Here is a 72,089-nt window from a genome sequence, read left to right as displayed (position 1 = left end):
CCCAGCTCTAAAACCTTTGGTGTATTTTCTCCCCACTCTGCTCCCTCTTAAAAACTTTGTGCTCCTTTGTAAGGAGACACAGGAACCACTGAGAAAATGAGAATAAGATGGAACATTGTTCTGAGAATTAAACACAATTTTAAAATATGTGGCCCATAGACAGTAACTGGTAATCTTCCCTATTTTACACAAGGCATTGTGTTGGTAATATTACTTTTGTAATTAAGAACGAAATGTGAAGATATTGTATTAATTTACCAATTTTTAGAATATAAGAAAAGGTTCACAAGCATTTATACTTCAAAACGAAAAACTAACCGACTCTGATGTCATCAGAATATAAACCAATGCAAATATACCAACAAGTATTTTTAAATTCTAGTTCAGATCAATAAGGAAGAAAATTTTGATGCCAGAGTGATACTCTGTTTTGACTTTTTTTGTTGTTGCCCTTTAATAAATGCTCTTCAATTCGATTTCTAAAAAATAGATATTTCATTATTGATGTGGTTAGACTCTATTTAAGGTGTGAAATTAGTATGTGCCAACATGAAAGGGGAATAGTTCTCCTAATAACATTTTCTATGACATGTCTTAAACACTATGGCTATTTGGGGGAGATCCAAGAGAGCAGAGTGAGAAATATTTAGAGCATATGAGTGTAATAAAAAATGTAAGCATGAACAAACAATACATTAAATTGGTAGGACATAGTTTACATTAGATCACAGGAATGAATATCAAAAATATAGTCAATATTTTTGAAAAAACAACCAGCAGTGAAAAATTTATTTATAATACAAACCAGACACTCCAAAATAATTTGTGGTTTACTTAATTCTTACCGTTCATCCCATATTCTTTTGAATAAGCTGAAGGAAGGCACCCGAGTAACTACCTCAGCTGTTTTTAATTTTGATATTGAATTTTCAGTGAGATGAAAACTCTAGTCTATATAACAAAAAGAGATGACATGTCATTTTTAGAAATTAGGATTTTTTTCTCTCAATGTAGATTCCCATTAAAAAGAAACGCATTACAATAAATTACTATATTTTCAAATTGTCTCATTATTTCTGTGCAAACAATAATTGCATATAAATTCTGAATAAAGGAATATCACATTGCATCTTCTGTGTTCTGCAATATGCACTCATAGAAAATCATTACAGTAACAAAACCAGCTGCATGTAATAGAAAGCAAATGATTTACAATGTTACTATGAGAAACTACTTTATTTCATATTATCATAAAAAGAGCAGAACTGAATATTTGCATGACAAACAGAAGAATCCAGGAAATTCCAAAAGTAACTCGGTGTTTTTTTTCTTTTAATAGGTATTAATGCTGGAAGGTGATTTGAAAGCCTTCTACTCTAGAGAATATTAGCAATTATAATTTGCAGTCATTATTAGGCCAACAATTGAAAGAAAAAAATCTACAAACATTAATAGAATATAGAAAGAAATACTTGGAGTAATATATCTCCTATCATACAACATCTATGTTCCAAAGAGCTTACATTTAGTGATTTTGAACACTTTATTTCATTTAAGCTGAGAAGTAGAATGTATTTTGCTCCTAAATGAAGCTTGACCCTGAAATTTGAACGACACTGAAAGTCTTCAATATCTATATTTTAATATGTTTTGTATGTCAACAATCGTTATCTACCCCCAACAGCCTGGTCCCAGGGACTTGGCCCGCCACATCCCTAATGAAGGGGAAACCCAATGAAGCCTGCAGCTTCCCAGCTCTCTCCTTCCACCCTCCCTGCGCAGGCAACGGAGCCTGGGCTGCTGCGATGTGGCCTGCCTCAAGAAAAGTTGAGCTGGGTTGACAGGACTCCTTCTGGGTCATGAACTTAAGTCCTGGCAAGGAGGAGAAGCATTCAGATGAGGAAGATGTGAAAGCCCTGAGGCAGGGACAAGACACAGTCCAGAGTAGGAGTGGGTAGTTACCGACACAGGGAGAAGAGGAAAAGAGCCTGAGCTGAGAGGCCCATCGGTGGTGGATCACAGGTGCAAGCTGTAAACCCCACCGCTGGGAACCCCAAACGCCCCCTGCTCCAGCTCTGGTCTCTGATACACCAAGCCCAGAATTGGCTCCTAGACTTCGATATCCATATCTCTATTCCCTATCTCTAATTTTGCTCCCACGTTTATCAATATAGTAAAACCATCTTAAGCAAATGAACTGGTAGGAATCTCAGGTTTGTGCAGCCCAAAAAACCTATGAACTATATACATAGTATAAAATTATACATAGTAAATATATATCCCATACATAGCTTATAAATAATATAATAATTGGTATATAATATTCTATTATGTAATTGCATATTTTATATTTTACTATAGTATATGTTTATAATATGTGATATTTATATATAGTCACAAAATATATATTAAATATATTAGTAATCATATGTATTATATACTACATATTACATATATAACTTTGTAGGCTCATATATATATACACACACACACACGCACACGAGCTTATATATATGTGTGTATATACATATATATACATGTATATGAAAGGGCCCAGGACTCAAATATCTATGCCTGAAGTCTAAGCCCCAAGTTCTTTGTTAGAACTATCAGATTAGAGTCCTCTTTAGTGATCATGCTTTTTTAGAGAATTAGCTGGTTCAAGTTATTTAATAAACGTTACGGTCAGAGCAGTGGATGAATATAAAACATATTTTAAGCATGATTTTAAAAATATACCAAATGTGTACAGTAAACTGGTTATGTTTTCATTATTTACCATCATGTGTCACAGTGACATTATGCTATAAAACACCAAAAACTACAACAGCGTAGGCATCCCTCTGAACCTTGGTGTTCTTCTAGGATGTCTTTACTTTAGAAATTTGAACAGTAATGGTACCCAATGGATGTAAGATATAAGTGATTAACTGTATCAAGGGCTGCTAAGCAGCCAAGGAACACAACCAAAAGGTGACCCGGGCAATATGTAGGTGTAGAATGGCCAAGACAAAAATCTGATTGGAGCACATTCAAGAGAAAATGGGAGAAAGAGAGAGAAAGTATGGACAAGTCTTTCGGGAAATTTTTCTCTGAAAAGAAACGGAGAAGTGGGATGGTAGCTGGAGGGGATATAGGGTCAAATGAGTCATTGTTTTAATATAAGAAATATTCGAGGCTATATATGTGGATGAGGTTTGGTCCACCAGGGAAGAAATCAATTGAGGAAGCAAGAGGGAGAAGGGATAATGGCAGATACAAAATCTTGAGAACGCAAGAAGGGATGAGTTCAATTACTGGTGCTCAGAAACTGTCCTCAAATGAAAGCACAGATGGAAGATCACTGTTACAGGACAGGAGAGGGAAGGAGAGTATGGGGCACCTTCCCGGACTGTATTTCCATGAGTGCACCCCAAATTTACATCGGCTTTGCAAGAAGCTACACCACACTATCAATTTCAGTGGCAGTTAGGATCAACCATGGCCTTCCATCTTTTGTATGATGCTGTGAGGTTGTCCAGCCCACCTGCAGGTGACTTTTAAGACCAAGTTCATCAGAGATATCACTTTGGGATAATACATTTGTAATATACTTTATATGTATTAAAACATTTTAACATTTAGTCCTAATGTACAACCATAAGCTGAGAGAAAAGGAGATCCAACACCGTCTCATAACATCATGGAGGGGCCCCTCAAATCCATGGGCAATTCCCTCACTTTTCTTACAATGTATTATCCCTTCTAGCAAGTGTAGGATTTCAGGTCGCATATTCAGGTGATATGCAAGATATGTAACTCCATGCCCCTGTCACTCAACTTAATCTCTTATTTCGATTCTCTCATTTCTGCTCCTGTCAAAATTCATCCCGAAAACATCTGGATATATTCAGTCATTTCGGTTTTACACTCAGTAAGGTAAGAATTTCTGCCTCCCTATGTTCCTCTCTGGGCCAGAACTGAAATTCTTAGGGCTAAACAGAAGTGGAGGTCCCAGGGGAGAAGCCAGGGTGAGTCCACGGCTGTCAGCAGCTACTCCCACTAGCCTCTCCTTGCGTACAGACATATGCGTACGTCCCATCTTAGTGGGTCCCTGGTCCTTGATCCTAGCACTCCAGATCTTCCAGATCTTGACTTGGAGAATCATTGAGGTCCACCAGTGGTTTCTTAGTCATTTTCACAGCTTTCTGGGAAAGATAAAATTCTCAGAGGTTTTCTGGGGCTTCGTATTAAACAGAGGGCTCAGGGGCTCAGGGGGTTGCCTCCAATCTTCTCTGCCTAAAGCCTCACTGCCCTGCTATCTATTACCACGGTCACTGCTCCAAGTCAGCATGGCACAAGGCGCTGGGGGCAGCAGGGAGGGGTGCACTAGGACCTTGCTCACCTTCAAGGACCCTCCTAGAAAACAAGATAAAACTGATGACTTTTGGTGCTCAAATTGGTCCAGAGGCTCTATCAATAATTTGCCCAGTTCCCATGCCAGCAAGGGGAGAAGGGAAAAGTCTTGGAGATATTTAAAAAAATATGCAACAAACTTGATCTTCTCGCCCAGTCTCCTTTTGTCCCCTTCTCCCTGACCAGCGACATCTTTCATCAATTGCATTCCTTCCAAAATTTTTCATTTACTGAATGAACTCTGGTTTTTATACCTCTTCCCCTCCTGGCTACTTGGAAATGGCAAAGCTGAGAATGGACCCTGGAGCAGCAGCGAATTTGGCTCTGGTTGATGCTGCCCAAAACTGGGAGGAAAGTCACAAGGGGACTGGGTACTACTGGGAATGAAAAACACATCAGTTATTATCAACCTATTATCAACCTTACAGCCACATGAGCTTGCGAAAGTGTGTTTTTCCAAGAAGGCGCTAGGCTTTTCATTTCACAATAAATTTAAATTTAATCTGTCAATACAATGTAATCTATCTTTTCTGCAATGGTCAGCCAGTTTTGATCTATCACATATATTTATTCACTTAGCTATTGAGTTCTTATTTATTCACTGCCTTATAAAGTTGATTGGATTTAACATAGTTTGAGTGATGGCAAACTAGAATTTTCTTGCATTTAAATCTGTCCAACTCTTAATTTAAGCAGTTTTTGATGCTAGGAGAATGTGTGAATGCTAAGAGGTATATATTTAATAGATATAATACCTAAAATTAAAATCTTAACATTTATAAAATTCTCATTTTACAAAAAATCTTAAATGTAAAAAATTCATATATTATGATAAAATCTTGTATTTATAAAAAGTTTAATAAAATGCTTTTACATACATTATTGTGTTTTACTCTGCAGCAAATGTCCAATAAATGTAATTGGTAGGTCGAGATGGTGTGTGAGTTTTGTCCTCCTGAATGAGAACCTGGTATTCTTCCACAAGAGACTACATATTAGCATTTTGCCTTTTGATTATGAGAGTGAAAGCCTTCAGTAATGTAAACAGTGATTTTTTTTTCTCAATGTGTTCACTAATACATTTCAATCCCTCTGCAGTTTATGGATGTCCAGCTGCTGCTTCACAGAAGATACTATGAGTTGCAAAATAGATCAATTGTTTATTGCTTGTCTGTGCTTTCACTAAAGCAGCGCGAGGCTCTGGGATTGTGTCAAGGATATTACGATAATGCTTAAAGCCAATTGAAGTACAAGAGTTGTTCAAAGGATATGAAGGATTTGGTTTCCAAGTTTCCTGCCTCGTCCTGATGAGAGCAATGCCTGAAGAGGGGGGTTCACCACATAAACTCCCTTCATTCTTCGTGATGGGTCAGGAAAGCACAGTGGGAATGTTTGCGTTGACTGTAGTGTTACCTCTTTGAAATTAAGAGATGGCGAGGTTAAAGAATTTAGTATGAGGTGAGCAATCAGCAGATGTTAGCTATTGTTTTTATTGAAAGAGAACATGCTTAAAACTAGCGTAGTGGTACATGGGAGTCAGAAAACACTGATTAGTCGCTGAATGTTTGTTACTAAGTGTACCAAAGGATGGCATACTTTTGTTTTCAAATCCATTGTTTTCACGATTCAATGTGAAAATCTAGTATATTAAAATATTATCTGGGATATGATCTATTAAGTTTCTAACTCAGCTGCTTGTAGAGACAGAAGCTGTATAATTTAGGGAGTCCTTATTTTTCTGCAACACAGAAATCCGACTGAGTCTTACGAAGATGTTAAAATGATAGTTTAACAAATCATTGTTTAATTTCACAGGAAGGTTTGAAATATTATTAAGGGGTTATTTCATTTCTATTTTTGTTGGGAAAAAATGTCTAACAACTTTGGGTGTGGCTTAAGACAAAAGTAACTCAGGGTCTCCATTCATTGGCTCTCGCCTGCTGGGCAAGAAGGGCACCTGCGGCAGCCCCAGGTTCTTATTTACTTGGTGAAGAACAGTCCAGAACAACTCTTGTCCAGTCTTTGCCTTCAGATATGAGGAAAGCAGTTGCAAGGAGAAGTGGAGTTGCACCAGCAACCCAACAGTAACAAATATCTTTCGAGCACTTCCTACGTACCACGCCCTCCCTGAGCTGTACCCCACCCTTCATTCGATCCCCTCAACAACCCCTTTGGTAGGCAAACAAACAAATTTAGAGAGTTGACACGGTTTGTCACACACGTAGTTAGTGGCCAAGGGATGGAACCTATCCTGGGCTAGGCACTCAAGGAAAGTTGAGCGAATGTCTGTATCCCAGGAACTTTGGAGAAAAATCTTGTTTCAGAAAATGCCGCCAGCCCTTGAGTCTTGAAGTGCTTAATGCACAAGACTTCACTTCACGAGGCCAGTTTGCTCCATTCCTTTCCAATGTCCAAGTGCATATAGAAAAGGAAAACAAACCCCTCAAAATTACAAAGATGATTTAGGCAAAACTTTACCTTAGAAATTCACACAATGTGCTCATACTTGGATGGGAGTGTTTTTTTTTTTTTAAACTTCAATTTTTTTTAAGACCTCAGGTTACAAGAGCACAGTTATAGGCACAAATTATACGCTGTAAATACTTATCCTCCTGCATAAGCCTGGTAAACAACCACAGTAAAACACAGTGGCTCACTGATGTCAGACTATTGGGAAGATGTTCTGGGTAATCTGAGATCCAAGTTTGGCGATAAAAGAAGTTTACAGTCACTATTTTATTGAGGAAGAATTTAAGTTGCTCAAGGTCATATAAGCCATTAGCTGTTTGAGTCAAACCCTCAGCTCAATGTTCCTTTCGTCATACTACTTAACTTCCTGGAAGCAGGTATTTCGTTTAACGTCTACATAGCCAAGGTAAATTCTATGCTTACTTTTGCATCATCAATGATGATTCCCATAAATAGAAAATAATTATCATACAGTTTTATAACAGTCCTTCCCTGTATCCTAACCTGTAAGTGCTCTGAAGGTGACCTAATTTGGGCTGGGTAAAGATAAGCACCCAGTTCCAAGCCAAAACTATCTCTATTATCAGATATTCAGATGGGCGAAAACATTGTTCAGGCTGGTTGAAAACTGCTTAGTAGAAATGGTATAAAATCTGACCTTGGAACAAGAAGAGTTGGAGCTATCCCTCAAAATGCAATCCCCCACTCCACCCAGCCAGGCTTTGTATAACACACACCCACTGTATGTATGTTCCAAATACTTTTAAAGCCCTTTGCTTTGTTTAGCATAGATGAAATAAGTAGAAAGGGAGAGACTACTAGATTACTAGAGTTTATGTAGGGGAAAAAAAACACAACCACCAAATGTTTTTGCCAGCTGCCCGCTAGTTTTAATGTGCTCCAAATAACATATATATTAATTCCAGAAATATCATAATCTAATCCCTTATTATTTGTTAAAAAATCCTCCATCTTGGACTTTAACTGAACATGAAAAATGGCTAACATGTTTACAAAGTACAGAGGTGATAAGTTTACCTAACTCTGATAAACACTACTTTCAATATTATTCAAAACTATCCAGTCTCTGTTAACCTCTACACATGTCTATACAGGTTGCAATGTTCTCGGAGATTTCAGAAAGACTCATAATGATGAGACAATTGAAACTTGAAAATAAATGTCTAAGCTGCACAAAACTTTTTTCTATAACGATAATCTTTGCTCTTCAGTAATTTCATATATATGTAAATTTATTTTACTATATATATAAATATATATAAACTAATCATATAAATTAACATCTATGAGATACAACTTAAAAGAATATACTATAAATTATACATATTATATGTTATATATGTTAATAGTGTATATAGTATAAAGAGATAGCAAATAGTATATATAAGTTAATATGAGTTAATGGATATTATATGGCATATATAATATGTATAATTTATAATATATTGCATGTCATATTTATTATTTAATATATATATCATACACATTATATATAACTAGAACTTATTTTTATATATACACAGTAATATACATTATATATAATATAAAAATATATGTACATATAAAGGACTTTGAGCATTCTGAAGATGGAAGGGACCTCAGTGGCATAGAAAGATTATGACTTGTCAGGATTGCAACTCCTCGGTTGCAGACCCAGGAACAGAACACAGATCTGATTCTCAGGTCTGTGGGTTCTCCACACTACCATTCACAAACTCCTAATAATTTCACTGTCAGTTGTCAAAAAGAGGCATGATTATGAAAAAAAAATTCCCTGCACATCTGCAGAGGAGACATATATGGATATCTCTGCAGCACTGTTTATGATAGTAAAAAATTGGAAACAATTTAAACATCTTTTGGAAAGAAAAAGAGCAAATGGGGCTTACTCATCTGGCCCAATACCACATGATAGTTAAAATAAATAAATTCACCCTCTGTGCATCAACATGCGTAAATTTTGTTGAAGGGACAAAAATTGCACAACATGATAGTATGATAGCATGAGCAGGAAATGAAAAGACATGCACACAAAACATTCTGATGTGCAAATATCTATTCTGTTCCATAAATTCCTACCCTCCTCAGTCAGCATGTCTTCATAGTTTGAAAAAGCCACAAGTAAAATGAATAGAAGTTATGTTCATTACTATAAGTGAAAAGTTTAAGTCCTTCCAAAACCACTTACACTTACATGTAATTTCTTCCAAATCTTGAGCTGTGTCAATTTCCTCACGTAGAGTCTATTAATAAAAGTTATATTTACTTCCTTTCTGAGATGATCATTTTTATTTGGAAGCGAGAACTCTTAAGACATTTGGAAGATATTTTTCTCTTGAATTAGAAGATCCTTTATTATTAAGTTACATAGAAAGGGAATTTGCTTTAGTATATTGACCAAATTCAATTAAATTAAAATGCAACTTGCTTCTTCGTGTTGTGGCCGTACTACTTAGAATTATTAAATATTATAGAATGCTTTAGTGCTTCCTCTTACAGACTGTTATTTTACAGGTGAAGAAACAGAGGTCCAAGGAAGGAAAATGACTTCCCTAAAGAGATGTAGCTAGTAACAGGCAGACTTGGGACTAAGACCCAGGTTGCTGCCTAGAGTTCTTTATATTACACACCACACTGCTTCTCATGCACCACAAACCGTGTCCATACACTGCTCGATCCCAGGAGACAAATCAATCAATCCAGTGAGGAAAATAAAATGATCATCAAAACCCCCCAAATACTAGCTTATTGTGATTATAATTTCAAATCAACTTGCCAAATACTTTTTTTTTTTGATGGGTTATGTGAAGATTAATCTATGTATGTATCTTCAACATAACTCTAGAGTTTTGCCATATCTATATAAGTTTTGTATATATTTGAGTTGTATATATATTTGGAGTGTGTGTGCACGTGTGTGTGTGTGTATTTGAAGTCTGAAGATTGTAATGAGATTTTGGGAACTTCTTGTTGCCCTTATGTCTCTGAACCTCCAATTGGAAAAATAATTAATATTTGTTATATAGTGTACATGGGAGTGACCTCATGGGTTATTTAAACACTAAGAGCACTATAATTGTCCTACAATCGATTCACAAGGTGCAATTTTAGAGATACTGATGCCCAAAGGGAAACATCTTTCACAGTGCTTGGAATAAGTCTCCTTATGGGACTAGACTTAAAGGTGCAGCTTACTAAATATTTTCTGCTGGTGAAATCTTCCACTATTGGAGAATAAATGTTAACTATTTTTACTTTCCGGTCAAATTGTTCTTACTCATTGCAACAGGCATTGTAACAGTTTAAAATTAGAAATTTCAGCATTTTATTCCTTTAAGACGTGTTATTTTCCCAAGCCCTGGTATTTGGCTTCCCAATACCAAACATCTCTGCACATAACATTAGGCATAGGATATGTGCAGGATAAAAAAAAAAGTGACTCTCTTCAACTCTGGTATGTTGTCTTTACGTATGCAACCCTCCTCCCTTTTTAAATTACTGTCCTTGTATATCTTAAAATTAGTGAGAAGATTTTTTTTTAAAATACTTTATTTATTTATGTGACAGAGAGACAGCCAGCGAGAGAGGGAACACAGCAGGGGAGAGGGAGAGGAAGAAGCAGGCTCCCAGCCAAAGAGCCCGATGTGGGACTCGATCCCCGAACGCCAGGATCACGCCCTGAGCTGAAGGCAGACGCTTAATGACTGTGCTACCCAGGCGCCCTAGTGAGAAGATTTTTAAAACTGCAAGACAATAAACATTTTGCAGAACCACTTTGATCCCAGATCTAACTGCCATCATTTCTCTCTCTGAGCCAACCACATATTTGATCCAACAGACATGTTTTTACTTTTATTAAACAATCAAAAAGGAAAAACACTTTCTTATAGGAAACCACTTCACTTTTACAATGTAATTCTGGCTTCTATTTAGCTCATTTTTGTTGCTGTTGTTTATTTTCTTCCCTGGGGCAAAAATATGCTATTTTCTTATTCTGGCTTACAAACATTAGGTCGTAACTTCTGATCTTGCCAGATAGTAAATCTAAACAATTTTGGCTCTAGCTAGGTTTCGGGAAAACTCAAAAGAAATTTAGGTGCTACAGGAAGAGATGTTAGAAATTCTAGTTGTTCAGCTCTTGCCTTTAGAGTATTCCCTGGATTGTACTGGAGTGTGTTATTGTGTTGCTGTGAACTATTGCTGCCAACTTCCACCCTAGAGATAACTATATTTCAGAGATGAGTGAAACGATACTTGTAAACAAGTTTATAATCATTAATAAAGCTTACCAAACAATTTAAGCTCTTTAGAAACACACATCCACTGTTATAATTAATTGCCTATTGTTTATTTAATTACAACCTTTAACAGACACATGAAGACTTTTAAAAATGCAATTTGTAAAAATCCTAAACTTGAATTTGTTTTCATGATGTTTATTTTGTTTTTGTAAGTTTCAGGTGTCAAATTATTTCTCTCTGGAGATCCTGGTTGAAATTCCACCATTGACTCTTCAGCGCACTCTTTAAAAATCCCTAAGAATATTTTTCTTTAAAGTTGACAACTGCCCACTCTGGGATCCAGATGCTATGTTCACAGTACGATGATGATTTTGTTTTCTTTTCCACACATGGCCTTTTCATACACTGTGTCTCAGGGATGGAAAATTCTGCCTTTTTTTCTTTTAAGATTTTTGTAGTATGCTTTCCTTAGAATGACCTGAAACCAGGTCTTTTCATTTTAGGTGGTGTCTAGCTCAGGATTATTTAAGAGTCATCTATAGTTTGGAAGATTCTGGTGGTAAATTAATCCAGTGTCTCTTTTTGGAGCACCACTTTATGCAGAACTCACACCAGCCACTGTGTGCAAACAGCACTAAAAAATTGGGAGTTTCTAATATGAAAGGAAATCTATAGACACTAGCAAGTGCCAGTGGGTCCCTGAAACAATGTGCTAGAATCTGGGTGCTCTTTGAGGTTTGTGTTGTTGTCCTTCAGTGTTAGGAAGGTACCTTCCTTCCACAAGACTAAAATAATATATATGGTCATCCCCTCCCCCACTAAGATCCTTCAAAGACTGCTCTTTCGACACAGACATATTGGGCCCTCAAATACCACCACTGAAAAAATATTTAATGAAAAGGCCCTTGTTTGTTAGTTTTAATGGCTACGGCTAGTATCCAGTAAACATGCCACACTGAGGAACACGGAGAACATAATGTCTTTCAATGGAAAAGTTTTGAACCTTGCCTAAACGTAATAAACACTGTATCTTACTTTTATGACCATTTTTAGTTGGAAAAGTATATGCACAGCTATCAAATTGTTTTACTCTCAAAATTCGTCCTATAAAGGGAGAAGAGGCATTAAGTCATTCAATAAACCAAGTATGTACTGAATGCCAGGCACTGTGAAGGGATGATCCATGATACACAAGGCAGTCCAAAGAATTTAGAATGACCTTGGGAAGATAAGACATGAACAGAAACAAATACAATAAAAGTAGTATATAAATGTCTCTTGTAATTGAAAAATAGAGGGGCAAAAGGAGACTCAGTGCCACACTATGCTAGGAAATGTACATTATCTCAGAATACTGTTCTAAACTGTTTTAGTTAAAATAAAATAAAATAAAATAAAATAAAATAAAATAAAATAAAATAAAATAAAATAAAATAAAAAGCTATCCACAATCCAATAGCCATTTTATCTACCATGTATGGACAAAGAGATGGAGGCTCCCAGAATCTCAGTTCCTTGCCTCAAGAAGCTAAGTGCCCCATGAAAAAATGTTCAAAATCATTAGCCATCAGGGAAATTCAAATCAAAACCACACTGAGATACCACCTTACACCAGTTAGAATGGCAAAAATTGACAAGGCAAGAAACAACAATTGTTGGAGAGGATGTGGAGAAAGAGGATCCCTCCTACATTGTTGGTGGGAATGCAGGTTGGTGCAGCCACTATGGAAAACAGTGTGGAGGTCCCTTAAAAAGTTAAAAATTGAGCTACCCTATGATCCAGCCATTGCACTACTGGGTATTTACCCCAAAGATAAAGACGTAGTGAAGAGAAGGGCCATATGCACCCCAATGTCCATAGCAGCAATGCCCACAATAGCTAAATCGCATGAGAGACTATGGACTCTGAGAAACAAACTGAGGGCTTCAGAGGGGAGGGGGGTGGGGGAATGGGATAGACTGGTGTTGGGTAGTAAGGAGGGCACGTATTGCATGGTGCACTGGGTGTTATAAGCAACTAATGAATCATTGAACTTTACATCAGAAACTGAGGATGTACTGTATGGTGACTAACATAATATAATAAAAAAACATTAAAAAAAATAAAGCCAGTAAGATCTTTACAATGTAAAAAAAAAAAAAAAAAAAGAAGCAGCAGCAGCTAAGTGCCCATCACAGGCTACGTATTGACTTTCCAGCAGAGGCAGAACATCCCAGCAAGGCTCCTGACTCATCAACCATTACCCACACTTTTCCCACCTGATCTGGCTAGTCCAGAAAAAGCTCAGTATTAACAGAACCCCATTTCCTTCTCGTAAAAAGCCCCCTCTTTTCCAACAGCACTGGCGTCCATCAGGTTTTGCCCTCAGGCCTGTAGCCCTTGGTGAAGGAGAATCTTCTCTGGGTTTGGCTTCGGAAGTTGGATAGTCTACCAGACTGTGAGCGCCCAGACGGTGTCCTAGACACACAGTCTTCCTGCCCCTGAAGAAACTGCGGGTCGGGGAGGGGAAACGACTTGTCCAAGGTCACACAGACTGATGGTGGCAGACGTGGGGTAGGAACCAGGTCTTTTGACTCTAGCCCAGTGTCTCTCCCGAACTTTTTATCTTTTTTAATTCCTGTGTTGGTTTTGGAATGTTTTATCTGGCTTTCCTCTCTTCTTCCATTGGGGGTGGGGGATGTCTTTCCAGTGAATTAGAGAAGAGTGGGTAAGGGGTAGGGGAAAAGTGTGTTTTCGGTCAATGAAGAGGACTGACGCCTCCCACCACCATTTATCTAATGCCCGCTCTGTGCCAGAGGCCGGACACCAGGGTACAGCCAAACTGTGTGAGTTTCCAAAGATTGAAATCGGGTGTCTCCCTAGATGGGGCAGGCCTGGGCCTTGGTTGCCACCTCTCAGGAGCACTCCGCCGCTCCCCCTGGAGCCCCCCTGCTGGCCTGCGCAGGCCCCCACATTTCCGGGGCCCAGTGCCCTCCCAGGCCCCAGCAGCCGGCGCGAAACCAAGCAGGAGCACCTAGCACCGGGAGTGGAGCTCGCACCGGGAGGGGAGCTCGCGGCGCGCGCCCCCGGTCGCCACGGCAACCAGGGAGGCGCTGACCCCTGACCCCGCGGCCCCGCCCGGCCCCGCCCCGTCGCGTTCCCGAGATCAACATGGAGAAGGCCAACCCGGAAGTGCCGCTGCCGCCGCCGCTGCCCGCCGGGTGTTAGGAGCAGCCGGCCCGGCGAGGCCGAGCCCGGTGCCCGCCACCCTACAGCCCGCGGCCTGCCGGCGCTGGGACGGCCGCGTCCCCTGCCCCCCGTCCCGCTCCACGGCCAGGCGACCCGCCCCAGCCCCCGCCCGAGAGGAGGAGCCGAGGCGAGGGNCCCACAGGCCAGGGAGCCGCCCGCCGCCGCCCAGGGGCCGTCCCCGCGGCCGGCTGCGCGTGAAGGTGCGGACGCCAGGCGCGGGGGTCCGCGCGGAGGCCTGGGCCGCGCGGCCAGGGGATGGTGGGTCCCTGGGCTTCTGCAGCGAAGAGGGCTCCCCCAGAACAGCCGTGCCCCCGGGCTGCCCCAGAGAGGCGCTTGACAGCGAGCCCTGGGGAAGTTGGGCAGCTGTGAGTTTGCCTGTCGCCGTTAAGTGTTCTTAGGATGCAGTGATTAAGGAATTAGGCTCTCCCTCCGGGAGGGGCACTGCCTGCGCTTTGAGAACTCGGTGCAGAGAAAAAGGACAGAATGATGCTGTCCGAGCAAGCCCAAAAGTGGTTTCCTACCCACGTGCAGGTCACAGTGCTCCAAGCCAAAGATCTTAAGCCAAAAGGCAAAAGTGGCACCAATGACACATACACTATAATTCAGCTGGGCAAGGAAAAGTACTCCACCTCTGTAGCTGAGAAAACCCTTGAGCCAGTCTGGAAGGAAGAGGCCTCTTTTGAGCTACCTGGATTGCTGATGCAGGGGAATCCAGAGAAATACATTCTTTTCCTCATAGTTATGCACAGGTCCCTGGTGGGTCTGGATAAGTTTTTAGGGCAGGTGGCAATCAATCTCAATGACATCTTTGAGGACAAACAAAGAAGGAAAACAGAGTAAGTTATGTAATTTATTTTGAATTTGGGGGAGATTAACTATATCTTATTTATGGATATTCTGTTCTTGGAAGTTATTTGTATAGTTGGGGCATTGGTTTTTTGGATTGAAATATGACCTAGTTTTAAGCACCATATCTGCACGAATCGGAAGTAAAAATAGCCCTTGTGAAGAAATATTTTTTAAGTGGAGGCATTAATGATCCATTACCCTCTCATTTTTGTTTAAGGTAAGCATCTTAAATAATTGAATATTTTGCACTGAATTTTAAACTGACATCGTTTCACTACTTAATAAGAGGACTGGATCACAGTGTTAATCAACTGAAACTTAACATATGTTCAGATTTTTATGATCATTAAGCATTACAATTTGCCAGGAAATGGGACATCAGAAAATTAAATCTACCAATATAAGGTCTCATATTGAACTCTGAAGCTGTCAAAAGATAAATTACCAAATTTAGAGCTCAGTGTTTCATTGCAGCTTTACAAACACAAGTTGGCCTTTATTTTAGCTCAGCCATCTTTCAGGGTCAGTACATCTTGATGGAGTCTAAAGCTGTTAAAAGAAAAAAAAATTAAAAGTGTGTACAAACATTCTTAACCTTGAATACACGCTAACATTTTTCTGTGAATTTACAATGAATTGGAGTTAGTGTATTACTTCAGAATTAGTTTTGTAAAGCCAGCATGTTTAGACTATGTTAAATGCTCTCAGATTGGAGACAGTGATTCAGTTCTTGTGATGAAGTGATTTAATGACATCTTCACTACAAACATGACCTTTGACCTACGGCTTTCAAGCTTAGGATATATTCTCATTTAAAAAAGGATAATATAAATTAGCAGTTGGATATTATGTCTTAAGTTGAAAAATAATGTTTTCAGAGATAGGTATATTCAACCTTCCTTAAACTTACAATTATTCCGATTTGAGAGAACCTTAAGATTAATGGAATTAATGAGAGAAAAATATAGGTTGAATTTATAAGAGGACGTCAAGTTTCCAAAGCAGCTTTGGTGTTTTTCTCAGTCATAACTGAAATTTATTTGCCCTTTTAAAAACTTTTGATAATGGTAACTTTCTTGAAGTTCATGTTAATTTCTCGTATTTTAGAGCAAGTGTGTCTTATTACTTTCTGCACATCTTCCTGCAAGTTTTTCTTGATTAGAGTTTTTTCTTTTTATTACATTTTTTTAAAATTAGGACTTCATGTAAGATTTAATACATGAAGGGTAAAAGGGTAGAGAGATAAGAAGTACTGGGAATGCAAGAGGAAAAATGGTAAATATTCAAATAGGAGATAACAATATTTTAGGAAAAAGGAGAGAAAAGTTTCAAAAAATGTGAAGTTGAATATATACCGATGATTTTTGATGACTGTTACCTACAAAATGGCATTGTTTCCCCTGAGGAGTTCTTCATCAAACTGAAACTGAAAAATGGACAATCACCAAATAATCTTCTTCAAATCACCAATTTTGGATGACACTCTATAATATTTAAAGTGTTTTGAATGTAAACTTTTAAGTATATTGTAACTGCAAATTTTATGCTGTGTTGTTTGGTACTTTTTATGTTAATGAATGACCTATTACAGGCCTTCTCTGAAATCTAAATTTTCCGAGTGAAAGTAGGCCCAACTGTGAACCCAGAGATTCAGAGGGTGAAATGAGCTTTTAAAATTCCTTCTTGTTTTACTCCTTATCTTTGGCAGCATCTGAATGACAGTATATTTGGCGGTAAGCAGCGCTCTGCTATTGTGGTCTCCTTACGGAAATTCTCTATTGGCTACTATATAAAATTGATTAGAACTTTCAGGGGGAAAATGTTTTTAAATGTTCTCAACAGGACTTGTGATGTTATTGCATGCAAAGTGATTTTCAGATGTTATTAAATCCCATTTTCATTGTGGATAAATGAGGACCGCATATTTGATGAGATATCTTTATTGGTAATATTTCTAGTTTTTTAATATATTTAATAGCTTTCTTTTCCAGCACAGCTGTGCATGTGGCACAGAACGAGATGAACTTGAGCCACCGGTGTATTGCAAGAAAGATATTTAATATTCTGCACAGTCCTGAGCCTTGTCCTCATATCCCCAAGTGCTTTTTAGAAAACCGGTATGAGTGATGAAGGCTACCAGCTGATTTAGAAGTCCCATGAAACTGCTGGGTGTGACACTTTATACTCTTGACACTGAAGACAAGTATTTACAGCTTGTCTTCCAGTTGTGTCATGATAGGCAAAGAAGTGTGATGGCTAAAACTATTACTTATTTTTATAATCTGAAATTAAATGCTTTTTTTTTTTCTTTTAAGGAGAAGGAAAGGGCCTGAGCCAGAACATTTTGAGTGGGGCATGGAAAGAGAACTTCTGTATCTCCCACTTTTATGGGTGTCTGGGTTGGTTCTGGCATGAGATTTAAGGAAATAATACAGTGTTTAATAATAGAATGGTAAAATCGTTCGTGCTGTTATGTAATATCTATTGATTTTTTTTACAACAGGAATGGGTGATGTTGACTTTTTTTTTTTTTTAATGCTCATGAAAAGTAATAACAATCAGAGTCCCTAGAGTTAGGTATGACTCAAACACATGCAGATTTGAGGACTTTTGTGTGAGTCTCTGCAGTGCACCTGTGTCCTGGCCTCTGGCACCCTTCCTGCCAATCTTGTCCCGTTTCTGACCACACAGCACCAATTGCTTGGGAATAGTTCCCACATGTGTGGTGGTTTTTGAACATGGACCTGTGCCCACTAAAAATTGAACAGAGGCCATATACGGTTTAAAAGCAGGACTCCAGAGGTGAAAAAAAAATCAGCATTAATCCACTAAGCCCCAAATGCTGTGTCTTCATTTTATCTTTTTCAAGCCTGGGAAACTAAGTGCTATCTCTGGAATGATTCTTGAAGGTCTCATTAAGACTTCCCCATTAAATCACTTTCAAAACAAAGCAGCTAAAGTAATTTGTCATGCCTAATTTTAAGTTTTATATATTTGTTAAAAGTTCTTTGCATTTTGTGTGTGTGTGTGTGTGTGTGTGTGTGTGTGTGTCTGTGTGTGTCTGTGTGTTTGAAGGGTGGGGATAGGCTGGAAAATATACTGTATTTAGAGTTTGTCTTCAAATACTGACTTGCTTGATTCTTTAAAGCTTACCCGAGTAGTGTTCCCTGCCATAAAACAAAATGATGCAGCACACACACAGGATTGTAGCTTGGCTGTGTTAAGAGTATAGTTTCAGAAAAAAATATTCAATAAACATTTACTGAGTGCAGGGCAGACTGCCTTCAAGGAACTTACCGTTTATCGGGAGAAAACCTTGCGTTGCCTTCCTCCTTGGTTGTCGCTGCCTCCTGATTGAACACAGCATCCAGTAACACATGGCCAGCCCTGCCTTGAACCTTATTAACATATGGGGTTCATCAAATAGTAAAGAACTTCTCTTTTCATGCAGATGTTATTCATCAACTTGGATATTTTCCTTATTGACTTTAATCTGACATTGGGATGTTACTTAGCCTTTGTGCCTCAATTCCCTCATCTTTGAAAAATGGATGTTAAAAGTAGGTGATTGATTTGGTCTTGTTTCTGAAATTCAGTGAGTTTTGGTTACTCTCACCTCCTACCATCTCTTGGGTTATTGGTTTATTTTTTTCTCAGATTTGGGCTTTGATTTGTTATATATATGAAAGAGGACATGCTTAGGTATTTTGTTTTTGGTACCCTTCTTGCAAAGTATATTCACTTATTTTGTGTGAAGCCTAGATGTTACGGAATATTTCCCATGTACCAACCATCAGAAGCATTTCTGCCCCATTGAAAATGGCTTTGTTTTCCAGAACTGGGAATTAATAACTGGGTGTACAACCTTGCTTTTCAAGTGCTAAATTTTGTCTTGTTCAAGGTTCTCTATTCCACAGAGTTTATTGCTGTCATTTCTTGTTTCTAGTTCCTGTATCTTCAGATTTTACTCTTTGCTTCAAGGGCTTTTCTCAATGTAGGGTCGTGGGGGTAATGCTTCCTATTATAAAATATTTTATTTTTATTTTTTTTTAAAGATTTTATTTATTTATTCAAAAGAGACAGGGACAGCCAGCGAGAGAGAGGGAGCACAAGCAGGGGGAGTGGGAGAGGAAGAAGCAGGCTCATAGCGGAGAAGCCTGATGTGGGGCTCGATCCCAGATCGCCGGGATCACGCCCTGAGCCGAAGGCAGACGCTTAACCGCTGTGCCACCCAGGCGCCCCTAAAATATTTTATTTTTAAAAAACTGCTTGCTTTGATGTAACTAGATCTTAATTGATTGAATTGCTTCAAATGAATGAAGAAAATGTTTCTCTTATGTGTTACTTGCTGAGATGGTGTGGATGTTGTATGCCAATTTTTTCCTCCTATCTGGAAAGACCCATGAACTAGTCTTCCACCTGATGGATAGTAAACATAAGCTGTTTCTGGCATATCTTCCTGGTAACAAGGAGAGAAAGTACTAATGTAAAATTAGATCAGAGTTCCTTTGTAGCTAAGAAAATTTGTTACACTTGATTAGAGCTGTGTTTAAGTAATAACCTGTCTGCAGGTTATGCTTCATTGTTAAGTAATGTGAAAACACTATAGAAACTCTCGTCTAGGCTTGATGTTGCAATTTTTTTTTTCTTTGGTTCTTTTCCCTGTAGAATAGCCACTTGTAACAGTGACTACCGGAGACTTTCTCATGGATAAAAATATGAACAAAACCAAAATAAACTTTGCTTCTTATACAGTAGCCCCCTCGTATCCACGGGGATATGTTCCAAGACCCCCAGTGGGTGCATGAAACTGTGGCTAGTACTCAATTGTAGGTTTTCTGTGGTTTTCCCTACAGGTACATACCTGTGATAAAGTTTAATTTATAAATTAGGCACAGTAAGAGATCAGTAGTATAATAGAACAGTTATATACTATAATAAAAGTAATGCGAATGTGGTCTATCTTATTGTCCTGTACTCACCCTTCTTGTGATGATGTGAGATGATAAAATACCTCCATATTGGGATGAAGTGGGGTGAATGATGTAGGCTTTGTGACCTAGCGTTAGCCTACCACTGACCTTCCGAGGGTACGTCAGATGGAGGATCGTCTGCTTCCAGAACGCGGTTGACCGCTCGTAACTGAAGCCATGGAAAGCGAAACCGTGGATAAGGGGGACTACTGTAACATCATTTGACAATGGGGAGTGCAATCCAGCGAACCGACTAAGCATAAGATTTGGCTTCCAATTAAAATCCTTTTTCTTTGGTATTGTTACAGTAGCAATGGTAAATGAAGCAAATAGATTCTAACAGGAAGCATTTAAGCTTGCTTTTTCAAAAACTTTACAGGATTTATGACTTTGTCACTTCCTACATTTTACTCATTTTTTCATATTCAGCGGAAGGCTTTGACCCACTTTATGTGAATCTAAATCACATCTTACGTAATTTTCACAGTTAGCAAACTATATAATGCAGTGGTCTCCGATGTTAACAAAATTCCTTCAGTAGTTTTTCCAGGAGAAAAACGGGTTAAATATTTAATTATTAAAAATGTGATCGTTATTGTATAGTGCTTAAGAGTAGCGTATTGATGAATTCTTTCATAGTCTTTACCTTAGTGTCTTTTAACATTAACAAATGTTCTTAGGCCACTAGCAACACTTATGTCAGATAGACCCATAATAGCTATTGTGCTTAGATTGCCTTGATGTGTATTAGCTTAACCTAAAAAGCTATTTGTATGTAACAAGCTCATACCCTCTCTTCATGAAGTGTTACAACCCGGTTTTTTCCTTCTCTTTAAGGTGGTTTAGATTAGAATCCAAACAAGGAAAAAGAGCCAAAAACAGGGGTGAGATAAAGGTCAATATTCAATTCATGAGGAACAATATGACAGCAAGTATGTTTGACTTATCAATGAAGGACAAAACAAGATCTCCTTTTGCAAAATTAAAAGATAAGATGAAAGGTAGAAAAAATGATGGGACATTTTCTGATACGTCTTCTGCAATCATTCCAAGTTCTCACATACCCGATGCCAGTACTGAATTTTCAAGTGGTGAAATACAGATGAAATCCAAACCAAAAAAGCCTTTCCTTTTGGGTCCTCAGCGACTCTCTTCAGCACATTCGATGTCTGATTTAACTGGGACCCACATATCTTCTGAGAAACTGAAGTCTGGCACCATAGGTCAAACACATCCTCTTGGACGGCAGATAGATTCCTTTGGAGCAGTTCCGGAAAGTGGTAAGTGACACTTTCTAATTGTATCCTTAGTGATCCGAACTACCATTTTAATTTTTAAAGTCTAACTTATAAAGTTAGAAAATAAAAATTGCAATTTCTTGATAGTTTCTTAGTCATCAACTCTTCATTGAGTGCCGAGTATGCTCAAAATTGGTAAGTTTGTGAAAGGCAGAACTTGTCTGTATTCAGCATTCTCTTTATTGAATGATAACAAAAATGAGTCCCAGTTGCTTTTCATGGCCCGGTGTCTTTTTTGTTGTTGTTGTTAACTGCTCTTTCTTTGGTCTTGAAAACCTGAAGCATAAATAAATATTCCATTTAATCAGAAAGTTCCTAGAAAAAAAATCTTGTATGTTCAGAAGTAGCGAAGTATATTTAATGCTAATGATGAAAAAAGTCTTTGAGAATTTATAGCACCATTATGCCCACCAGAACCTCTGGTTTTGACATTATGGTTTGTTTATGTGCTTGTTTTTTCCTGAGCTGAGTAAATTACTGATTATCTAGCAATATGCTAATTATTAGCCTACCTACTTGAGACTGCTATACTTTACCATTTTAAGATTGTTTTCCTTGGTTGTTTTAAAGGTTAATATCTTTAAATAGCTAATTGCTCTCATTCTAAAAGCAGCAGTGTGCACCCAGAATGTGTCAAGTAGTGTGATGTAATGTGTCACTGATTATGTACTAACTACAAAATTGTTTGCAGGAAGTCTCAAATCTCCACACAGAAGAACATTAAGCTTTGATACTTCTAAAATGAACCAACCTGACAGCAGTGTGGATGAAGGTGAATCGTCTTTAGGAAGACAAAATGACCCATTTACAAATGTGACTGCTTCATTACCCCAGAAGTTTGCAACACTGCCAAGGAAGAAAAATCCATTTGAAGAAAGCAGTGAATCATGGGACAGCAGCATGAATTTATTTTCAAAATCAGTCGAAGTAAGAAAAGAAAATAAAAGAGAGAAAAGGGAGAAAGTTAGCCTGTTTGAAAGAGTGACTGGAAAAAAAGATAGCCGAAGATCTGATAAACTTAACAATGGGGGATCTGATAGCCCTTGTGACTTGAAATCACCTAACGCATTTAGTGAAAATCGTCAGGACTATTTTGATTATGAGTCAACTAATCCGTTTACAACAAAATTCAGGGCTTCAAATATAATGCCATCTTCAAGGTAAGCCTAACATGGGGGAAGTTGTGCTATTTTGAAAAATATCGTACTTGAAAGTATAAGCTATCCCTTTTAAATACTGGAATGTTTTAAATTCCTTTTATTTGACTTGAACAAAATTCTTATCTTATTTTTATAATTAATTATGGAACCAGGCAGCGTTACATCCATCTTTGGAATTGAACTTTTTATCTTGGAAGGATAAAAGATTCTTAATCCCTATCCTAGTCTATTTCTACTTCTGTGTGCCAGAAACTCACTGAAACTTATGAAGAGAATGGTATCGCTTTTGATGAGACATGGTGAGAGTGAATCACCATTGGGTGTTAATTCAGGCCAGAAATTAGGTGATATGTTATGTTTCTAGATATTATTTTCCAGGGATTAGTTCACGGGCTCTCTCGAGAGGATTAGTGGACCAATAGCAGCCCATGGGCTGTTCTTTAAGAAATACTGGCTTAGGTTAAATATTAATGGTTTTCATAGTAGGTGTTAACTACCCTTATCAAATGTCTATTTAGAAGTAGCTTTTATTTGTGAATGTTTACTGGAATTTTGTGACCCTTATGGGTACTAAAATATATCAAAGAGTTTTCTGTATGATGACTTATGGTCATAGGAATACTCACTATCATGATAAAGATTAGATTTTCAAAATCTGAGTTCTCAGTTACATATGTAATGGTACTTCTTCCTTAGTACAAGTTGGAACTGTATAACTTTAAATGAGATTATGAATTTTGCACAAGTGAACACTGGAGTAGCTGATTAAAGAAAACTTAATCAAAGAATAAGATGAATTTATTGGAATCCTAAGGAGTTATGGAATAGCAGGGTAGAGTGTTTGCCATGGAATGTAAAAGTTTTCCTCAAGGCAATAACGTATAGAATAACGACCTGAGTGGGAATCCTGGCTCAGTGGCTCTGTGACCTCTATAAACCTCATCGTCTCCATCTTTGAAACAAGGAAAAGAATACCTGCTTGGTATGTTTGGGTGATGATAAATTATCAATCAAGTACATGGTACAAAGCCAGGACCTAAACAGGGGACCTGTGAATGGTGGCTGTTACCATGTTTTATATACTGTCGTGTCATATTTTATTCAAAAACAGTGCTTTGTTTTGTCCCACCATAAACAAAAAATATAGTATTAACAAGCACCCTTTTAGACGGTGCTCTCCCACCTGTCTTCTGATCTAAAGATGCGTTCAAGTGTGCATTTGACATTTTCCAGGGAAATGTGTATTTCTTTCATTTTCTCTTAGCAGTAAATATTTGCTGTGGCTTTAAAAAGTATTGTTTCATTTTCTTTAGAAACTATATCCAAAAGATACAATTTTATCCTGTGAAATTAATGTTTTATTGAAGAGTCCATAGTTTCGTTATGCTACTCAGGTATTTTATTTTGGTATTTCACATAGCGTATCCCATATGTTGTCTTAAGTCCTAAATTACAGAGGTAAATAGAAATATATTTGCTTTTTCTCCCTTTTGCTAAACTTTTTTTTCAAGAAGATAATTAAAAACAACTGTCTGAGATAACTTAGGGATTGGGTAATTTATATAATTTTAGAGTCAAAGAAAAGCAAGAAAAATGAGAAGTGGTAAGAAAATAAAGTTTGTAAATCATGGCAGCATGTAGAAAAATAAGTATCCTCCAACCTTTAATTGCCCTCTACTTGGGCTGTTTACGTGGATTGCCACGGGTTTTAAAAGTGAGTGTGGCATTTTGCCAGATTTAGGCTTTGTTTGGGTGGCTTGAGTACAAATGCTGTTTCTGCCAAATTAGAGCTATTTCTTGATAAATGCATAAAATACTTGGAAGTGTGTGAAAAACAAGATTTTTACATTTTTAAGTCTTTCTCTTCTTCGTGTTCTTTGGGATGCCAGGTATGAGGACCACAACACTTGTAGGTCCCTGGGGAGTTACTCTTCCTCTGTGTGTCGCAAACCGTGTTTGTGGTAAAGACGTTGGCAGTTAAAGGGTCGTGCTAATGTATAGTGTTAAAAAGAAGGATTGACTATAAGTTGATCTAGGAAGAGAGGACAGTTCAAAGTTCTGGAAAGCAGCTGATGTTGAGGGGGATTTGGGAGGATACACTCGAGGTAGTTTTGTCTTGATGTAACCCTGTGTCCCTGTTTCTCCTGCCGACATCAGCCCTCAGTTTCAGCAGACGTTTTAGATTTCTCGCATTCACATCTCAACCGAATGCACTTTGGAAGCTCCAGACTCCTATCACTAGGACACGTGCTGCGGCTTATTTTTTCCAGTAGTGCTAAATAGATTTATTTAGAGTCTCGGACTCTTGCGAGTGACGTCTGTGAGAACGCTGACCAAAGTGGAGGGTAAACTGTGAGGCTGCCGAGCTGGATCGTGTTCTTTGTGAGTGAGCTGGCTCACCTGGGAGCACAGGTGCAGGGGAACCGTGCTATTGGCCTGCAGGTGGATAGGGTGTGATTAAACCTGGAGAATTTTCTTTATTCCAAAAAACTTGAAAGTACTAAGGAACGCTTTCTTAGAAGTCAGAGTTTTTATTTCTTAGTAAAGAAAAAGTAAAATCCAGCTGAAGAAATCACGTTGTAAACCACAAAAAATACCACCTTTTGGTTCCGTATTGGAATAGGACCTATAATAGTCTTGCGTAAAACCGATGGAAGAAATGAATTTGGCTTTTTGTTGGATTACGCCAACAAAGAGCAGGGTTCTTTGAAACCCTTTGCTGCCCTGCACTTACTAATTCGCAGTTTCTTTCCTCTTACCTGCCCCTCTTGTTTGAAGCCTTGCCTGCTCTTGTAGGGAGACATAGTTGATCCTCGTGGGGCAGCCTTTTCTTACATAAGTCTTACTTTTTAGGGGCATCCCACCATTCACTAATAGACCGGTCACTGGTCTCCCTCACACCACCAGGAACAACTTGAGGGCAGTGTCTGCATTTCATTCGTCTTTCCACCCTTAATCTCCAGCCTGATGCTTGGTAGGTAGTAGGTGTTAGAAAAAATAATTTTTGAATCAGTGAACATAGGATAGCAGACCGTTGTCCTAAAATGTGCTTTTATTCCTTTAGGCTCCCCTTCCAGCCCAGTGTGAGCTGTGAAGATCTTCTGGTACACTGAAAACAGATCCACAATGGCAAATATGTCCTTTTTTACATAAAACTGAGCATTATTCAGAATCTCAGTGAGTGTCAAAGGGCTCTTGAAATTTAATATTCAGACCCTACATAGCACATTTCTGGAGTTTCTTAAGAACTCTGTGTTAAGTAGGTTATTAGCTGTCAAAAACAACCCCAGATCTCAGTGGCCTATCACAGTCAAAGCATGTTACCCGTTGCCGCCGCCTGATTCACAATGACCGGGAGGAGGGAAGTGGGTGTTTTGTCCCGTGCGGGCATTCGGCTCCACGCCGTTATTCAGGAACCAGGCTCCTTCCTTCTTGGGGTGCCACCATTTACCACGCGGCCTCCAGGGTCATGCCACAGGGGAGAGAGGGTCGTGTGTGGCTGGGGTGTGCATCGCCTCTACAGCTGTCCCCTTGGCCAGAGTCTGTCATGTCTCAACCCCAGTGCAGCCAGTGAAGAAATCGTCCGGTGATGGACCCAGAAGCAGCTGAGTTGGGTATGGCGAGGGCACCGCGTTGTTTGTGGTCACGCCAGTTCTAAGAAGTCAGGATACTGTCTAACGCTGGGCGTGCTGCACAGCTCCTACTGCACATGCGCTGGGAAGTGTAGTTGGAATTCTTGCCATTTTCAGGGAAACGTTTCATCAGTTTATGACTGGTGTTGGGTTGTTTGTGTCTCCAAACGGCAGCTTCTCTTGCCCTTTAATTGTGAATCACAGGTAGTTTGGCGTCATCAGTACCAACTAACGGCTGTGTGGTTAGCCCCTCAATTTGTAAAGGGGTGCTTGTTTGCATCAGCAGTTACATAATTTTCCAAAAACAAAAACAAAAAATCCCTGAGTGTTTGTTATGCCATTTTTAATAATATGTTCACAGCCATTTCTTCTTGAACACCAGGTAGCCTTCCAGTGGAAAGTGGAAATGGTGGGTGTGTTCAGCTAACAGGATGTCCTTTTTTTTTTTTTTTTTAAACCGAGACACAGCTAGACCCTTAGCTAGGTGGGGACAGGTGACGAAGTTCTGGCTTATTGAAGACTTAGTGAAAGAGATGTCTACCACGTCCAGGTCTGGTCCATGAAAACGTCCTATGCAGTCATCTATATCGCCTCTCTTCTTCAGTACCTTAGGCCAGGGGTTGGCAAACAAGGCTGGGGGCCCAAATCTGGCTTGCTGCCTGTTTTTGTAAATAATGTCTCAGCCGCGCACAGCCTAGCCGCTGGTCTGTGGCTACTTCTGTGCTATAGGGGTAGAGTTGAGTCGTTGTAACAGAGACTGTGTGGCCTGCAAAGTTCACTGAAATAGTTTGCTGAGCCACAGGCTGGCTGAATGGAGATCTTTGAGAAGGGCAGAACCGTCAGACAGGGCAGCCTGGGTCCCTGAGTGCATGTGGAAGGCCACCTAACCACGCATAACTGATTAAACCTTATCTGAATGAGACATCCTGAGAGTATTAAGTGACCTGCGTTTTTTGCATGTATTTATCACAACACTTAGCATTATTATTACTTAGTATTTAGGGCACAAGAGCCGTGGTAACTTTAGTCTGTTTGAAAAGCCTAGTTTAAGTTCAGAAATGTTTAAGAACCACTGATTTGTAACACCAAATCCAAACTCTTCTAACTTTTAAGGCTTACTGTATTTTAGGCTTTTCTTGATTCTCCAACTTTTCTTTTACTATTCCTTATCTCTCTGTTCTAGGTAAATTAATTTCCTTACCTCTCTCCTCCAAGGCCCTTGTAAGCCTTGCTGTACCCATTCCTTGGCTCAGTCCTGGAATGTACTCTTAACTCATTTGAGTGTGCTGAGCCTGTCCTTGAGGCTAAAAACTCTTTAATTCTTTCTTGATTTAATAACATGGTGTTTCCCTTTGGATTTCTGCTGATATAGAACATAACTGCTCTAGGATATCTGTTGTGTCTGGGTCTTAGTCTTCCTTACTAAGCTATCTAAGCTTCTTAGTAGCTCTGCTGAATCTTGTTTTGTGGGTGCCCCACAGCACCTAGATGAGTGCGTGTCCTCAGTGCTGATCTCCGGCGGCTCCTGGGGATTTCTTTTCAACTACAATTTGTTGGGTTCTATCTCAGACCGAATTAGAATCTTTAGTGTGAATGGGCCCTGAAATGAAAAACAACATTTTTAAAACTTCCCACTGATTCTCAGTCAGGTTTAAAAATTACTGATCTCACTTACATCATGTATTTCATAAGACTTAAGTAAGTACTAATTGATGAATAGACATCTGGAGTTCTGTTGTTAAACTCATAGTTGAATAGATGACTTAGTCACATTTCGTTTTGCTCACAGGGCCCTAAGTAGGGTGGAAGGCGCAGTAGGGAGGTCAGCCAGACTAAAACGGGTGTGGAGAGGAGTATAAGATTTGGCTGAATAGCTAAGAAACATCTATATTATGCTAGGCATTGAGGAACAGACAGAACTGCCTGAGTATTTAATATTTGTGGCATCTGTGGGTGAATTGTTTCTCAGAGTTCAGGTAAAACCTAGACATCAGCAGTGAGAACATTTAGAAAATATGCTGTGTTTATACGCTATCTATCATAACTTGAAGAGAAATTCTGTGATGTGTGTTCTTCTGAGGCTCCACGAGAAAGTTCACGATTGGAGAACCGCCCCCAGTCAAGAGAATTCATTAGCACAAGGAGAAAGTTAGTTGTGTATGTCTTATTCTGAAATGTAAAAAAAAAAAAATATATAGTCAAAAATATAAGCATACTCTGTATGAAGAGGAGTTGTTTGATTTTAGAAAGGAAACTCATTGGAGAGCAAGAACTAATGGGAGGTATTTTTACCAGAGAATTTTGATTTGGGAATATTCTTATTTTGTGACTCATACAAAGAACATGCTTTCCCTTCGTTATTTTTTGCCTTATTGTTGTGAATACCATATAGCAAACTCCTGGTTGTTCTATGTTAACTTAATGGTATGTCTTGTAATATCATTCCTGGTATTATTGATTTTATTAGAGCATATATGCATATATTTCCATTTACAGTGTTTACTGTGGAAAAATCTGCTTGTTGCTTAGCTGGTGAAACAGTTACTCTTTAGGACAGTACAGAAATAGTGTCTAAGATCAAGAACTGCTATCTATCACTAATATAATTTTGCATGACAGTACGCCTTTTACTTTTGGGATCAGGTTGACCTACTTCCCTTTTTCCCTTTGTCCTTTCTTTCCTTAACTCATCAATTCCTATCTATGGTTGTATCATACCTTTCTTAGAAGCTACAAAAAATTGGCTACCTAGAATGTATATTTAAATGTGTTTCTGCTTTTACAGATCACCATAGGCTTATAAGCATGTAGTCGTTATTATGAAATTATATAACGTGTCCGTGAAGAGAAGACTATTTACTGTAGGCCTGCATTTTAATTTTAGAAAGTTGGAGTAAACCAGTGTTCCAAAAGAAATGATCCTGTTCATAGTTTTAAAACCTTCATTTTTATGACGCTCTGTATGGACCCTTTCTTTTTCTTTTTTTCCCCTGTGTGAGTTTAAAGCTTAGTCTCTGGCATAATAAACCTTAACATGTACAAGGTTTATTTTAATAGCAGTATTTATTTTTTGTTCATATTTGTCTAATATTAAAGATAATTTTGCCTCTCATTCATGGCAGGCTATAAATCTTTTTACACAGCTGAAAATTTGTGGCCTCATTTACAAGACAGAAAACAAAAACTTTTGAGATGATTTTTAGAGCCATTAATCCATTAGTGTCCAGGGATTTGCAGAATCTATCCAATGAAACAGTGACTAGGAACATGAAATATGCAATATGATTAGTTCCCTTAACACTAACTAGAACTTTTATGCTAAACTCCCCAGATACTACTTGAAACTTTTTTACCCTTTGTCATCCTAATACTCATTATAATAGCTCTCATTAATTGGTACATCTCTCAATGGGTTAATTTGCAGATACCAACCATGCCATCCTTTTGCTAACTCACTAATGCAAATTGATATTTATAGACTTCAAAATTGAAAACAAAAAAAGCTCTGTAACAAAAAAAGACAAAACTTTGCTAAGTTGTTGTTGTTATTATTATTATTAGAGTTGCGAGATTGAGATACAGAGAGATTTTGTGAAAGAAGAAAATCAGCCAAAAAAATCCACAAAAACTACTGTAGGCTAATAAACTGATGTGAAAATTTCTCAATTTACAGCACTTGACAGGTGCTAAAAGAAAAGCATCTTTAATTTTAATGTGTTGTTAGGACCTCTTTAGAGAGACTGTACAAGTTATTAACAAGGTCCTCTGAGACAGGAGACGGGTAATTAACAAGACCTATGGAGATATAGTTTAGGTAATTAACGAGCTCTTAGGCACTGGACACAGGATAACACAACGAGTCCAGTAGTTAAAGAGAACAGGTTGTTATGATATGATCAAATACAAGATATAGTATGTAAGTCCTCCTGAGGTTTCTGACAGGAAAGTATTAAGATTATATTCCAGTGACCCCAGTGCAAATCAATATGTAGATTTTAACTTTTAAGGTAGAATTTGAGATTAGTTCTTTGTCAAACTGACAAGCTTGTTACATGTAGATTAATAATCTACATGTAATTAATAATGTTAATTGCCATTAATGAACTTATATATTTTGAGAACAATACATTGGAAAGACATAAATTATATGAATCTAAATTATTTTAGACATTTGTTGTTGTGGTTCTTTTTCACTGGTGACCTGTTGGCTAAAATTATCTATTCCAAATTGACCATACTTTCCTTATCCCCTTTAAAAAAGCTGTTGGGATCTAGGCCAGAGAGGAGGCTGTTCCTCACCAGTGTAGTTTTTATGTGATAAGCACAACTCCACTCATGCTCTTATGGTACTTTCTAGTTTACTAGTTTAAGACTTGATATTCCCAATTTCACACATTTGGCATAGTTATTTCCTGCATAAATTTAAAATTGTTGGGGTATGAATTGAGTTTTGGTTCAGAAAATTCCCACAGTCAGCAGACCTTTATTATAAACATACTGTACCTTTTAAGAATTAAAAGAATTAAAAGAAAGCCCTTGCAGGCCCTTGCAGGCCCTTGCAGGTCTCCTGATTCATTCCATTGCCTCCTCTGTGTGACTACTCCAGTCCTTCCAGATGATTTTTTCTGCATTTCAGATCTGATAATCAAATGACACTTTTATTTGCATTATTTTTGGAATATTTTCTATATGAGAAAATCAGAGGTTTATTAAGATATAAATTCCTGCTTAGTGTTCATAGAAGCAGGCATGTAAATATTAGGTCACCATTCCATGTTAAGGACTGGACATTGTGGAGGCACTGGGGAACCATGAAGATTTTAAGTTAGGTTGTGATATGATGAGAGTAGCATCTTAGATAGCCCTGTAGGGTGGGGGAGTCTGGTAGGGACAGGAATGGGAAGGGGGAGGACTTGGGGCAGGAAAACTAGTTAGAAAGTTAGTATAGGGGGCGCGGCGGTTAAGCGTCTGCCTTCGGCTCAGGGCGTTATGGGATCGAGCCCCACATCAGGCTCCTCCGCTATGAGCCTGCTTCTTCCTCTCCCACTTCCCCTGCCTGTGTTCCCTCTCTCGCTGGCTGTCTCTATCTCTGTCGCATAAATAAAAATAAAATCTTTAATCCTTAAAAAAAAAAAGAAAGTTAGTATAGTTGTGAAGGTGAAAGTTGATGGAGGTTACTTGGCAGTGAGGATGGAAAAGAAGGGAACATCTTGGAAATGTGTTCCTTTTGTATGTGGAGGTCGGGATGGTGGAGGATCGGTAAAGGAGAAGAAACAACAAGGATTATTGCAATGATCTGTCTTTAATCAGTGTGTTAAATTTGGTGAAACACAGCATTGTAAAAACTGTACAGACGGTCCCCCACTTAACTACTGTTCAACTTACAAATTTTCAGCTTTATGATGGTGGTAAAGTGATAGGCATTCAGTAGAAACCATACTTCAGAATTTTGAATTTTGATCTTTTCCCGGGCCTGGGATCTGCCATGGGATTCTCCCCCGTGAGGCGGGGCAGCAGGGGAAGCGGCGGCATCCTCACCTTGCAGTCAGCCACGTGATCGCAGGGCAGACCACTTAAGAGCCATTCTGTACCCATTCAACCATCTTGTTTTTCACTTTCAGTACAGTACTCAATAAACTACGTGAGATATTCACCACTTTGTTATAAAATAGGTTTTGCATTAGGTGATTTTGCCCAATTATAGCCTAAGGTAAGTGTTCTGAGCACCTTTAAGATAGACTAGGCTCAGCAATGATGTTTGGTAGATTAGCTGTGTTAAATGCATTTTCATTTTACAGTATTTTCAATTTACAATGGGTTTATTGAGATGCAACCCCATTGTGAGTCAAGGAAGATCTATATTAACAACGTCAGGCCTGTTGTCTTTAAATCAAAGTTGGCAGTTTAGTTTTGATGGAGAAGTTTGAGTGTTTTTTTTTAATGAGGTGCTGTCTTGTTTATTTTAGAACTTTGTTTTAGAGATAGAAATTATGTGTTTTGAGTTGTTGAAGACAAGCAAGTTAGAATCAGCACACTAATTACAGCTCTTGAGAGTTTGTTTTTGAATACTGAAACACACTTGGCTTCTTTGAACACAACAGTGCAAATTTCTGTAATTGCTTATGGATTTAATGCATTTGACGTGTGTTCACCTTAGAATTGTAATTACTACATGTATTTCTCTCCAGTGGTTTTGGCTTTACCAAATCTTGCCCCTGTCGGACCCCTTTTGTTAGTTTCGCACAAGAGGATAACTTGTTTCTTTTGTCTTTAGCCCTACTTCTGTGAACTCTACTTTTCCAGGCCCTACTTCTATGTTTAGGACACTTCCTTTTGGGCCACTATGACTACATTATCACCTGTGGTTACTTTTTGCCATAACAATAAAGCTTTAACTTTTGAAATACGTGTACTGTTTCTGTATTGTAATAAATGGTCGTAGTGGTGCCTGCGGCAGGGGTGTTCTAAACAGCTGCTGCCGATAGAAAACAAAGCAACTAATTTGATTATGGAATGATTTTCCTTTTACACATTTAACTAGTTTCTAAGAATATTGAGATCCAGACATTTGACATTTGTCTCTGTGAACTTAACGTTTTAAGGATATATTATTGCTCTTTGATTTGATATGTTAAATATATTATAGTATTAACATATAACATAATTATAATATAAATATTAAAATGTGATCTAGAAATATGTATATTAAATATAATGTATCATACATCAGGTATTTTATGTATTTATTTTAACCTTAGAAATCTTTCTGACAAAAGTGCTAATACCACTTAAATAGCAATTATGTGACTCAGTGCGGCCTAGAGTAAAGCTTAATTCGAATTGCCAGTTTTTAAAATTTGTTTTAACAGACATGTATGTGAAGCTCTACCAGGGCTGGGGTGGGTGGCTTGAAGATAGAGTTCATAGAGGACTAAAGTCCCCATAGCTACACAAGCTAGGGAGAGGAACATGTAAGCAGTGACCCATATTGCAGGCAGAACGAACCGTGTTGAACAGAGTTTACTGTAGAAAAGGTAAAGGAACACTTTGCTAGAAATTGGGAAATGCTTCTTCAAGGACGAGGCCTTTGAGCTTGTTCTGGACCATCAAAGATGATTTTATAAGTTGAGGAATGATTGGATAGATAGTTATTTCAGTAAATAGCAGGAAAGCTTATTTTAAAAAATTGCAAGATGCACTTTGAAGGAATATTTTATAAATAATGACTATACTCTTGTATCATTAGCTCTTTACTCACTACTTGGTATTCTACCATTTCTTTTTTATTTGGAGTCTTGGAGCTGTACTCCATGTCTGGTGGTTCCTGAGGAAGTATGTTTGCTCCTTCAGGCTACCAAGGAGCCAATTAGTGAGTGCCCTGCAGGGGCTCTGCATTACCTCTTTGTTATGGATCCTGGAGTGGGAATGGGGGTGTTCAGGTTAATCGCATATTTTGTTGACTGGAGGTATACAGTATATTTTGGTTCATACAGATTTTTTCATTTTCAAAGAAATTAAATGCCCCAAATAAATGAAAAATGGAAATCACACTGAACATCATTTAATACTTGATTCAGAATATATATTTGATTACTTTCTTCCACTCAAAGATGTTATAATATAACATGAAAATATAAATATAGTAATAGTAGCCTATTTCTAAAGGAAGTATATATAGGATAGGTATTGAGTTCAAATTTTGGACTCAGGTCTGGACTTGAGTCTGTTGAATAGTTATCTGTATGACCTTATTTAACCTTTCTAAGCCTCATTTTTTTCAACTGTAAAATGGGATAACAGCCTTGGTAACCTTGGTGTTCGAGAAGAGATGAAACGGTGTCGAGCCCATGAAGTGCTGAGGGTGATTTGGCACAGGGTGAACCTGGAGATGGCAGCTCTCGCTAAGTACTGCACAGAGTCTTACAGACTATGTAATAATTCCTTTAAATACGTTAAATTATTTCCAAGTAATAATGTATTCTCAACTTAAAGTAGAATTTAGGAGCTCATGTTTCTCACTGACCGGTAGAGGATATGTACATTTGGCAGAAAACAATAAACTTGATAGTTTTTCTAGTTTCTTTCAAGATGTATGTTCAATAATAATCTTTGATAAACTAAACCACATTGAGATTAAGTAAAATATTTCGTGTATTAAGTAGAAAATTTGTTTTATTGCTCTACAAGGCAAAGGTATTATAATCAATTTTGCTATAAAATCCTGCGTTCAGAAATTCTTGCGTAGGGCTAGTAAGGGTAGATGGCTAAGTTTTAGCTTTTCCTTAAATCATGATGAAAATTTTCTAAACTCACGTGGCTGAGCTTAGACTAAATTGTTAAACTAGTTCAAACCATCGTTAGAAGAAGGATGAATGCTACTTCTGGAAGACTCCTCAGAATATTCCAGAGTCCTCTTTGGGAAAAGGTCTCTGCCTTAGGAAATTCACACAGGCACTAGTGTATCCCTTCTAACCAAGATTTGAAGGTGGGCTCTTTCTTTCATTTCTTCATTAGGGAGAGTGCCGCCTTTTCTCTCTGGTTTTCACCAAGAATGTAAGATTCTGCTTGAGGAGTCCCTGGACTCAAGGTTCTTTAATATGCCTGAAATAATATTAATTACATTTTTAATATTCTGTCAGTCCAGTTTTAAAAAATATTCCTCACTTAAGAGAAAATATACTTACAACCAAAATTTAAATGTAAGGTATTTTTGTATTGCTATCAGTTTATTTTATGGAATAATAGGGATAGGTAGGGGCCTAAAATGTCACCTTTTGTGCCTTTGAGCTTTAGACTACAAGGAGACAGTATATGTTAGGGTGACATTCTAAAAAAAGATATTGGTTTTAGGACTTGATAATAAGGTACGGCCATTGCTCTCCTGTCTTGTATAACAATTCTGTTAATATTGTGAAACAGATGCAACAGGCCATGTCTCTGTCTTTAGATCACAGGCAGGTAGATACAAAATATGTAATTAATTGTCCTAATTGGTGATGCAGTTAGTAAATGCTCAGAGAGCTAAAAATGACAGGAGATTAAATGGGTAAGGTCAGGCAGTCTAGGTGTCATGGAAAAGGTAGAATTGGCAGAGTCTCAAATGATGAATCTATGAAGAGAGAGAGGAAAGTGCTTTTATGAATGGAGATTAAAATGAGACCAGGCAATGTGTTAAAAATGCGTGTTTTAAGTGGCTGTCTAGGACCCCAGCCTACCTGAAATTGTTAAGGTCAGAGGTAGTAGTGGAAATTGGACCTTGTTAATGGGAACTTAGCACACCAGAATGAAGAATTTGCACCTAATTCTATAATAAGTATAAAGATATTTTGGCCTCTGAGTGATATGATGGAAAACCAATTTTGGGGACACCCAGAAAACAGTGATTTAGGTAATACATACATAATATGGGCCTGAATAGGAAGGAGACACTCACAAAATCAAAGAAAGATGCCAGTGAGACCTTGTTTCTAAGTGTGATTTTTAGATTTCAGAATAAAAACTGTTTGCGGTGAAAAGTAATTTTACTTATATAGCTTGTAGGAACAGGACAATGGGGAAGTTACTGTGGCAGCAGAAATTTGCAAATATGACAAGGTATACTCTAAAAAAATCAGTGGATGCCTGTGTTTAAAATATTCTTAGTTTTTTAAAAATAAAGAACCATTCAGAAAAAAGCTGGCTGATGATACAGTATAATGTGCAATTTCCAATAAAATCATTACAAAACAATATATTCTTTTCCAGCAAAACTTTATAATTTCTTGGCTCTGTGAAACCAGCTTGATCACCAAGAATGGTTTTTAAGGCTGGTCTTCTCAGCTAAGGGCGTAGAGTGGCCAGAAATCTCCCAGTCACCCCAGCAGCTCTGCTTCCAAGGAGTATGCAAGGAGTATGCACAGGAGTCACCTAATGGAGGGGCCCCGATAAGTCTGGCTGCCTTGGGAGCCCTCCCTGAAGTCTCAGCAGAGATGACGGGCTGGGGAAGCAGATGCTTTCTGGTCAGGCTGTTCTTGAACATCTGAGGCCTTCCTGGTGACCAGAGGGCACCATGGCTTCCTCTCCAGAACTTGGCTTTGTTCCAGGTACAGAGCCAGCTTGGAGTGCTCTTGGCCCAGGATGTTGTGGGCTCTCTGGCCTTCTTTGCTTTGGCCGAAGGGACCCAGGGCCAACTTGCCTTGCTCACCCCTCTTGGAGGAGTTCCCTCTGCCCAGGTTGTCCTCGGCCTTCAGCCTCTCACAGGAAAGGGCTGATTGGGGTGCTTGGGTTGGCCTTGATCATACAAGCCATAGGGCTTCTGTTTGGAAATTTGGGAATGTATTTAAAATAATTATTTCATTTCTTCACCAGGAGAAAATGGTAAGTCAAACTGGATTGAATATGATATTCTTGATGGAATATGCCTTAACTTAATCATAGATCTCTTTAAGTCTTCAAGTTTTAGGACTTCTTCAGTGACATAGTCATTCCGATTCATGACTCTGAATTTGTTGTCCATGATCTCTGGTGTCATTGACCACAATTTTTAATTGTCTTGCCTATGAGATCTCATGAAAGACATCCTGTGAGAATATTAATAAGTAAATTACAGTTAATCCCCATAGACATTTATGTGTTAGGGTTTGTTTTGCCATTCAGGTATTCAGTGTGTGTGCCCAGTCCCAGGAGAGAGAATGTAGTATTTTAATTTATTATATCATCAATTTGATTTGTGCTGACTTTTTTTTTTTCTTTTCCTAAAAAGAAGGAAGAAGCAATATTGAGTTGTACCTTGTCTCTTAAGCCGTTTTGCACTTGTAATAAAACTGAAATATGTTACAGGTTGTGTTTGTTAGTGGGATCTGTCTTTGGACACTTTATTTTTTAGGGCTTTTATAAAGAGGATCATTAAAGAACATTTCTTTAAACTCCTTTAACATAGAGCTTTTGTGGAATAAATGTTTTCAGGATTTACCAGAAAAATCGCAGATTAATCTGTATTGTGGTCAAATACCTAAACTGGTAGACCTGGTTGGTAAACTGGATAAACTGGCTAGTTAAATTGATTTGAAACTTATTTCAATTCATATTAGCAGTTGTAAGTATCAGAATAATTCTTCCTGTCTTAAAAAGAACTGAAAAATATTTCGTTAATATACTATAAGGTGTAGATAGAATTAATCTTTGTTACTCAGCAAAAACGATTTCCTCTACTCTTTGAGGACTTGATAACTTGTTGTTAAAACTTATATTGACCTATCATCAATTTGCTCAATTATTAGCCCAGTTCTTAGAAATTTTTGTTAAGCACTGGCTATTGATGTATTCAATATATATTTGTTAAGCATCTGCCATGCTCTAGGTACTGGGTCAGATGCCAGGACTGAGAAGATTAATAAAATATCATTCCTTCAAGTAATTTATAGCAGAATGGGTGGGGAATCCAGGAATTAAGATAGATGCACAAAAGACAAACTTCAAACAAAATTATTTTTAGAGCAGTTTTATGTCACAGCAAAACTGAGCAGAAAGTACAAGAGAGTTCCTGTAGGTGTCCCACCCCCACACATGCATAGCCTCTGCTATTATCAACACTCCCACCAGGGTGGTACATTTGTTACAATTGATGGACTTATAATGACATATCATAATTATACAAAGTCCATAGTTTACATTAGGGTTCACTCTTGGTGTTGTACATTCTCTGATTTTGGACAAATGTATAATGACATGTGTCCACCTGTGCAGTATCATTTTCACTGCCCTTAAAGTCCCATGTGCCCTGCCTGTTGATCACTCCCTTCCCCCAAACCCCAAAAACCACTGCTCTTTTTACTGTCTCCATACTTTCTGCCTTTTCCAGAATGTCATATAGTTGGAATCATACAGTCCGTAGCCTACCTTTTCAGATTGGCTTCTTTCACTCAGTAATATGTATCTAAAGTTCCTCCATGTCTTTATAGCCCATTTCTTCTTTAGCACTGAATAATATTCCATTGTTTGTATGTACTACAGTTTATTCATTCACCTACTGAAGAACATTTTGGTTGCTTCCAAGTTTTGGCAGTTATGAATAAAGCTTCTGTGCAGGTTTTTGTGTGGACATAATTTTTAACAACTTTGGGTAAATACCATAGAGTGCAGTTGTCATCGTGCCTGGATTATATTGTAAGAGTATGTTTAGTGGGGAACCTGGGTGGTGCAGTCAGTTAAGTGTCCAACTCTTGGTTTTGGCTTAGGTCATGATCTCAGGGTCATGAGACTGAGCCCTGCGTTGGGCTCCTCACTCAGCGTGGAGTCTGCTTAAGACTCTCTCCCTGTCCCTCTGCCCCTCCCCCTGTGCGTGCTCTCTCTCTCAAATAAATAAATCAATAAATCTAAAAAAAGAAAGAGTATGTTTAGGTTTGTAAGAAACCACGAACTATCTTCCAAAGTGGCTGTACCATATTCCATTTCCATCCGCAGTGAGTGAGAGTTCCTGGTGCTCCACATCTTCATCAGCATTTGGTGATGTCAGTGGATTTTGGCCATTTTAATAGGTGTGCGATGGTATCTCGTTACTGTTTTAATTTGCATTTCCCTGATGACATATGATGTGGAGCATCCCTTCATATGTTTATTGTCATCTTTATCACTTCTTCTGTGAAGTTGTCCGTTGAGATTTGGGGCCCATTTTTCCATGGGCTTGCTTGTTTTCTTATTGTTGAGTTTTAAGAGTTCTTTGTATATTTTGGATAACAGTCCATTGTCAGATGTCTTTTGTAAATATTGTCTCCCAGTCTGTGGCTTTTCATTCTCTTAATCTGTCAGAAACTTTTAATGAAGTTCAGCTTATCAGTTCGTTCTTTCATGGGTCAAGCCTTTGGTTTTGTATCTACAAAGTTATTACCATCCCCAAGGTCATCTGGATTTCCTCCTCTGTTATCTTGGAGGAGTTTCACAGTTTTATGTTTTACGTTTAAGCCTGTGGTCGATCTTGAGTTAATTTTTATGAAGGATATAAGGTGTGTGCCTAGATTTACTTACCTTACATTTGAATAGCACTTTGTCATAAAAAAAAAACCATTTCATATTCATTTCTTTTAACCTCTTTTCAACCCTAATTTTTTGAAATAGGTGGCATCTCTTATTTCATTAAAAATATGAAATTTGGAGCAAGTAGGTTGTACCTGGGTACTAGGTGATGGGCAATAAGTTTGGAAAGATAATTTGAGTCAAATCCAATAGACTTTGAAAGCCAGGCTAAGAAATTTGTTATTCAGGAGGAAGTTGAAGGCCAGAAGTTTTTTGACAGATGAATGCAAGGTTAGACTCGAGCTTCAGAGTACGCTACCCAGCCTTGTTGCTTAGACTGGATTGGACAAGGAAGGACTGGCGGAGACTGGTTAAGAGGCTGTTGGCGGTAGTCTGGGCTGGGGGTGATGTGGGCTCGTGATCAGAAAGGTAGCAGTCACCATGAGTAGCAAGGAAACCTGAGAGATCCATGTCCAGAAGCTGAATGGGGAGAATCTGGCAGCTTACTGATGAGGCAGAAGCTTTCGGGCTGAAGGCTGGAGTCCAGTGCATCCCTGAGGCTTCACCTTGGGTGACCAGGAGACTTGCTTGCCAGAAACTGGAAAATCAGACCGAACTGATTTTCATACAGTCAAGTTACAAAAGTCAAGATGATGATTGGTTTGGGACAGGTTAACTTTGAGGTACGGGTAGGATATCCAGTCTGAGACTTTAAACAGACATTTGTAAAGGTGGTATTCAAAGGATAGCACAACTGTAGTGGAAGATAAAAGATTGAGCAGTCACCAGTCCATATCGCCGTGGCAGGGGAAGTGGGGGAAGAATATGAAATCATGAAGGAAGAGTGCAAAGAGGTCTGAAAACAGAACCTTAAGAAATAGCCAGTGTCTCTCTCGTAGGGGTGAGAAGACGAAGATGACAAGGAAAAGGGGTAATTGGAAACGTAGGAGAAAATCTCGGCTACCAGATATCCCAGAAGAGAGTCTCAAGAAGAAAGACACCGTCCTTGGTATCAGATGGAGCTGAGAGGTTAAGGAGAATGAGGCTGTTGCCTTTGATAAAAATAGTTTGCTGGTGACCTTTATAAAAGCAGCAGTGAGTGTTGGTGGTGGGGAATGTGTTGCAGATTCCTGGAGGTGAGTGAGTAATAAAGTCAGCAGGGGTTACTCAGGAGGGATTAGAAATTGGCAAAATAAAAATGGGGCAGTGTAGGAGGGGTAACAGGCTGTCAGCATGCTCTGGGGGGAGAGGTGTGTAAACACAATGGATGAGGGAACAATTGGGATGGTAGTGCGTCCACAAAGCAGGTCCATCAGAGGGAGCGAGTAGGGGAATCAGAGGATGAAATTGATCAAATGGGATTTTGATTGGCTGTATCTGACCGTCAGTAGCCATATTCCCACCTTGACTACTCTTCCTTTGGAAATGTGTCTAGGGAAATTCTGTTGGGGAAAATGTGTTATAAATTGTAAGGTAGTATATAAATATGAGGTGGCATTATTCAAATTCAAGTCACTGTAAGCAATTACGCCATTTCAAAACTGCAAGAGCAATCAGTCTTTAATAATGTAATTCTAAATTGAAAATAATTTTGGACATAAAGTACTCTAGCTCTATGAATGTGAAAAGTGTTGTTAAATGAAGGCCAGGAACTTTCTTGTGGCCAGCATGTAAATGTGAATTATCATTTACAAAATTGAAGATGGTGTATATGCTGGGAAGAAAGAAAAGAGTGTTAAAGTAAGTAGTTACAGAGCAAAAGCCAGAAATTGAAAGGAAAAGGGAAGTGTAGATAGTTGTGGCATATTGTTTTTCTTTAGTTCTTTCTTCTTTCTTTTTAATAGATAAATAGGACAAACCTCTGTCCTTAACCGCTTTATATTATGAAGTTAATAGCTTATGGCATTTATTGTATGTTCTTGTATCAGTTATAGAGTCCCAGCAGGAAACAAATGACATACTCAGAACGGATAATTGAAGAACGTTTAGTGAGAGACCATTTACAGAGGGGTGCCTGGGGTTTAGGACACCGAGGAGGGAAGGTCTAGCCCCAGGAGCCCGCAGTGTCTAGTGGTTAGGTGTGAAGGGACAGCGGTAGTTCATCTGTGGCCCTTTATAGAGAAGCTGCTGCTTAAAACTGTAGCACAGCAGGGAGGGCCTGAGGCAGCAGTGAGACGGGGCCAGAGACGGGGAATACATACCCTGCCCCCGCCTCCCCTTTCTGTCCCCACTCTCTTGCAGGTGCCTCCCAGGGCCAGAGAGTTGCTGGCAGCCACTGAGCAAGGTGGCCCAGACAATGCACTCTGCAGCCATCACCCTCCTGGGGTGCAGGGAAGGGCAGGATATGGAGCAGGAGGGGCAAACAGAAAACAGTGGGCACAGTTCTTTCTAAAACCCATTGCTTTGCACCCCATGTTCGACCTCTTTTAAGATAGTCTTGGACTTTTCGTAGTCATTTCTGATTGGGAGAAACCTCAGGAAATTATCCTGGATTCCCTGAAGGGAACCCTCTCTGAGCTCCCAGCAGGACTGAAGGGTTTAGAACACGTGCGGGAAGAAGCGCGTTCCCGGGCTGAGGAGCTCACACTGTGTGGAGTTCGGCTGCCTGCCTTTGCAGCCTGACTCTGCCACTTCCTAACTGTGTTACCTTGAGCAAGCTTCTTAACTTCTCTGCGCCTCTGCTGCTGTAAATGGAAATAAAAACAGCACATTACAAGGATTAAGGGAGTTAACAAGCGAAGTGCTCTGAAAGGTGCCTGGCAGCGCAAGTCAATTCAATAAAATATCAGTTGTGGGAAGGCTTACTGTCATTTTTTGCCCTTCACCGTCAATGGGGGTATTTTTTCTTTTCCTCTTTTCAGATTCATTAAAAGTTTTCTGTTATGTTATAGTTCTCTATAGTTGATACTCCTCTCCCAACTACATTTGTCACCAGAGTGAAGTCCTGGTGACACAAGAAGATCAATAGCATAGTGTCCTTTGCAAATGACCTTAGAAGTTCTTCTCTGATAGTTTAAAGTTATACTTATTTCCCAGACACAATAGGGAATTGAATGGTGTTTGAGAAAGTTACTCCTCTACTAGAGGCCCCCCCCTTCCTTCTTTGCCCCCTTCCAGCCAGGTGGGTCACCTCCTGGATTTTGCAAATAACTTGAATTCCCTTATTAAATCCAAACTGGGTCAAGTTATAGGCCAAAAATGCATTTAGCTTTATAATTTCAACAATAATGAGGCTTGGAAAGAGAGATTATGAAGATGTAATAATACTTGTTTTTAAATACCTTCAGAAGAGCTTCAAGTGTTGTTACGTGATTTCTCACTGAAAGATTTAAAGTCCCAGAGCCAGGAATTTACACAGTTTGCATTGTCTTATGCTAACAAGACAGTTATCAGTTTTAATAGATCTTTGTTCTTCTGTGGGGCTTTTGTTTTTGTTTTTGTTTTTTTTCTTGACAAGGACTTTATACATTTTTACTCTCAATAGTCTCTACTCTTTCTTAGATATTCTTGCTCCAAAAGAATGTATTTCTTAGAGAAAAGGAAGGACAAAGAAGAAAAGGATCACGGCCAAGTGTCTTAGTGATTCGTGCGTGGTCAGTTTTATCACTTTATAAAGGTTGGTTGGCCTTTCTGGCCTATCTGTGGAAGGCTGGTCCGTAGCAGCTATTTTAGGACAGTTTCAAGTTCTCACCAATTATTTCCTTATTCAGTATTTATTTTAACTTCAAAATAAATTAATAAGTGATGTTGTAGAAGAGATGCTAATGATTCCTCGAAATATATTTGAGTAGTGTCCATTTATACTTATAAATTAGAGCTTACTGGGAAAAAAATTCTTTAAAATTTGGGAAATATCATGAGGGAAAAAATAAGCTTTGACAGAAACTTTAGAACGTTCAGGTAAAAGCCCTTCTTAGCTTAAAATATTTTTGAAAATAGGAATTTAAAGTATTTCCAACAGTTTAAAATTTGCTTTAAAGTTCTTTGTCACCCCCAAACTCCTTCAGTTTCGATTTCTAAAATTAATTTTTTTCATCATGAAGTTGAAATTTATGTAGACTTTTTCAGTAGAAACATGTCTAAGTTTATCTTACACCTGATTAAAAACACCATTTCCCTTAACCTGTCAACAACTCAGTTGAGCAGTCAGACTGCATTATCCGTTATCTTGTCTGACAGGAGGACAGCAGTCCAAAGAGAAAGGTAACACAAATTGGTGCCACACTTCAATAAATAGCGACATTTTATTTTTCACCAAGCTAATTCAGTCCAGTTCAGTTAACTCTTTCTCCCCCCTTAAGGACAGATCAAAAAAGGTAGCCATGAATGACTGAGTGTGTCATGTATTTGACACGTCAGTGTGTGAAAATAAAGCCGACCACAAGGGAGGGGCTGTGCCTTTAGATTGCAGACAATGCCCCCAGCGAGAGCCCTCTCCCTGGGCTCTGCGCTGCACACTGCTGGCGGTCACCATGGGGGTAGCGGGGCGGGCTGCGCACGACATCCTTTCCCCTTCCCGGGCGCGACCTTTGTGATTTCAGCATTCCTAAGAATTCTCAGACGTTTGTCAGGCTGTCACTGAGTCTCACTTTAGTTCCATAGGCTAAAAGTTACTGGATATTACATATTGGTAGTTTTGTGATTTTGGTAAAATCTGTGTCCTCAATGTCTGTTTTCGAAAAATCTTTATTACAATAAATGTAATGCCAGCATTTTTGTTTCTCAGTTCAATACTTTCTTCCTGAGACATAGGACGGTATTCGTACAGTCATAATATTGTTCATGATAGTCACACAGTCATTATTGTCCATCATAATGGTATGGATTATGCTACCGGACATGAAATGTGTAAGTACATTTATGAGAGATTAAAATTGTCAAAAACTTGGCCGCTGCTCTAAGGGATCAGGTCCAAGCACCCCATGTTTTGCATCAAGAGCCTTCAAGGGCTGCTTCCTCCCCACAGCCTTGTGTTCTAGTCTCTTCGGTGTCCTGCAATGGCACTGCTGTCCTGCAGCCCCAGGCCACACGTCTATCTTCAGAGCCCTCTCCCTCTGCCAGACCTGTCCTTCATGTAATTTTAACTCCTACTTTTTCCTTGACGCTGGCCTTCCTTAGCTAATTGCTATGATGGGACATTTCCTTCTTCCATGTGGTCTAAAAATGAGACTGTCGAGTGCGCCCTCCTCCCTCCCCAGGTGCGGCTCTGCCGTGTGTCTGTTCACAATGAGGGGATGTTTGTATTCTGAGGAATCCGTGTGTCCTGTCCGTCCAGGGCTTCAGCAGAGCAGCCGGTGCTCACTCAGCAGACCTAGGCCCGTGTGTCCCAGTTAGGAGGGCAGATCCTAGAGCGAGACACCCCCCACCCTACCAGCTGTGTGGCCACAGTCAAGTTACCGAACCTCTCTGTAACTCATTCCCTTATTCTGAAAATGAACAATCATACCTCCCTTATGGCTTATAAAGATTAAATGGGTCAATTTTGGTAAAGTGCTTAGAGGAATATCTGGCACAGTCTCAGTGCCATGTAAAAGTTTATTAAATAATTCACTGAACGTGTTCTGTTAGTCACTGTGCTAAGCGTTTTACATGTTGTTAGCTCATTTCATCTTAACAGTAGGCTCCTATGTGGGGACTGTGGCCACCCCCGTTTTACAGATGACACGAAGTTAAGTGACTTACTTAGGGTCACACAGCAAGATTGGGGCAGAACCGGGATTTGAATTTATGCCCCTTGGCCCCAGGGCCATCAGTTACTTCTCCCCTTAACCACGGTGGTGTAGCGCAGACCTGAATGGAAGTCATGTTATGCGTGAGAGTATCTCCGTTGGTTGGAGAGACATGCGACAGGATATGTTTCTTGACCTATTAGAAAATGGTGTGCCGAGAGGGGATGGCCAGGAGAGGTTAGTTCTCCGGGACTACCCTGGCGTTGACTGCCTGGGACTGGAAATCACGGAGGACGGGGACCATATATGTTAGCAGCCGCTCCCGCGGTGCTCCAGGCCTGCATGTGCCATATGATCATGGCTTTTGGATTTTATTTTTGTTAATTTCTTTCAAGCCACTCTTTGGTCAGGCTCTTTAGACTTTGCCAGTACACTGAGGCTAGTCTAGAACCGTACAGAACACCGTAAAGACAGTGAATGAGAACGTGGGTCAGCTGCATCAGCCTGTTGCTGGGTGTTCATTTGTGGGTATTTAAAACATGTTTGAATCTTCTCTGCCATGTCACCTGGCTCTACTGAAATACTCAGTTTATCCACAGGAGCTCTAGCTAGAAAAGGTCAGTCATCAGTTAAGGGAAGCTCGTACTACAAATCTTAGTCATAACAAATGAAACGCCGGACGTGTGAGGCCTTCTCTCATGCAAGTACGCGCAAGTGTGTCCCATGGGTTTATAGCTTGGGACATGTGCCTGTAGGAGTAGAGATTGTCCAGATGTTATAGCCAGTGTTCGGACTTTTCATGCGCACCATCGAAAGTTGTAAAAGTGAATTTCTTCAAAGGATTCCAGTTATTTGGCTGATAAAACACAGATAATGAAAAAAATATCTATTTTACAGTTAAGTATTTTTTTGGCGGGGAGGGGTATAAAAATTTCCTAGGACAGTAAAACTTTGTAGAGGCTCTAATGTCCAATACTCTTAAGTGCTGGGCAAAAGTTACACTTGAATAGCAATGATGAAATATTTACTCATCAGATGGCTTTGAAGTTTAGCCTCTTTTTGGTTGCAGTCCCTTCCTAATGGACATGTTTCAAAGAAGAAAATGATTATAGCATTCAGCTGTGATGTTCTCTTACTCTCTACATGGAAACAATCCATTTTGTTTTGGTCCATTTGGGTATTTAAATTTTGAAGACTACTTACTTAGAAATCACATTAATGACAGAAATAGTCCATACAACTCTGAACTCATTCTCATTGATAGGATAATGTTTATAAGTTAATTTTTCTAATACTTATATAATTTTTTAAAAGATTACTTTAACTCTGCCATTCTACAATCTTTCCAATTAAAATTTATTGAATTCTCCACAGTGTACATCAGAAAGGCCTCAGGTGAGTGCGTGTATATAAAATGAATACTAAGTGATAAAATTCAGCTGTATAAACCATCTTGCTGGGTAAAATTGCTTATGTTTAAAGATTTTTAGAAATATGTTTAAAGGTACAGTTCTTCAGTTCTGATAATAACCGAAGGGTTTTCCTTTAAAGTTTAAAATTGTAGATGCTTTAGAATGTTGAGTAAATATCGTTTTTCTCCGGCATCCTGGGTTAAGTTTCATTCATCCATGTCATTTAGGACTTGAGGAATTGTTATTGCAGTGTTGGTAAGGAAGGTTCTGTTTTTATGTTTCCTCAACCACGTCAACTGGGTGATCTACTTTTAACATTTGTGTTTGTCTTTTGTTCCTTAGTTTTCATATGAATCCGACAAGCAATGAGGACCTCAGGAAAATCCCGGTAAGTTGCAGAGGGGTTAGTGCATTACGGGAAAAGAAGCCACAAGCCAGCCTTCTGTCTGGTATACATTTTTAAAAAGACCTTCATCCTGAATCTCTCACTTACCTTTGGATTATAGTTTAATGTGGTAATCTGGGGGGAAAGAAGAAAAGCAAAATTCCAACTTTGTCTTTAAGATACGATAGGGTGTGACTTTATGATCTGTAGAAATTCAAGCAAATATTATAGTTCTAAGTGAAGCCAGTTTAGAATCCACATATTTTGTGTACAGACTGTGTTAAAATGAATGTGAAAGCTGTATGTCAAGGTCAGCATTATAGTTAGGAAATAAGAGCCCGTGGAGAAAATGAACATTTTTTGATGTTGTGGCAAAAATCGAAGAAAGAATAAAACTGCCTTATTAACATCGAACAATAGGAAAAGCATCCTGGCAAGAGAGCTAGTTAACGGGGAGAGGCTTTGAAAGAACCATTGGGATACTTACCTTCTTAGAACAAAACCAAATATATTAACAGGCTGGGAAGCGACCAGCTGAGTTAACTCACAGATTTTGCAAGGACTATTCAGATATCTTAACTTCATTTTGTTATTATTTGAAGTCCAGCTTTGACTCTCTGTTCCAAGTTCCACTGCATGTTCAGTCAATTCTAAATGCATCAAACCTAGAGACTAAGTTACTTTACAAAAATACCGGCACATGTTCTTGGTAGAAAACTGAATTCTCACTGGATAACAGAAATAGAGCCTTTATTCCAAGAGGCTGGTGGTTGCTGTTTGAACCATCTGTCCTTAATGTGTGTGATCCAGATGTATAATAAGAATTTTTTAAAGCAATAACATATCACAATTTTCTATGATGTGATATGCCTAGAAGACAGTGTGGTGTGGTGTGTAAACCATTCTAAATGTAGTTATTTGTACTTAGAATTGTAGAAAACATTATAGAAGCAGAGGACTTTGTACTGCGTTTTTCCTGTTTTATGTAAATGATTTATAAGTTTTGATGTTTCATAAATACTCAAGTCTTTAGAATATGGCAGTCTGGCGAGAAATGTCAGAATATATGAAGTCAGCCTTTGATCAGATAGTAAAATGAATTCTATCAGGCGGTTACTTAATCTCAAACAAAATGCAACATCAAAAAATCGATCTAATGTGCAGCTATTGTTTATTAAGTAACCTTAATTACAATTTCTCTGTGCTTGTAAATGTTCTTTTCCCAATCTTGTAATTTATTGCTGTAACAGCATCCTTAGAATTCTTTAAAGAAATAAAATGTGAAAATTGTTTTAGTTAAAGGATTTAAAGGTGATAAAAGAATCCTTGATGTGTGATTATTTTTCTCGGGAATACTAACTATTCTAAATGACAGTGAAAGGATTACTAGGTGTTGTTAATTTACTGCAGGATACAATTAAGAGGAGAAAGCTCATCCTTCTACGGAGCGTTACTGAGGAAAAGTATTTGAACAATTTTTATGTTGAAGATTATAAGATGTTTGAAGTAATTTACATTAAGTTCTCCGATAATAGCCATCCACCAAGTTATTTTTTTCCCCTTCTGGACATAGTATTTTGTAATTAAGTTTGTATGTCTTACATGCTATTGCCAACACCTGTCTGTGAAACCGCAGTGTTTAAACAGGAGCAGTAGCCAGTTGAAAGGGCAGTGCGAGCTCTTTAAGGCCTAATTAAGAACTGAAAGGGAGATGAAGGCAGTAGGACAAAAGATGTGAAAGTAGCTGAGATGATATTCCCAGAGCAAAGTTCCTCATTAGAACAATAATGAGATGATCAGAGAATGCCAAGCCTTCATCTTATCTCTCTCTCTCCCCTCTAGCTGCCTTGGATGTCAGTTAGTGCCCCACCAATATTTGGTTACCAGGACAACCTTTCTTTAAATCTCCAGTTATTTTGAGTCCTGATAATTTGCTTTTGTTGAAATTTAAATATTGCAAAAAATATACATTTCCTAGTTTAAAAGGCTAGGCTATGTGTGAAGCAAAAAATAGATCACTCGTAATTCTCTGAAGTCTTTTGTACAACTCTGTTATTTAAAATTCCGATTGGAAAACTTGGGGTAATAATGCTGCTGATCTCTCACTCACTCCCTATTTTCTGATATCTGCATGTGGAAATTTTTAACAGAGGTTGGGTCGGAATGACAAAGGATTGGTTGTGAAAGGGGAAGAGAGAAGACAAATTTACATTAAATTTCAATATAAGAAGACATCTTAAAAACACATGTGCTATCTGTGTGGAGCCAGGGAAGTAAATATTAAGGACTTCGGAGTCCCACTGTAGCTTATGTGAGTCTCAACCAGTTTGGAGGTCTCTCACTTTTAGAAGTTTTTCCGAGAACAGTATTAGAAGTATCTTTCGGAAAAATAATTGACTTTTGTATTTGCCTGGGAGTTTTCCTCTTTAAGAAAAATAATTTTTGTGACCAGAAAATTATTTAATTTATTTGATTTCCTATTGTATGGATCAATATTAATCTTTATTATTTTATTGGGAACTATATCAACAATAGGAGACGTAGATCTATACATATGTATTGAGTATGATTCTCAGTCAATTTGAGAATCTTATGCCTAAAATTAGAAGGGCTAAATGCTTTTCAAATATGGGATAAAACCTGGAACTAAGCACAAAACTGTTTTTAATTATTTTATATTTTTTTCCAGAATATAGTTTATAGTACATGTGTTTCTAAGATGTTTTCCTGTATAGAAGCTTGATGCAGAAATTTGGGGGAAAATTTTCACATTAAAGGACAAAGGGAAAATGTATTGAAAAGGTCAGAAATGTATTTCCAGGAAATCTGTCTGTACATAAGTACTAGATGGTTGTGAGGGGGAAAATAAGCCAAATAATGGCTTTTCTACTCTAGATTATGGTTTTAAAGCGTTGAGCAGTATCCTGGGGTGATGATTAATTATTTTGAGAGATTAAATTGTTAGATTGAGTCATATCATGGCATTAATATAAACTACATGTATCAAAATAAGAATTTTTCGACGTCTTTCATCCTCATTGTCTTTAGCAAAATGTTTTTAAAAAAGTTTCAATCACATTTTCTGGTAGTACTGGTGTGGTGTTAAATATAACAATATAAATGATTTTCTAACCATATATCATCACTTAATTAGTTTGGAGAAATCAGTTCATATATGTGTAATTTGATTAAGATTAGAGAGATTCAGACGGTTGCTGTTATTATGTTAAACCAAGAAAACACATAAAACAGTCACCTAGTCAGTAACGAAACCCATTTAGTTCAATTTCATTAACCCATGCAATTCACACAAGAGCGCCTATTTTTCAGTATATGTTTTATTAGGTAAATGAAATCATGTAGGTTGGATGTTACTACTTTTCTAAAATGCAGTTCAGAAAAAAAATTACTTTGTAGACCAGGAAATTTTAGAGTTGAAAGGAACTGTGGAGAACATCTCATTTATCAGATAAGGGAAGTGAGGCCTAGGCCAGTATCTGTCTCAAGTCTATGCAGAATTACTTGGGTTACAGTAAGAAAGTTTAGCTTATTTTTAATAAATTTAACAAATATACTTACCTCAATACCGTGTCTTATCTTTTCCATGGAAATCTGCTTAATATAATAAATGTTTAATAAGAGTGTGGTTAGGAAATTGTAAGTTTTGTATCTCTAAACTGCTCATGACCAATTAAATGAATTAGTAAATACATGAATATGTGTGTGTGTGTGTGTGTGTGTGTGTGTGTGTGTGTGTGTATACTGTTACTATTACAAAAGATTGAGAGAGGAGAAAAAGTAAACCAACACTTGTCTCCAGAGTTATGGTAAAGAAATATTCTTAAATGTTTTTTAGGGACAAAGGTAATACAACTGCTGAAGTTGTATCTTTCCCCAGTTTCTAATGGTAAAATAAGTTGTTTTAAATACAGTCTTAGAGAATTTAAGCTCACTTTCCATTGGCATCCCGTGCATTCATTCTGTTAATCTAATGGAGGCTCTTAGTAACTTGTCTTTAACATTTCAGTAGCTTTGCAGGGAATCTCAGCCCCTCCAAATGGCCCTACCCACTGCTGCCGTTTTAATTTTCCTAGAACTTCTCTTTGATCATATCCTGCCCCTCTTTAGATACCTTCAGTGGCTTCCTATTTCCCATTGCAGTAATCCACCATCCTCAACAGTCTTTCGGAACCCATGTCAATCTCTCCATGCCCTGCCCTGCATCTCCTTTCCGGCGCTCGTTCTCCCCTGATCACCTGCTGTTGAGCCCACTGTGCCTTCAACCTGGTTTCCTCCTTTAAACAGGCAGAGCCCACTGCTTGGGATGCCTGTTAGCCATTTCTGTTCAGCAGTGTCTCTGAAGGCCTAGCATGAGCTATATCTTCTCTGTAAAACATGAGCGATTCCATGGGGTTGGAGCAGTTTTCAGTCCTGAATTTTTCGCTTTATTCTTGAGAAGGGAGTGACTTTGGTAACCGAAGCATCGAACTGATACCTGTCCTTCAGGTGTTCCTCTGATCGGCGAAGTCAAGGTGCCTGCAGGAGGAGGGGATAAGAAGTTACACTTTGGCTTTCCTGATGAGCACTAGACATATATCAAATTAAAGTAGATTCCGAAAACGAGTAAAGACAAATTTAATCCAATCAAAAAAAAAAAAAAAAAGAGAGAGAGAGAGAGAAGGGCCTTTTTGCATTCACCTGCCAGTCCCTGTTCTCCATCCTCCACAGAATAGATTAGATACAATTAGTCCTTAAGAGCAAGACGTGTTTCCTCATTGTTTTAGTTTATTTTCCTTAAAGCCAAATGGAAATGTTTTGAAAAAAGTGATAAAAACCATTTCTGAGCTGTTGAGTTTTAAGGATAGAGCTATGTTTAAAAAGGCATAAAGGTTACTCCTTTATATTTGGGTGTTTATCTAATGAAAAATCTAAATACTTACACCGTAGATGATGTTCCAGTGCTGCTTTGACGAAATTTCTGACAAACATTTTTCTTTTACTATTAGAGTGCTTTGTAATAAAAAATGAATTAAATCAATATCTTTTTCTGTTCTTTTTATATTATTTTTGTGTAAAGAAGAACACTGATAGAATAAAGTTAGCAAAATAGGCAAATAAGTGAAAGGAGAAAATGCAGATCTACAAATCCGAGTGTTCCTTCACATGATTGTAGTTGAACTCTGAGTTTCCTAATATCCAGGGCAAAAAGGGAAATTAGTTATATAGGGATTAGCACTAGCAGGAGGAAAGAGACTGGTTCCTCAGGGGAGAAAAAACTGTGTTTGCCTCTAAATTAAAACAGAAGTTACCCCCATGGGGCTTCTTCCAAGGCTGCTCATTGATTGAATTCTGGAGGCCTTGAACAGTTCATAGCGAACTGGAGAAGCACATTTGATTCTGCTGCTTCTTGAAACCATCTGCAGTAAAAAGCCAAAGTCATAACATTAAACCGCAGTTCACTGGAAGCAGTTCCATGAGGACTAAGCCATCGTCCAAATGTATTAGTTCTCAGTAGCTTTGTAAGAGTTTTTCCAAGTAAACTCTTAGAAATCTTTAGTTTTTATCTATTTTAGTTATATCTGGTATAGAACATGTTGTCTTTTAATCCTAAATTATATGGTCAATTTCGTATATTAGGACATTGTCCACAATGTAAAAAACAGTTCTAGAAGGATTTAGAATTACAATCAAGGCTTCGGAGCATCTGCCCAAGTTCTTGGCTCAGGACTGGCTGGCCGCGGTGTGAACGGTCACGTTGGTTCTAGCCAAGGACACAGAAAAAACTTGATCAGGGTTTGAAAAATCAAAAATTGAAGTTCAGAATAATTCTGAAGTTGCCCCCCATGTTCTGTCCTCTAAAGTGACCCATCTTTCTCCTGTTTCAGGACAACAACCCTTTTGATGCCACCGCAGGGTATCGTGGTCTGACCTATGAGGAGGTCCTACAGGAGCTAGTGAAGCACAAAGAGCTCCTTAGGAGGAAAGACACCCACATCCGGGAACTCGAGGACTACATCGACAACCTCCTTGTGAGGGTCATGGAGGAGACACCCAGTATCCTCAGAGTGCCATACGAACCATCCAGGAAAGCTGGCAAATTTGCCAACAGTTAATAAGCTGGTTGTACTGCATTTGTGATTAGGGGCAAAAAGGAAAGAAGAAAGAGAAAAAGAAGAAAATCTTGGTACTGCAAGAAACTACATTATCAGGCTTCATTATATACTCTACGTCTTGTGAAAAATTATTTTACCTGTAAATATTAGCAGGGACCATCAAGAGTGACCTTTGAAGTGAGCTAAATAATTTAAACATTTAAAGTGAAAATGGGCCAGATTCTCAGTGAACAAGCGGTTCCTTAGGATTCACTTAGGTACTGGTGCCGGCCTACTGACCTGCCACGGGCCTAGGGACAGCTTCAGAAGTACGTGACTTCTTATTCCTCAGGAATAGATCTCATAAAGCAGAATCGATGCTGTGGCTGGTTTCTCAGAAGTCAATTTGTAGACATACTTAGCTGCAGGAATACTGTTCATTATAAACACTACAAAATTCATATTTTATATGCATATATATGTACATGAATATATGTTCATGTATCTTTGTATATAAAATACATGCATATACCTCATATATACATGTGTTTTTAGAACATTTAAAAACAACTGATTGCCTCTAAAATTAGGACACCAGTTTCTTAATTTGAACATCTCTGTGCTCTAGCGATACAAAACAAATCGTCATTGCTGCTAGTACCGTTTGTTGTAGGTAAGCTGCTTCAGATCACTCTTGACTTTGCGAGTCTTGGTTTCCCAATGAGCTGCTCCTAGATATTATCCCAGCATCAGATGTTTGCTCTCTTTCTGAAAGGAATGATTCCAAAGGGGTTTTTTTTGTTTTTTTTTGGTTTTTTTTTTTAAGCATGACAAATTTAGGAAAATTGACTAGGGTCACAAGAGTACAAATTTCTTGAATCAATTTTTTATCTTAACATTTGCGTTTTATTTAAGTAGAAGAGAAGCTAATGTAGTCTGTTCTGTTGAGATTCTGAATGCCTATAAATCACTAGCAAAGAAAATATTAGTCAGTTAAATCTGAAAATAATTCTGAGGGGGAAAAAGTAGGTGACCGTCTGATCCCTGATAACCCAAAGCAACGGGCAAATTCTAGGAATGAAGAGTTCAGCTTGGTTTCAAGTTACATAAATAATAGAACAGATGGTTGCATTTGGGTCTTGAACCAAAATAAGAGTCGCTGAAGGAGTGAGTTGTTGGAACAGACCTTCCCAGCATGGCACTGTACACACTGTTCTATGTCCACCCGTTAAGAACTGGTTTATTGCAAAATTACGTGTCAGCTCTTTCAAGGCTGCTCCCCCAAAATAGCGATTACTTCCGTGAATTATCTTTATAGATTTGTACAAAATAAGCCTGAAATGTAAAGTAGAAAACAATGGTGTGAAATCATTACTAGTCATCTGCTTATTTTTTCCTTAAAAATCTGAAATACTTACTATGAAACAGTGAATCCGTGTCTCTGGTTTTAAAAGAAAAAATTCACCTGTATATGGAGACCTGTATTCATTCTCCAGGCTCTTAATGAGCTGCATTTTTGTCTAATAGTTCTCTCAAAGACTTTATTGAAAATTCAGTACAAAGCAGATAGAAGAGTTTTGCTCATTTTAATATTCTGAATCAGATAATACTTGGCCAAGTGTATATTCGTGAGCTAAAATTGCTCATTTGTATTTTCTGAGTTTCCTTAGTTTTCCTGTGAGAACGTACATTTTGAAATTCTGGGAACTTTTCCTAAATACAAAAAATTAAATAATTTTTTTAAATGAAGAAATGGAGAAGGAAAATAGCTTTTTCCAACTTTTTTTTTCCCACATATAAATTTCTGTACTAAACCTCAAAATCTGGTTTAGAATTCTATTTTCTCATTTGAGGTCTTAGTAATTATTATTTTTTAACACGGTACCATTTTTAGTTAGCATTTTATTAAATATTATGAAATTCTTAGCATTTTTTCTTTTAGTATAACTGAAGCTCTTTTACACTTTTTAAAATGCTAAAATCCATGCGTTTTCAGTGTTATGACAGATTATCTACAGATATTTTAATATGCTTTGGCCAAATTTGTTCTTTATAAAATGAACCAAGGTGTCAGTTTTGTATTGGGGATATATTTTATGTAAATAGAATTCGTTAAAAAATATTGTTCGAATACTACTATTCTTTTTATTAGGTAATTCATTTCTAAGGAGAGGTCTCTGCCAGGATGAAACTGTTAAGGATTAAACTTACAAGACATGAATGATTCGGTTATAACTGAATCAGTATTTTTATCTTTCAGTCTGAGACGAGAATTGTACTGAAAATGGAATCTGCACTTGTCACTGCCTGAAAATGTTCCGTCCCAATGTTTATGAACTTCCGCTCGGGACCTAGGGCCAAGCTTACTATATGTTTTCATAATTGGTCCATATAAAACACTAAAATCAAAAAGTAAAAATGAATTCCCAAGCAAACATGTCAGTGTTTGCTGTGTTTGGGCAGAAGTGCGAACAGTAGTTTTGGTTTCTAGCATTGTAGGAAAAAAAGGCCAAAAAGATCACCTTCAGTTAATCTCTCCAAAATGTAACCTTTACTTGTTCTAATGGTATATTTTGTTAGTAGTTTAGCCATAGAAATAAAAGACACGCACTCATTCAGTAGTGCCCAGCGCAGTAGACTTACGGATTTTGCTTTTATGCTTAAGCAGTGTGTGCGGAAGAATATTCTCACTGTTAAGAGAATTTTTTTGAATCACAGAATCGATATTTATCCTAAAGCTGTCTGAAGCTAACACATTTCTGTTACAACTAAAGTATTTCTGCTGTTATTTTCAAAACAGTATTGTTTTCCAGCCGGTTCCCCTTCCAGTTCTAAAATTCGGCTTTGAAAGTATTGGACCTACTGTCCCACCACTTAGGCTTCAAATCACATTTACTGAATCCCAGGGTTATAGCTTAGAATTGTATATAAAGTGACGTGTCACCCATTCATGAAAAACGTTCAAGTATTGCTTTTTGCTGCTATATTGTGCATTGAACCTAGTTTTGCCTCCCTCCCATGAATGTAGTATTATCCATAGATTGTGCATAACTACATCTATTGCTTTTGGCAGTAAATGAAGATGTTGTAGTTTTCCAGCTGTGAAAATGTTGCCTTGTATTTAAAAGGATTTCATGAATGGAAACCTAAGTAAAACTCAGCTCATTAGTGACAGACTTGCTTTCCTCACATCCTCCCTTCACCTACTTCTCCATCTCACACCCCCCTCCCCCCGCCTCCCGCCCCCATAAGGGTGCTTATTCTGTAGCAAGGAGAATCTTAAAACAAAAAAAAAACTGCTGTCTTTAATGTATCTAGTAATTGTTACACGAGAGCTTTTATTTTCCTCCTCTATAGATTTTTAGGAGAAGCGACCTACTTTGGGTTTGTAATTCAAGCTGAAATTTTTTGATGTCCGTGTACGTATATGTCTTATAGATATGGTAGGTGTCGTGTGTGGGGGGGTGTGTGTGTGTGTGGGTATGTGTGTCTGTGTAAGTGAAGTATAAAGCATGCTCATTCACTCGATCTCTTTGAAGTAAGAGGTAAAGGACCACGGTGCCGCTGGTTCATGGAGATGTGAGGGTCTGTCAGCGCACATCGAAAGCCCCCATTTTCACAGATTTATAACTTTAATAATCCAGATGCAATCATTGGAAGTATTTAATATGCAGTAGGTAGCACCTTAACTAATTAATCTGCATATGAAGGGTTTTCTGATGTATTTAGTAAGAAGTATAGAAGCTTTCAAGCATTAAACTAGAGGTGACGTTTTATTTCATTTATTTTCTGTGTTGAAAATTTCCACTCTTACAATGGAATTGAGGTCTGTGAAAAATGATACATTGGACCTGTTCATCTTTGAAGCTTCCAGGTGGGTTTGTATGTTGAGGTACAAAAAAAATGCTGCAGATCTAGAAGTGTATGTATTTAGCAGGTACTTGAAAGATAGCATTATTTATACCCGAAGAGTATTGCATCCTACTAAGTAAAATGCTCTGGTAACTTGTATACATTTTTGCAGGTGCAAACCCAAAAGTCTGTAAGCATTGCATAATGTGACAGTTGTATAATTTATGTAATCTGATGCATGGATCAGAATTTTTATATAATATATAATTATCGATTTATTATAGTTGATTAAAGTGTATAATCTTCATTCAGTTGTCATAATTTCTTATTGCAGATAAGACTGCACGATGCCTGCATTTGTACGTGAGTCCTGCTTGGCTTCGAAAAATACTTGACATGCCTCTTATTTGATGGATTACAGCAAGTGTATTGTAAGACCTACAAACTCACTTCACTGTGAAAGTAGTTTGAAAAGTCATTCAGAGAGTAGTTTCCATGCGCCTGAAACTGGACATTCTTCGACAGAGGTGTGAATGCCCTCCCTCCGAGGGCCGTGGCTTATGGTTTGGGTAGAAAATGACATTTGAGTATTTAGATGGAGGCTGAGGCTGAGCCCAAAATGCTTTCTATTTATGCATTATCTCATTTATTCCTCACAAAAACACTGTAGGGTAAGGACCATTGAGGGGTTCAGAGGAAATGTAAGACAACAAATGAAAAATCTATTTGTGAAACTCAAGAACAGAGTTGGCGGACCCGTAGCATTTCTCACCACTTACTGTCCAGTTGACGCAGAAGTGACTCGATTACCCCTTCCACCCTCCCAGCCCCGCGGTCGAAGGGTGCACATGTCCATGCGCTGCCGGCTGCAGGAGGCAGGCGTGGAAGGGCCCAGTGGCATGGCGGTGTGGGTGGGTGGCAGTGTCCTACGCAGCTGTAGTAACCCAGACTGGGAGATGTGACCCATATGCGGTCGTTTTTTGGACATAAATCATACACATCTGGAGCAAGGGATTTCTCTGCAGGCCAGAATGTCTTCCTGTTTTTGAACTGCTCTCCATTTTGGAGGGCCCATTTAACACATCCCTGCACCTCCCCCAGTATATCTCTAGATTGTTCCCCTCTCTGCCTCTCCCAGGTTTATGTTTCCTTAGTCTACCGAGACAAAGGTATTTGGGGTAATTTGAAAATAGGGACATAATATCAAAGTGGCCATTTTCCCCCTAGGATGTGTTGTAATGCAATGCCTGTCTCAGAAACGTTTCTGTTCAAGTTTTCAAGGTAATGGCCTTGTGACCTGGATGCCTCGCATTCTACATTTTTTTCCCCAGAATCATTTTACATGATCACACAAATGTCATGCTTTCACATTTTTGCTTAGAAGCAACATTTTTAGAAACCTAAAATTACATGAACTAGAAATGCTTGATTCTGTTATTTTACTCCTCAAACCCTACAATTTGTTCAATGTTCAACGCTTTCCTCATTTGGTAGGCCTACCCCAAAGCCAGAATTGACGCCGGGAAGCACAGAATCAAATCTATCAGAGGTTTACAGTGATAGTGTTGTGGCCAAATGGAAGCCGTGGTCCAGTTTGGTACTAACATTAGTGCCAAAGTTTGCAAATGAATTGTTTTTTTTATTCTAACGAATTAGAACAGAGTCAAGATTGCCCCGTTAGAACATTACTTGCCTCTTGTTAGGCTCTGGGAAGGGACAGGGGAGTGGAGGAGACCAAGTCTACAGGTCATTTGCGGTTCCCAAACAACTTCCTTATTTGTGCAAGAGCCTTACTGCAGGGATTGCAAACTCCAGAGTCCACAGAGCCAGCTAAGTATGCTGGGGAACTAGGCAGGCCAGGTACAGCAGAATAGGACTTACGGGGAGGCCGGGGTGGTCTGGAGAGCCCCATTCTTCCTCTAAAAGGGGACAGCAGCTGTTCCATCTCCGGCTCATGTGGCCGCATGGAAATGAAGGGGAGGCCAGGGTTGCCGAACCTGATCTCCCTAGAGAAAGTGAACGTACAGATTTCTATATGAAATACGATTTCCAAATATTAGCAACTAATTTTTTTTTTTTTAACAAAGCTCAGGGCCCCCAGTGTGCGACATCCTGAGTCACTATTTCTAATGTACCATCTAGTCGTCATCAGAGCAATTCAGACTCTGGATGTTTTACTTCCCCCATGGATGATTTTGTGTTTAATCAAAAACTGGGTTGGCCAAGGGGCGTGTGGGGTGTGTGTGAGTGTAAGAATCCCAGCTCAAGACTCTTGCAGGAGCTGTGAAGGAGTCACTATTTAATCGCTATAAAGTTTTCAGTTAAGCGAGATGAATGCATTCTAGAGCTCTGCTGGGCAAACTGGAGTCTGTCGCTGACAACACTGTTTTGTACACTTAAAAAGTTAAGATGGTGGGTCTCGTTACATTTTCTTACTGCAATAAAGAACACACACTTTCCCCGATTAGCCTGCCCCGAGCCTGAAGTGCAGTTGCTTTTCAGAAGGAAAACGGTACAGGTAAATCCAAGTTCTAGTCGGAGGGCCACTGCTCTAGCGTTTAAAGCATTTTAGGATGTTAGCTTGGGATCTCTTACATACCCTTTTGGTGATAATTATGATTTTTCAATATCTTATTTATGATGGTCCTGCTTTTGACAAAAATTGTGTTAAAAGTCTTAGTGTTCCAAAAAATCATAGGGCAAACTGGGTGGCTCAGTCGGCTAGGCATCTGACTTTGACTTAACTCCTGATCTCAGAGACCTGGGGTTGAGCCCCACGTCAAGCTTTCTGCTCAACTGGAAGCCTGCTTCTCCTTCTCCCTCTCCCTGGTGTTTCCCCGGCTTGTGTTCTCTCTCTCTCTCTAATAAATAAAATCTCTAAAAAACAACAAAAACTACATGGCATTAAAAATTATATATTAAAAAAAACCCAAAAACCCCGAGAAAACAAAACAAAACACCCCAAAACCAAAAAGCTCAGTGTCCCAAAGATCAGTTACACACCTAGTATTGTGCTATGTTAAGGTCATAAGGTCTATGGCATTTCTAGTAGTACTTACTTGGTATTGCGTGATGTGTTTTCATGTGTTTTTGGGGGATATAAAATACATATTTCAATGAAAATAAAATGGCTGTCAATTCCATAGTTTGCCTGGTTTTGTACATTAGCCATTTAAAATTCTACCATAATAAAAAATAAGAATAAAATAAAAAATTCTACCATATTTGGCTCCAGCCAGATGAGGAAAGGTGAATAGTGTAGGTCACTGGTTCTTTTTTAGAGTGTTGTCCCTAAAGTAGCAATATCACTATTACCTGGGAATTTGTTAGAAAGCACATTCTCAGGCCCTTTTCCAGACCAACTAAGTCAGAAACTCGGGGGGTAGGACCCAGGATGCTCTTTTAATAAGCCCTCAGGTATTCCAAATGTACTTTCAAATTTGAGAACCATTGAGATAGAGCCCCACCCTTTTTTTTGGTAGCTTATAGAGAATCCTTTTTTTTTTTTTAAGTTGATGTAACTTTCCTTGCCAGCTCCGAATTTATGAATCTGGGGGGTTTTTGTTTGTTTTTTAGGCTTTTTTAAGTTTTTTGGTGAAATGAACGTTTTGTATTTTAAAGCAGCTTAGTCTTCAAGTATGATGAAATGTCGTATAATAGAATTACATAAGCATGATGCATTATGCAAAGTCAATACATAAGAAATACTATGGGTTTATTGATAAGGATGTTTTGGTTTGTGCAGTAAGCGCTGCATTCTGACTGAGACCTTGGGCCTCCGTGCAAAAATGCCAGAGTGTCTTCCTCTTGTTGTGACAACACGTCTGGTTAAGGAGAGCAGCTTCTCCGCCTCACAGAGGCCTTTATCTGAAGCCAAAGATACTAGCATAGAGAAGAAATAGAGAACGCAGCTGCGTATGGACTGTAGCAGAATAAAGTCTGTGCGTGTGAAATGGGGTAGGGAACCTTACTAGAACAAACGCAGCCAGCTGATGACTGTAGGTGACGGGCTCTATTTAACAGGCACCTTGTAACTTTGCCACCTATCATTTTGTCAAATAGTTATGAAAGCTTATATTACTTCAACAGTCAAAACTGGGTTGAGTTCTCATTCCCAGGGAAATCTAGAATGAAATTTAAAAGTCTTGCAGGCTCCCGCATCAGTTCCTAGAAATGCCAACTAATTAGGAAAGGCCATTATGCGTTCGGTTTAAGTAACATCATCGAAAATAAGGGTGGTAGGAGAGAACATCTAGCAGGGGAGCATTTTATTGGTTTTTATTCCTCAGTGGAATATCGGCTAGGACATTAACTGTGTCAAATAGATTCAGAGCCATCTGAACACAGGCAAAAGTTGTCGGGTTGGGGTTTTTTTGTTTTTGTTTGTTTTCTCCGTGGAGACATCGGTGCCAAACACCTGCTTAGCTGATTGTGGAAGGGGAACTGAGAGCTCAGGGCATTAAAGTTACAGCCAGTTCAGAATCCTCAACTTGAACTTGTAGTTGGGACCTCTTTCAGCAAAAGTCGGCTCGAGTTAGTCCAAAGACTACCAGAATTGGCTCACGTATTTCCTTTCCTTTCCTATTTACGAAGAAGGTGTTCATGAGGGGAAGATGGTAGAGAAAGCCATGGAAGGTGGGTGGAGGAGGCCAGGGTTGAGGCCAGGCCAGCAGGCAAAACTAGTTGTCAGCCTCAGATTAATTTCGCTTCTAATCTGAGCCCTTACGGGATGACCACCTGTTTTAAGAAAAAATTCATTCTTCATAAACAGTTGACTGATCCAATAGAGGCATTTAATGTTTTTATGTTTACATTTAAAGATTTTTGTATTAATGTACTGTTATTGAACATCTTTCATGATTTATAAGCTGTAAAATATTTTAATTCTTCACTCATTTGTTTACCAAGCTATTCACTTAATGCTATATAATATGTAGCACTTCAGACCATCTGTTGGGAATATTTGAATAATACGCATGCTGTGAAGATATGTACAGCAAGTAAAGCACAAAACACATGAAATATTCAGGAAGAGTTTGTGAAGACAATCCATGTATTTTAATTAAAAAAAAAATGTGGACTGAAATCTAGCAGTAAGTCTTTCCAAAAATGCAGCTCACTTCTTATTCTGGGCAAATTGCTCGGCTGAGTGGCATTAAGATGTCATTTTGACTCTAAGTGAATAGATTTTAAATGAAAACATCGGAATTCATACTAATTGGAATTGTGCTTATAGGAGCTCTTCATTAGGCGTGAGGAGTGCTCGCAGAAAGACTGCACGGGAGCCACTGCTTTGCACGGCTGGCCAGGACGGAGGCTGGGGCTGGGACAGCTCGGGGGCCTGGGGGCCTGCCTGGATGAAGGGTTTGTGGGGAGCATCGAGTTTAATGGGGCGGTCTTGGGAACACTGAGGCAGGGTGCCATCTGAGGTCGTGCGGGATCCTTTAATCCCGTGGCAGGTTGAGGCCATTGGTTTCTTCCTAGTCTCTGGTTTGGTGGAGGATGGGAATGGGGGGGGGCAGGCTGGCATCCAGCGCAGGCAAGGGACCTTGTGTGAAAGATTGAAAGTCACTCAGCTGGCATGGAGACCCCACCCACCTTTCATTTTAGCCGGGAGTGATTCCCAGGAGACTTGCCCATTCCTGGGAGGCTTGTCGTGACTTTGGGGTCACACCACTTGAGGAGCGAGGGCGGAGACGCCTATCATGATGTCTCCTCTAAGAAGGTGCCAGAATGGTATACACATGCGGCAAAATGTAGCTCCCTCCAGACCTAGGGAATGTGTAGCTGACCGTGTCTTCATCCTGGGGTTCGCCCTGCAGCGGTGACTTCTCTGACTGCTTTCAATTCTTGTGTTTTGTGGCCTAAACCAGACTCTCTTGGAATTAAACCTGTTTTTTAGCACCTGTTACTTACTGGTCTCACAACGACAGGAGTGACCTCATTCATGGGTGTCCCTCAAACTCCCAAGGCACATCTCCTGTCAAAAGCGAGACTAAGACCACAGCAATGGACCACACCTTAATTTCTAATTTGCTATTGCAAATATCTCACTATTTTAGGATATGAGCATATTACCTCAACCTTTTTCTGACCCTTACTCTTTCAACATTATTATACACTCCCTATTTATTATTCTTTACCTGAAATAGTTTGGGACTCTCTCATCTGTTGATTCCCACAAACGGGCCAATCACTTTATAAAAGCCTCTCCGTTGTGTCTCCACTGAATTCCTCCTATTTCTGTAGTGAATGATCGAGTTGAACAGACTTCCCCAAAGTTACCTTTCAGTTTGGCAATCGCTAGTGTTCAGCATTTCCTGGTAACTGCATGAATTTTTTAATTCGTGTACGTGTGATTTTATGTATGCATTAATTTTATGCATTTTTAAATGGTAAACTTAGTCCTATCTTTATTATTTTTATATCCTTATTTCTTTGTACTGACTCATTTGTTTCATAATTTTTTAATTGTACATATCTTTGCCAATCCTCTCAGGTCTTTTGTGGAATGAGTTATCATGAATACATTTACATGCAGGAATACATTTCTTCCAATCCTACTGGTTTCATTCCACACAGATTGCCAGATCCGATCTCTGCCGACCTCCAGCAAACCCCCAACCTACACATGTATTTGTCCTTGTCTTTGAGTCTAATAGTTATTTTTTTTTAATATTATAAAGTTATACAAAGAATTCCCGGTGAAGAGTTGAGCCTCTAGTCATCAGAGCCCAGCCTCGACAGCTAGCACAGTGCCTGGTATACAGCTGGTACTCAATAAATACTTCTTGGATGAGTAATCACATTCTTGTTTACCAAAATTGATATTGTTATTACAAATATCTATTATAAAGAGTAATTTTATCTTATAAGGGAGCCCTCTTTGGAATGAATGAAAATAAGGGTTTTGATAGGTGGTAGGGGCTGGGTCTAGGGGAGAAATGACCGCTACCAAAACATTGCTTAGGGGAAACTGGGAGCAGGCAGAAATAAATTCATCTCAAATTATAGGCAGCCTATCAAAATTTAATAAGCATGCTTAATGGACTTCCTCATTCACTGCTGTAGTGAGGGTGTGCCATGTCCTACTGCAGGTATTTGTCTACTTGTCTACGGGCCCTGCTCATTGGTGTGCAAGCTGAACAGAACAAAATAGCTGCTCACCTTTGCTTCCCCACACTTACAGGTCCCTCCTAGATGCACGTTAGAGAAAGGAGGGGTGGGAGAAGTTTCGTGGCTGGTTCTTTGAAATACGATGTAAGGTTTTACTTTTTTCGTTGTACGTGGTTCGGATGGCAGCCTGCTGAGATTTTAATTATCTGCACTTTAAAATATTGCAACCGTGGTTATTATAAAAACACTTTTCATTGTCCTTGATGAAGGGAGGAGCTCCCACTCTATATGGCTTCTATTTGTAATTAATGAGAAAGAAAGAAAGCTTGAGTGGTCCCTAATTGAAACGGGGAGTCCATCGATCCCCTTTTGCTTAGGAGTCTTATGGAAATTCTAGATATAAAAACAGTTTACTGCATTCCATCATGTTGCAAAAATATATCACCTTGATGAGAACACTAAGCAAGGTGGGCTTTTCTGACTGAGGGCTTTATTTAATCACCTAGCTTTCATTGAATAGCCAGGAAAAATGAGAATAAAACCTCAGTGCAGCAAAGTAAATAGATTTCACCTCCAGTGTTAACTGATCAATAAACAGTTACCTCTATGTTGTGGACGTTGGCAAAGCCTCCTCTGGGCTCTCCCACCCATCCATTGATTGGACCCCACCTCCACCCATCCTTCCTTCCACTCAACAAATTAAATAACTGCTATGTGCAAAGCACTGTCCTGAACGTGAAAGATACAGAGTTGAGCAAATTGGACAAACAGAAATAGTGCCATGATCAATCAGTGGTGTCGACCAAGGGCTCAGGAAGTTCATGCTCCCTCTTCCCCTCCCCATTTTTTAAGAGGCATTTTTGAATCTTTTAAGGTCCTCTTAAGTTGGAGTAACCAGTTAAGTGTAATCTTATGAGGGTAGACATTTATGTCATCTGGTGATTCCGAGACTAGACAACAGCTGATGACAGATGTGTCCAGTATCACAAAGAAGTAATGATGAGCTCATGCAATTCTTCCATGACTCTTAGTTAATTCACGAGTCTAATTTTGACAAAATATAGTTGAAACCTGGGAGATGTTTCCAAACAAGATTGAAGAAAAAAAGAGAACATTGAATTGTCTCCAGTATAGAGATAATTCTTGGATGATTAGAAGTAGTGATGTAAATGGACTATTGTTAGCCTTTTCTTTGATTTTTTTTTAAGATTTATTTGTTTGAGAGAGAGAGAGAGAGCAGGGGAGGGGGTGGGAGGCCAGAGGGGGAGAGACAATCCATAAGCAGACTCCCCACTGAGTGCGAAGCACCATGTGGGGCTTGATCCCATCACCCTGAGATCATGACCTGAGCCAAAATCAAGAGTCGGATCCTTAACTGACTGAGCCACCGAGGTGTCCCAATTGTTATCATTGTCTGCATTGCAGAAAATTCCTCATTCTCCACTTGGAATTGCAGCCATATCATTTAGAAATGAAAGATGAAGAAAGTATATTTTATTTAAGGAAACTTCCTTAATGGGTGCCTAGGGGGCTCAGTTGGTTAAGCATCCAAATCTTGATTTTGGCTCAGGTCATGATCTCAGGGTCGTGAGATTGAGCCCTGTGTCAGGTCAGCCTTCACACTGGGCCAGGAGCCTGCTAAGATTCTCTCTCCTTCACCCTCTGTCCTTCTCCGCACCCCCACCGTGCTCTTTCTCTCTCTCAAAAATAAAAAACAAAACAAAACAAAAAAACTTCATTGACATTTATAACACGTGATTTCTTTGGTTTGGAAAAAATAATTATCAAACTGCCAAATGGGTTAAGAGTTGTATATAAAAGGAATTGCTTTCAGTAGCTTCTAAACTGAATAAACTAACTGAAAAATTTTCATATCCAGGATTTAATCATGTCTGATTTAGCCTTTTTATTGAGAATAATTACCTTCAAAAGATGAAAACCAAACATCAAAGCAATGGGGAAAAGATGGGCCAATCAATAAATAGACTTATGGCAACTGAATGCCATCTGGAAAAAATACAAATTCAAATCCAAACCTCCCTCTTTATATCAAAATAAATTCTATATGGTTTAAAAATTTAAACATACAATATGAGAAGCACCAAAAAATCATGGGAATCTTTGTTCTGTTTTTGTTTTGTTTCTTAATGTCAGAGCAGAAAAGGCCTTTCTGCTCAAGTCACAAAACCTAAATTCTATAAAGGAAAATGGATATATTTGACTACATCAACCTTTTAAAACATTTGAACAACAAAGTACCCTAAACAAAGTCAAAAGGCAAATGGTAAAAGGCGAAAAACTGCCCCACATGTGACAAACAGGGTCTAACTTTTCTGTTATAAGTGCCACCACACACCTGTAAGGGAAAGGTAAACCATTAGGAAAATATTTGGAAGAGAAACAGGCAGAAGAAGAAAACCCAAATATCCTTATAGACACGTATGAAATAGAAAAAACAATGAAGATGCCATGTTTCACTGAGCAGATTGCTCGGCCGTATTAGCACACGGGCTGGCCAGGAAAAGGGGATGTGGGTACTCAGGTCATTCGCAGTGTAACTGGAGACAAGCTCTTTGGAGGGTAATTTCACAAGATCTGTTAATATCTTCAGCACATCCCTTTACTGATCCAGTAATTTTTTTTCTAGGAATTTATCTTACAAATATTCTGGAACATATACAAATATGTGCTTGCCAGGATGCTTGATGGCAACATTGTTGATGATAATAAAAAACGGAAATGGGCCACTAGCCAAACATTTTTGGTATCTAATGGAGTACTATGCAGCAATTAAAAAGTAGGAGATCTGTGTTTAAGCTGATACAGCAAAATATGCAAGGTACATTGCAGAGGGAGAAGGAAAAGGCCCAGAAAAATATAGAGAACTCCAATAGTTTTCTTATTAAAATACATATGATGGGTATGTGTATTTGCATGAACATTCCTCGAAGAATACATGAGATGGTGGTTATTTATGAAGCATAGGACTGGGTATTTGCATAGGACACAGATTAACTTTTCATAAACCCCTTTTGGCCTGTTTTAATTTTTCATCACATCCACATGCCATTTTCAGTGTTATATAAGATACATGTTTTGATCCATTTCAGGAATATTTGACTATTACCTGATGATAGACTTGAGCCACTCTATTTAATTTGACGGTCTATATTGGAAAATAATACACAGAGAACCTCAAGTAAACCACTGCCCCACTGAGGTGAGGGGTTCACCCTCTGGCCAAGAATAGGAGTCAGGCGCCTCCATTTACAAAACTGTCAGCTTTCCCACTGTCACATCTGGCATCCAGAACACATGGGGCCCTTCTCCTTAGAGCACAGAATCCCTGTGACCCAGGCTCTTCGTGAGGATTGACGCTGGCTCTTGTAGAGACCACAGGGAGGGTGGTGCCCATTATGTTTCTTAGGATAAATTTCCGGCAGAAATCAGTCCAGGAATTTCTTTTTAAATTTTCTGTATGAGTTGGACCATGAAGTTCTCGAATTCAGTTTCTGTACCAGACTGCTGCCTTTTTTTTTTTTTTTTTTTTTAAANTAGAATCTTAGCACTAAATTCAGAGGTCAATACATAACTGGGTGTTTAATAACTATTTAAGGATCTGGTTTGGGACCAAGACATTTACTGTAAATCTTTTATGGGAGAAACCATGACAGCAAAGTAAACTGTAAAGAAATGATCAGACTTCACGTCACTCTGACGAGAACCTTCCCGTCCTCTAGGTGAGATGTAGTTAAACCATGCTTTCCTTCTAGGAAAAACAGTTCCCTTCTATGCAGTATTCTTGCCAAAGATATTTAATTTTAATCTAATTATGAGAAGTTAATCAGATTAATCCAGAAGTAGTAAGTTATAATCAGTTCTCTGCGAAATCTTCAATGTCATGAAAAACAATAAACAAAAAAGGGTTGCTCCAAATTAAAATAGTTTAATGGAGACACAATCAAATGTATTGCTCAAATATTGGATCTGGATTAGAAACAAAAAAGGCAAAAAAAAAAGAGATATTTGGGGATAATTGAGAAAATTGAATATGAACTATTATTAAGTAAATATTAAGTAATGTTAATTTTCTCAGGTGTGTGGATGGTTATGTAATAGAACGGCCTTCTTATTAAGTAAGGGGCCTANAAGATATTTGGGGATAATTGAGAAAATTGAATATGAACTATTATTTAGTAAATATTAAGTAATGTTAATTTTCTCAGGTGTGTGGATGGTTATGTAATAGAACGGCCTTCTTATTAAGTAAGGGGCCTACTAAAGTGTTTAGGACGGAAGCATTTTGATGTTGGCAACTTATTGTAAAATGGCTCAGGAAAAAGTACACAGCCAGAAAGCTAACGCAAATATAGCAAAACGGCAGCGATTTGTAAATTGAGGTAAAAGGTAGATGGGTGGAGAGCACATGCATATATTTCAAGTCTTTTAAGAAAGTTTGAAATTTTTAAATGAAAACATGGAGAGAAAAAAAATCTGATTTGACTTCATAAAATCATACTGTTAGTAAACAAATACAGTAAAAATAATATTATGGTAGTTAAATAGTAATAAAATGAAAATTTTAGTAGTATTAAGTAGTAATAAATAGAAATCATAGTATTTAATTTTAGTAGTAGCAAATAGTACTAAAAATAATAAAAAAGAAGGAAGACTTGTTAGGTTAGACCCCTTTACTTTCAGCCGCCCCTCCTGCTTTGACAGGTACCCCGATTCCTCCGAGGGCAGGACATTCTCTTGGTAAGGTCCCTATCAGCATTGTCCGCACTTTGGGTCCATTTGACATCTTTTGACTCACAGCAGACCGGCTCACAGGCAGCACCTGCCCCCTGAGCAGCCTCCATCCCCGCCAGCCTCCTTGACCTGCCTCTTTACACTTTCTCCTGGCAGGAGTGTTTCCATCAGGGTCCCAGGTGGCTTGTTTTTCTCAACCTTTGCCCTAACCCCCCCCCCTTCTGTTTCGCTCCCAGGTGTCTCCCTTTCAGACCTCACCCCACCCCTTAAGCCTTTGTCTAATTAAACTGAAGTGGTACCACCTGGCAAAGTCTTCCTTCCTGGGCCTCTTTGGGTGGGTTTTTTTTTTTTTCCTTTTTCCCCTCTGGGGCTGTCATGAATTTCTTGTCAGCATCATTGGCCTTTCCTGCCCTCCCTTCCCCTTAGCTGGGGCTGTGGCATCCCCAGGTGTCCTGTTCATAGCCGTGAGGTAAATTGCTATTGGCCTTTCCCAAAACCAGGTAGGCCCAGTTGAGAGTGCCCCATGCCTTTCCAGACACAGGTTCCCAACATGGGTGCCCTGGTAGGTGTTCTCAATCATCAGCATCTGTTTTATCTAGTGAGGGCCTGTCTGGGTTTGTGTTCCCACTTATCAGTAGCCTTTGTGGCAAGAAAGGTGCCATCGCTTCTTCCTGGGGGCCCTCCCACCCCTTCTCACCCTTGTTTGACCTTTTAACTTTCACACTTTGAAATTTAATGCCAAAACCTTTCCTATCATTCTCCTGGAATCCCTGAGACCTCCCAGATAACACCAAAAGCAAATAAATCTTTAACAGTTGAGGCCAATTTAATGATTTTCATACTGGGTCCACCCAAGCAAGGAAGCAAGTCATGGATAAATTCTTACCTGGATTTCCTAGATCTGAGCTGTGATCTGTCCCGTGGGTTGGACTATTAGTATAGTGACTATAGTACAAAAATCTACCAAGAAGAGAAATGAAAACTGGAAAACTGTGGGAACCAAGAGACAGTCGTGCTTCGGGCTAGAACACGCTATCTACAATGTAGATTTAACCTTAGTTAAATACTTCAACAAATCAGCACTAGACACAAAATACAGGTAGTTAGGTGGCATTAACACTACCTTCTTCTCCTGACTCTTGGGTGTTCTTCCTCCAAGTTTCCAACGTTTGAGAAACAGAGACTAATAAAGATGGTTGGAGGATCTGAAAAAGTGAGTACTGATCCTGACCTAGTCAGCAATGAGCTTTGGAATTTTGTTCAAGTTACCAAACTTGTTTGTATCTGTTCCCCCTTTTTGTAAACCGAGGAAATGGGGTGAAGGGCTGGTAGATTTGAAGCCCTGTACGGCCTCCTCCAGTCCTAAAGCCCCACGACTGTGAAATTGGGTGGTCTGGGGTTTTACATTCTTCCCCGATAGTTTCCAGAAAATACCTTTTAAACACTGAGGGGCCTTTGTGTATTTCATAATTCTGATGGATCCGTTTTGAGCAGCCAAACCTGATCAGACCCCAGGGTGAGGATGATAGAAAACGAACCAGGTGACAAAAAGACCGGAGCATGGGGCAGACAGGGCAGTGAATCAACACTGGGGTATCTTCCTCATTGATCGGAGTCCCAGAGGAGCCCCTCCACAAACAGCGCTGGGTGCCCGCGCCTGCACGTCTGCGTTCTTCCCCGCCCAGCCGTGCCTGGTTTCATCACCTCGCCTGGAGTGTTTGATGATGGTAACTTTGATCTGAGCCTGAAACCCCAAATCAAAGTGATCGTTTGTTGAATATTTGTCACACATCCGGAAATTCTAAAACCCAAAACAGAATAGAAAGCACTATAACAAGGATTTTTCTTTCCAGCCAATTAAGGTCATTAAGGAACAGTGTCCTGATTCAAATAGTTGCCTAAGATTAGAATTAGTGAGTTTCCCTAGCAACAAGTTACAAAAAGAGTATACCAATATACCAAACCATGTCGGAGAACAGAGGGAAAATACAAATTTAGGAATAAAAGTATGATCAAGCAATTCCTTTGACAACAACATAATTTAATCTCAATGGAAGGCAGATCTAAAATGTGGATCTAAGCTGTGACATGAGTTTTAAAGTTACTTGGACGCATACAGGTTTCCCCCGCTATCCGAAAGCAGAGTGAAACCCCCCATCAGCTGAAAAGGCGTGAAGCGAAGATAACAATTATCATTAATTTATATGAAAAAAAAATTGAGCATTCCCGGACCCCAAAATAACCCAGCCTGGACTTTTCTGATACCTTAGGACACATCTAGCTCACGGAGGCACAAAACAAATCAAGATACAGCTCAGGTGCTCACAGACGTTGGGACTGGGGCGGCTGGAGGCTGAGGTGCTGAGGGTCGCTCCGGCGGGAGGGGGAGAGGCGCCACTGCGGCTGCGCGGGGCGCGGGGCCTCCACGGGGCTCCAGCACACAGCACTGCAGGCTGTCTGCACTGCTACCACCCTTTCTTTTTGCAAAAGTGAGAATGCGACTTCGGTGAGCGAAAACAGGTACTCATGTAGGTTTTTCAGAAAAACAAAGGGGCAAAATACGAAGTTTGGGAAAGGGGGAGATACCTGTATTTGCCAATAGTTACACCCCGGTGACCACAGTGGGTCAAGTTGAGAATTCTAGCCATAGGGAAGCCCATGCGGAATAATAAAACCTACCATTTGACCCTCCCCCCCCCCATTTTACTGAACATTCACTTCCAAGGCTGTATGACTCCATAGAGAGGGAGCAGTCCCCGCTCTGCTTCCAGAAAGGAAAAGCATTTGAAACAATTCCAGCTTCTCCGGGCCAGGAGGGGGCGTGGCTTACCCGATGGGTGGGAGCGGGGAAGGGAGGGGAGCATCTCTGACTCTCAGGGGGCTGTCCCCAGAAGGCATGCATTCTGGGCCATCTCAGTCAAATTGTGAGCTCATGGGTGGGCCCCCCCTTCTGTAGGGGACCCTTTAGTTGGCCAGAGCTGACTGATTGAGCGGCCAATTTTATCAACTTCAGAACGAAGGATTGAGAAACCCATCTGGATGCATGATGCCTTTAATTATGTCTTTAACAAAGCGGATTGTTTCTGTCTCCGGTTGTCCCATTCCTCCTCTGTCTCAGGTTAGGAAGAAAGGGGTGTTATTTAATGTGACCCCTGCAACTCCAATAAGTCGATCTACTGGTACCTACAAGGAGCTAGGCTCATTTCCAGGAACTGAGGCTATAAAGAAGGCGAAGACTTGGTCCCTGTCCTGAGCAGCCTGCAGTCTAGGATTATGAAATTCAATTTTATTACTTTTAATTGTGAACAGTGTTCTCCCTCACTCCTCTTTTGATCTCTTCCGGTGTTATCATTCTGTCCTATAAATAAATAGCATTATGTTTCCAATATGAATTATGGCAGAGCTATTTTGGTCCTCTTTGTATTACTGTTGGGTTTTAACAGCTCACACAGAACAAATTTGATTGTGTTTATATTTAAACCTTCTTAACAAGGGAAACAGAAGGATTAGATTCAAGAAAAACAGGAGCAGCATTCTGAATGTGTTTAAACAAG

At 39.0% G+C, this 72,089-nt stretch overlaps 1 protein-coding gene across 1 annotated transcript; it reads left to right on the top strand.

The window, feature by feature from the left end:
- The first annotated feature begins 14,496 nt into the window (after positions 1–14,496).
- On the top strand, positions 14,497–56,974 carry RAB11FIP2 (RAB11 family interacting protein 2). The gene is made up of 5 exons (XM_011219967.3): positions 14,497–15,191; positions 21,015–21,457; positions 22,167–22,635; positions 46,681–46,726; positions 52,609–56,974. The coding sequence occupies exons 1-5, from the start codon at positions 14,839–14,841 to the stop codon at positions 52,834–52,836; spliced, it is 1,539 nt and encodes a 512-aa protein (XP_011218269.1). The 5' UTR covers positions 14,497–14,838; the 3' UTR covers positions 52,837–56,974.
- Positions 56,975–72,089: the final 15,115 nt, after the last annotated feature.

The sequence above is a fragment of the Ailuropoda melanoleuca genome, chromosome 6, assembly GCF_002007445.2.
Source record: "Ailuropoda melanoleuca isolate Jingjing chromosome 6, ASM200744v2, whole genome shotgun sequence".
In the NCBI taxonomy this organism is placed as follows: Eukaryota; Metazoa; Chordata; class Mammalia; order Carnivora; family Ursidae; genus Ailuropoda; species Ailuropoda melanoleuca.
Note: the sequence above shows the minus strand (reverse complement) of the source record. Positions and strands in the feature narration are given on the sequence as shown.

Coding starts and splice junctions, on each gene's coding strand:
- RAB11FIP2 (XM_011219967.3), top strand. CDS start 14,839: ATGATGCTGTCCGAGCAAGCCCAAAAGTGGTTTCCTACCCACGTGCAG. Junction 15,192..21,014: donor AAACAAAGAAGGAAAACAGA/GTAAGTTATGTA, acceptor CTTCTCTTTAAG/GTGGTTTAGATTAGAATCCA. Junction 21,458..22,166: donor TGGAGCAGTTCCGGAAAGTG/GTAAGTGACACT, acceptor AATTGTTTGCAG/GAAGTCTCAAATCTCCACAC.